Source organism: Eretmochelys imbricata, chromosome 10 (assembly GCF_965152235.1).
Source record: "Eretmochelys imbricata isolate rEreImb1 chromosome 10, rEreImb1.hap1, whole genome shotgun sequence".
Lineage (NCBI taxonomy): Eukaryota > Metazoa > Chordata > Testudines > Cheloniidae > Eretmochelys > Eretmochelys imbricata.
Genome location: NC_135581.1, coordinates 42,914,463 through 42,985,372, shown reverse-complemented (window position 1 = coordinate 42,985,372; position 70,910 = coordinate 42,914,463). Strand labels below are relative to the sequence as shown.

The 70,910-nt window shown below is 51.5% G+C and overlaps 1 protein-coding gene across 6 annotated transcripts; it reads right to left on the bottom strand.

Annotated features, from left to right (window-relative positions):
- Positions 1–33,951: 33,951 nt before the first annotated feature.
- HEXA (hexosaminidase subunit alpha) lies at positions 33,952–66,003 on the bottom strand. Of its 6 annotated transcripts, none has more exons than XM_077827946.1 (15): positions 65,719–66,003; positions 53,605–53,703; positions 52,530–52,595; positions 52,287–52,333; positions 51,613–51,723; positions 48,806–48,907; positions 47,129–47,261; positions 45,736–45,916; positions 44,963–45,049; positions 44,433–44,505; positions 42,875–43,055; positions 42,340–42,430; positions 36,233–36,337; positions 35,501–35,607; positions 33,952–35,182 (listed from the first exon to the last, which is right to left on the bottom strand). In XM_077827946.1, exons 1-14 carry the CDS (start codon positions 65,987–65,989, stop codon positions 35,544–35,546), a joined length of 1,611 nt encoding a protein of 536 aa, XP_077684072.1. In that variant the 5' UTR covers positions 65,990–66,003; the 3' UTR covers positions 33,952–35,182; positions 35,501–35,543. The 6 variants fall into 6 exon arrangements, 5 of the variants coding, with proteins under 5 accessions (XP_077684072.1, XP_077684071.1, XP_077684073.1 ...); XR_013347285.1 differs by lacking the exon at positions 33,952–35,182 and adding an exon at positions 41,061–41,153 and having other exon boundaries at positions 35,584–35,607; XM_077827945.1 differs by having other exon boundaries at positions 33,952–35,607.
- Between the last annotated feature and the right edge of the window lie 4,907 nt (positions 66,004–70,910).

Genomic DNA, 70,910 nt, shown 5'->3' with positions numbered 1-70,910 from the left:
CCCAGGCACAGAAATCATACACCCCACTCCCCATTCAGGAGGCCTGTCAAAACTAAACGTGCCATTAAAGAGCATCGCGGCACAAAGGATCGGTGAACGACCCTCTCCTGCCTTGGAAATGCTACGTGCCAGGGAGCTCGTCGCATAGCCTGGAAGGCTAAATGTAAAAGATGAAACAGGGTCACAAGAGAATTTTTCATCTCTTTGCTGTTGGAACTCTCCCAGGGCCAGAGACTGTAAACTGAAGCGAGAGATCGCCCACAGTTATCCCAGGGTTTGCCCTGAAAGACATTTTGAATTGACAGATCACTCCAACTCAGTCACTCATAGGATTTAGATTGCAACTCATTGGTGTGTATATGTTTGCTTGCTTTAACTTGTAAATAATGCTCTTATTTCTTTTTCCTAGTTAATAAACCTTTAGACAGTTTATTACAGGATTGGCTACAGGCATTGTCTTTGGAGTAGAAACTGATCTGGGGTAAGTGACTGGTCTCTTGGGACTGGAAGCAACCTGACCATTTTTGGAGCAAGTGACCATTTATCACCAAATCCAGTTTGCCTGGCAAGACAGACTGGAGAGCCCCAGGGGACTGTCTATCTGTGACTCCATGGTAGGACTGTTACAGTGATCCAGGGGCTCACATTTGTTATAGGGTTTATGAAATCTATAGAACGCACCACCAGTTCGGGGTGTCTGCCCTGTTCCTGACAGTCTGCCCTGAGGCTGGTGCTCACAGCCATAAGCCCCTCCGGACAGCAGGACACCCCCATGCAGCTGGACCAACAGATGGCATTTTCCTTTCTTCTTTGATCAACAGGCTGCCTTAGCAGCCACACTATCCCCAGCGCAGATGGCGATGCTTGAGGACTGTTCTTCTGGTGACCCCTGCATACAGGGCCATGGCTGCAGCACTGAGTGTAAGGGAGGAGGGACCAACTGCATGGTCAACACCCTGTGGTTTCCTAAGAAGCCTCTATCTTGACCCGACACCAGCCTGCTTTGCACCAGGGACTGCCATGCTCCTGCAGGGGAAGAGTGGTATCTCACGATGACAGAACAAGGCCCCTGAGGTCACAAGTCTTGGGAATTCATATTAGAAGGGAGCTCAGTGGCCCACCCACATAGCCTCATTAGCAAGGGGTTACTGCATGCCGCCCCAAAAGCCTGCTCTGCAGGACACCTGTGTCCTCGCCCTGCCACTGATTCACTGTCACCTTGGACAAGTCCCTTCTCTCTGTGCCCGGGGGGAGGAGCAGTGTGAGGCTCAGTGAATGCTGGTGGAGCACCCTGAGTTCCTGGCAGGGAAGGTGCACAGGGTGCTGACCCTTGAGGTCTCTGTGGAGCCTTATGGCGAGTCTCCATTCCATACGAGCCCAGCAAGCCACAGCACAGGGATGGGGGACAAGGCAGCAATGACTAATGCACCAGTTGAGCTGTCTCTTGCAAATGGGTGAATTCTGCAGGAGCAGTAGTGCTAGGAAGGAAAAGTACTCGTGAAGTAAGCAGGGAGCAGAGCTGTCCACTCTGATCTGCATCCCAGCTGTCAGCAAACAGAAGTGCCGTTGCCCCTCTGGAGACCAGGGGGCTTGACCAAAGAGAAATTAAGTTAAGATCCTTATTGTTGCATCAGATCTAATCATGGTGCCGCGTGGGTGTGCAAGAAAGCCAGGCAATGGGCAGGTGGCCTGACAGCGATCAATGAGCAAGAAAAGCCAGAGGAGACTCGCAGCAAGATTCTCCAACTCGTCCTGGGGAACAGCGTTGTTGCTTGTGATGGGACACCCAGATCAACAGAGCGAGGGCCAACACGGCCAACCGGTGCCTGACACGGCCGTGTCAGCCCCAATGAGTGAAGCCGGAACACAGAGTGGAGTCATGTCTTCCTGCCTGTAAGGCAGGGGCTGGTATAGCATCGCCTGGAGCCAGCGGGTACTATGTGGAGACACAATGCACACCTCCCACCTCCTGCCACTGCCCCTCAATCCTGCCCCACAGCTCTGTCCCGCCCATGTATCTGACCCACAGCCCCACCTGCCATTCCACCTCAGAGCTGTGCTAACGTAGAGCCAGGGAGGAGGAAGGCCCTGGATAGACCCAGACCAAGACTGCAAAGGTGGACTAAGGCCCAGGAACCAGAGTCAGGGCCAGAGAGTCTCTACACCCAAGGGGCAGGGGAGGGGAGCTGAGTAAGAGGCTGGGTGGGGCTGGCAGGTGGTATGGCGGCTACCTGGGAGTGGGATGGCTCTTGAAGAGCACATGGCCTAAGCCAGCCTGCGGTCAGTCTCACTGAAGGCTCTGCAAGGGGCCCTTGGCCAGCAGGGACCAGACACCACTGAAAGGGGGGGACAGGCCCGAGCTGAGGACCCCCGGACGCCCTGATAAGACTTTCCCACCCCCTGCCCCTCTGATCCCGTGGCCACGTCCTCCTTCTCCATCTCTGAGATATGGTAAGGAAGCTCACGTCCATTTCCCCTTTCATTATTGTGAGATAGGCTGGGTATCGATTGCCGACATTGTTCAGCCGCTGGACGAGAGAATCTGCAGCCTCGGGAATGGGACGTCTCTGGGCTGTACCACCAAAGGCCCATGGCCTAGGAGCGCAGCCATCCTCCCACAGCTGCACTGGGAGTGGAGAAAGCCCCCTTTGCCCTTCCTCCACAACCCTCCCCACCGCCCATCCAACAGATTAAACAAGCTGCAAGTTTTAATGAAGCCAGACAGGCCCATAATGCAGAACAGAAGGAGAACAAGTGCAAGAAGGAAATGCAGGATCAATACCCACAATCCAATTCATTAGGCAGCTTTTAAAGAGACACAAACAATCTGCCAATAGCACTCTAGTCATCTGAAGCCCATTAACTCTTAACGGATGGTCATCTGGCTGGGTTTGACAGGCAGAAATTGGATTTCCAGGGCCCTGCATGAGTCTTCCCATTTAAAAGGCAAAGTTACTTGGCAATCCAGAGGGCTGGAACCAGTGCTTCGTTTGTAACAAAAGAGGTGCCAGGGCTCAAGCAATTAGGTGCTGGGGCACAAGCAATTTTTTTATGTTCATTACTGATGCAGCAAGCCCAGAGGTGCCAGAGCTCTGAACTGCCGAGCCCAGAGGTGCCAGAGCTCTGAACTGCCGAGCCCAGAGGTGCCAGAGCTCTGAACTGCCGAGCCCAGAGGTGCCGGGGCTCTGAACTGCCAGGCCCAGAGGTGCCGGGGCTCTGAACTGCCGAGCCCAGAGGTGCTGGGGCTCTGAACTGCTGAGCCCAGAGGTGCCGGGGCTCTGAACTGCCAGGCCCAGAGGTGCTGGGGCTCTGAACTGCCAGGCCCAGAGGTGCCAGAGCTATAAACTGCCGAGCCCAGAGGTGCCGGGGCTCTGAACTGCCGAGCCCAGAGGTGCTGGGGCTCTGAACTGCTGAGCCCAGAGGTGCCGGGGCTCTGAACTGCCGAGCCGAGAGGTGCCGGGGCTCTGAACTGCCGAGCCCAGAGGTGCCAGAGCTCTGAACTGCCGAGCCCAGAGGTGCCAGAGCTATAAACTGCCGAGCCCAGAGGTGCCGGGGCTCTGAACTGCCGAGCCGAGAGGTGCCGGGGCTCTGAACTGCCGAGCCGAGAGGTGCCGGGGCTCTGAACTGCCGAGCCCAGAGGTGCCAGAGCTATAAACTGCCGAGCCCAGAGGTGCCGGGGCTCTGAACTGCCAGGCCCAGAGGTGCCAGAGCTATAAACTGCCGAGCCCAGAGGTGCCGGGGCTCTGAACTGCCAGGCCCAGAGGTGCCGGGGCTCTGAACTGCCGAGCCCAGAGGTGTCGGGGCTCTGACCTGCCAGGCCCAGAGGTGCCGGGGCTCTGAACTGCCGAGCCCAGAGGTGCTGGGGCTCTGAACTGCTGAGCCCAGAGGTGCCGGGGCTCTGAACTGCCGAGCCGAGAGGTGCCGGGGCTCTGAACTGCCGAGCCCAGAGGTGCCAGAGCTATAAACTGCCGAGCCCAGAGGTGCCGGGGCTCTGAACTGCCAGGCCCAGAGGTGCCGGGGCTCTGAACTGCCGAGCCCAGAGGTGCCAGAGCTATAAACTGCCGAGCCCAGAGGTGCCGGGGCTCTGAACTGCCAGGCCCAGAGGTGCCGGGGCTCTGAACTGCCGAGCCCAGAGGTGCCGGGGCTATGAACTGCCAGGCCCAGAGGTGCCAGAGCTATAAACTGCCGAGCCCAGAGGTGTCGGGGCTCTGAACTGCCGAGCCCAGAGGTGTCGGGGCTCTGACCTGCCAGGCCCAGAGGTGCCGGGGCTCTGAACTGCCGAGCCCAGAGGTGCTGGGGCTCTGAACTGCTGAGCCCAGAGGTGCCGGGGCTCTGAACTGCCGAGCCGAGAGGTGCCGGGGCTCTGAACTGCCGAGCCCAGAGGTGCCAGAGCTATAAACTGCCGAGCCCAGAGGTGCCGGGGCTCTGAACTGCCGAGACCAGAGGTGCCAGAGCTATAAACTGCCGAGCCCAGAGGTGCCGGGGCTCTGAACTGCCAGGCCCAGAGGTGCCGGGGCTCTGAACTGCCGAGCCCAGAGGTGCCGGGGCTCTGAACTGCCAGGCCCAGAGGTGCTGGGGCTCTGAACTGCCAGGCCCAGAGGTGCCAGAGCTATAAAATGCCGAGCCCAGAGGTGCCGGGGCTCTGAACTGCCGAGCCCAGAGGTGCCAGAGCTATAAACTGCTGAGCCCAGAGGTGCCGGGGCTCTGAACTGCCAGGCCCAGAGGTGCTGGGGCTCTGAACTGCCGAGCCCAGAGGTGCCGGGGCTATGAACTGCCAGGCCCAGAGGTGCTGGGGCTCTGAACCGCCAGGCCCAGAGGTGCCAGAGCTATAAACTGCCGAGCCCAGAGGTGCCGGGGCTCTGAACTGCCGAGCCCAGAGGTGCTGGGGCTCTGAACTGCTGAGCCCAGAGGTGCCGGGGCTCTGAACTGCCGAGCCGAGAGGTGCCGGGGCTCTGAACTGCCGAGCCCAGAGGTGCCAGAGCTATAAACTGCCGAGCCCAGAGGTGCCGGGGCTCTGAACTGCCGAGCCCAGAGGTGCCGGGGCTATGAACTGCCAGGCCCAGAGGTGCCGGGGCTCTGAACTGCCAAGCCCAGAGGTGCTGGGACTCTGAACTGCCAGGCCCAGAGGTGCTGGGGCTCTGAACTGCCAGGCCCAGAGGTGCTGGGGCTCTGAACTGCTGAGCCGAGAGGTGGCGGGGCTCTGAACTGCCAGGCCTAGATGTGCTCAGCCCTAGAACAAATTAAGCACCGGCTGGAACTGGGGAAGGCCCTGTAGCCATGCCCTGGCGTTCAGTGTAGCTAGCGGGGGCCTGAGCATACTCAATTAGTTGCTTCCCCCTCCATTCCTGCTGCTGGAGAAAGATGGGCCATGAAATTGTTTGTTGCCACCCCACAAAAGTGTAGGGCCCCAAGCAATTGCCTCCTTTGCTTGAGGCCCTGCCCCCTTTTCCCCAGCCACCCCCTCCCACCTTCCTCTGGGGAGCAGGTGTAGGGAGCTTCTTTGTCAGCTTTACACCTCATAGTGGCAATTCTCAGCTGGCTGGATCTACCAGGTTTCTGGCGCTTTGCATCTCCAGAATGTTAACTGGCACGTGGCCCGGTCGTGCTGCATGGTTTGTACTGAGCTGTTATCTAAGCAGCCATTCTTTCATGTGACTGCTTCTCTGTTGGGAAGGGAGTGGTGATCAGGGGATTCATGCATAGCTAGAGCTGAATCAAACAGCCCAGTCCCCCCGCACATTACATGAGGAAGAGAGGGAGGAGGACAGCCGTGAACGAGGGTGTGCAGAAGAAGGCCTCGCTGCTAGCGTACCCCTCGTGGCTGGGTACAGCACAGCAGCTCTTTCCTCTCCAGTGCCCCCTGCTGGCAGCCACTCCAGCCCTGCAGTGGTCTCTCTCTTCAGAGCCCTTCAGGCAGGATCAGTCCCTTCCCTGCCAGGGTAGCAAGAAGTCCAACAAATAGTCGCAATCCTTATCCGGGATCTTCAGCCCCAGCTCTGGGCCCTGTGGGACCTGCCCTCCTTCTCTCTGGGTTTTCAGTCGTCCTTATCCTCTTATGTCAGGGGCCTCATGCCACCTTCCCAGGGGCTGGGTGGGAACCAGGCCTTCCCTCCACACTGGGTTCCAGTCCGGGAGCCTAGGATGAGCAGCCACAGTCTGCTCCATCATGCACTTTGCTACTGCCTCTTGGATTCCTCCCTACCATTCTTTGGACCTTTTCCCCACCCCCTCCCTGTGCTCTTTGTGACAAGCACCACCACCGAGGGCTCCGCCCCAGACATTTGGTTCCACCCGTGGGGCAGGTTCAGCAGCAGGAGCTTGCACCAATCCTGTTCTTCCAGCTATTTTCCGCCTGCCTTCTCCCCACCCTGCAGGAGCCTTCCTGTTCCCCTCAGCTCTTTTTAGTGCCCAGTGTGGGATGACAGAGTTCTTCCCACCAGCCCCCTTCTGCGCCAGCCTCCCTCTCTTTATAGCACCCCCCAGCTGGGCTTCAGCTTTCCTTAGGCCTGGCCCACTCTCCATGTGTAGCCAGGTGAGCTAACGGGCCTCTCAGGCCCATATTAACCCATTTAACGACACACATCCAAGGAGGAAGAGTTGTACAGAGCAGGGCTGTGCTGGCAGCTTCACAAGGTCCTGAAATCCAGCCAGGGAGATGGCTTGTTGCATGTTCTTGCGGCATCACTGCCATTTGCATTATATTAACAGGGGAACACTGCGGGGATACCTATATATATATGGCATTTGTGAGACCATTACTCAAGGGCTGTGGCCAGTTCCAGCCTCCACGCATCACAAAGGCTGTTGGAGATTGGGAGAGGGTTCAGAGAAGACATACAAGAATGATCCTAGGCCCAGAAAAACTCCCTTACAGGCAGATTCTAAAGGAACTCGATCTCTTTATCCTATGGCAGAACAGGTGGCAAAGTGACCTGATCAGGGTTTATGAAGGCCTGCCCGGGGAAGATGGCCAATATTAAAGGGCCCTTTAATCTAACAACTATATGACCAGGAGCCAATGGCTGGAAGTTGAAGTCAGCAAAGTTCTGTGTGGAAATAAGATGCTCATTTTGACCAGTGAGGGGAATTAACTACTGAAGAGATCCCCAAAGGATGTGGTGGATTCTCCTTCACTTGGCATCTCTGAATCGAGACTGGATGTTCATCTAAACAACCTGCTCTAGCTCAACCAGATGTGATGGGCTTGAATGCAGGAATCACTGGGTGCGGTTCTCTGGCCTCTGCTATAAAACCACAGAAATTTAGGGCTAGAAGGCGCCTCAAGAGATCATAAACTCTACACCCGTATTCTGAGGCAAGATAAAGTAAACCTAGACCTATCCATTCTTAAAATCCTCCAGTGCTGGTGTAAGCAGAGTCAGGATGACCTCCACCCTGACATCTGGTGGTGAGGTGTAGCAAGTTGTGGAAAAGAACTTCAGGGGCTGATCTCATTTGCATAGGCACACCCACCCCGCCTAGCATGAGCCCATAGCTGCCCAAATGGTCACTTTGGCTGCTGTGGGATCCCCAGTGTCTCTGTTATTGGGGCAGGAAGAATAAATTGTTATTACCCTGACTATGGGAACTGTGCTTGGAACTGTACTGGGCCTTTTGTTATGATGGAGGGACTCGCCATCACCTAAGCAGCACTTGCTAGGCAAGGGACAGGGGTTCCAAAACTCTGTGAATAGAGGGAGGCTGGGGGCAAGTATTAATACTTGGTGGTATGGGCTTCTTGGTGAGGGTCTTACATGCTAATTGTACTTCCTCCTCTCTCCATTGTGGAATGTCAGAGCTAATTTTGATTCTATTAGGAGTCTAGTTACAGGCTGCTGAGCTCACTTTGGGCTAATGATGCACCAGCACTGAGGCTCCCCTACTACAAGCTGAATTCACCTAAGAGCTGAAATCACTGAGCGCTGTGTTAATTAGTGGGGGAGCCTGAAGATATATTGTGGACCAGTTTGCAAGGAGTGCTGGAGTGCCTTGTGGACAGGCTGGTGGAGCAGTTCATAGGACAGCGGGAGCTGCTTGTGGGCTGCAGAGCCGAGCCGAGCGAAGCAGTTCGTGGGGCGGCTGGCGAAACTGGGTGGAGCAAAGTGAAGCGAAGGCCTATGGAGCTGTGGGGCGGTCACCTTCAGATCATGTAAGGTGCCCCTTACCTCTCTCTCTCCCTCCCTCCCCCCACATCTCCACCCAGGTTGGGAGGTAAAGCTCTGCAGATAAACTTTCGAACTCTGGGGCTGTCCTGACCAGGGACAGAGACTTTTGGGCCACTGGACTTTTGGGACTTTGGGTGATTTGGGGTTGCTGGACTCAAGAATCAAAGGGAAAGGGCATGCCCCAATTTTTGCTCATGGGTTGTGTTATGAATCCTGTTGGTAGTGTTTCCCCAACAGAATGCCACATTGTTTCTCTCTGTTATTAAAAGGCTTTTTGCTACACTCAGACTATGTGCTTGCGAGAGGGGAAGTATTGCCTCTTGGAGGCGCCCAGCGGGGGTGGTATATATTTGTCCCAGGTCACTGGGTGGGGGCTCGAGCCAGTTTGCATTGTGTTATTGGAATGGATCCCCTAGATATTGAACCGGCCCTTGTTGCTGCCAACTCTGATGGGCAGAAGGGTTACACTGGGATTCCACATCCTCCCTAGGTAATGGATCCCCTATGCGGGAGGTCAGACCAGAGGATCACACAGGTTCCTTTCTGGCATTGAAACGTATGAAGGAAGCTGCAGTTTCATTCAGTCACACCCCCAGTTGCTATCTGACCCCTACACAGTCACCCTGCAGGACAGATCTATGGATCTTCTGCCCCTAAAACATACCCCTCCCTGATTGAAACTCAAGAGAAATCGCCGCCTGCTGCAGCAGTGGCAGTGCGGCACAGCCACTAGGGGGAGCACAAGCGTGAGATTCTCTCCTGCCATTATGGTGCATGCAGCATGCAGACGGGGAAACAACAGAAGAAACAGGAATGACAAGTGGGGGGATGGGGGGGTTTGTAGCTTCAAATAATCAGCCAGATGCTGGGTCCTAGCTGCGATGGAGCAAGGATTCACCAAGGGAAGGTCATGCCTGACTAATCTAATCGCCTTTTATCATGAGATTACTGGTTCTGTGGATGAAGGGAAAGCAGTGGATGTATTGTTTCTTGACTTTAGCAAAGCTTTTGACACGGTCTCCCACAGTATTCTTGTCAGCAAGTTAAGGAAGTATGGGCTGGATGAATGCACTATAAGGTGGGTAGAAAGCTGGCTAGATTGTCGGGCTCAACGGGTAGTGATCAATGGCTCCGTGTCTAGTTGGCAGCCGGTGTCAAGTGGAGTGCCCCAGGGGTCGGTCCTGGGGCCGGTTTTGTTCAATATCTTCATAAATGATCTGGAGGATGGTGTGGATTGCACTCTCAGCAAATTTGCGGACGATACTAAACTGGGAGGTGTGGTAGATACGCTGGAGGGGAGGGATAGGATACAGAAGGACCTAGACAAATTGGAGGATTGGGCCAAAAGAAATCTGATGAGGTTCAATAAGGATAAGTGCAGGGTCCTGCACTTAGGACGGAAGAATCCAATGCACCGCTACAGACTAGGGACCGAATGGCTAGGCAGCAGTTCTGCGGAAAAGGACCTAGGGGTGACAGTGGACGAGAAGCTGGATATGAGTCAGCAGTGTGCCCTTGTTGCCAAGAAGGCCAATGGCATTTTGGGATGTATAAGTAGGGGCATAGCGAGCAGATCGAGGGACATGATCGTCCCCCTCTATTCGACATTGGTGAGGCCTCATCTGGAGTACTATGTCCAGTTTTGGGCCCCACACTACAAGAAGGATATGGATAAATTGGAGAGAGTCCAGCGAAGGGCAACAAAAATGATTAGGGGTCTAGAACACATGACTTATGAGGAGAGGCTGAGGGAGCTGGGATTGTTTAGCCTGCAGAAGAGAAGAATGAGGGGGGATTTGATAGCTGCTTTCAACTACCTGAAAGGGGGTTCCAAAGAGGATGGCTCTAGACTGTTCTCAATGGTAGCAGATGACAGAACGAGGAGTAATGGTCTCAAGTTGCAGTGGGGGAGGTTTAGATTGGATATTAGGAAAAACTTTTTCACTAAGAGGGTGGTGAAACACTGGAATGCGTTGCCTAGGGAGGTGGTGGAATCTCCTTCCTTGGAAGTTTTTAAGGTCAGGCTTGACAAAGCCCTGGCTGGGATGATTTAACTGGGAATTGGTCCTGCTTCGAGCAGGGGGTTGGACTAGATGACCTTCAGGGGTCCCTTCCAACCCTGATATTCTATGATTCTATGATTCTAAGACCGCTCTTTCCAAGGACTGCCTGCTTACCCTCCCTAACCAATCCGGTCGGCCACACATCGGGTGCGGGGGCGGGAGGCTCAGTGCTGAAATACAGGAGACATGGTGAGTAGAGACTTACAGAAGGCATTAACCAGGCCTGGATTCTATTCCCAGCACTGCCACCAACCTTCTGGGTGATCTTGGGCAAGTCACTTCTCTGCCTTCTGCCTCAGTTTCTCCTAGGGTTGCCAATTTTGGTTGGCTGTATTCCTGGAGATGTCATCACATGACACAATCTTTAATTAAAGATTAATCTTTAATTCCTGGAGACTCCAGGCCAATCCTGTTGGATTGGCAACCCTAGTTTCCCTGCCCAACCTTTGTCATGTCTATTTAGCTTGTAAACTCTTTGGGGCAAGTTGGCAAGCTCAGGAAGTTTCGACAGGGCCAGCAATGGATCCAGCCTTCAGGGCTGGTCCTCATCTCTAGAATGGGCTGAATCAAAACCACGGAAGTTCTGGATCCAAACTCTGTAGGTCAGGCCTCTCAGCCATCCATCCCCGGTGCGTCTCCCCCACCACCACCATAGTATCTAAGCACCTCACAGTCTTCACGGCCCAGCCTCCTCAGCAAATCCCCTTTGCACCAGCACTGCCTCTTTTCGCCTCCTTCTTCTCTAACTGCCTTCTCTCTGCCCCCTTCAGGCAGGTCCCAAGCCCCCTCCCCAGCTCAAGCTGCCTCTCAGTGACTGTCTCTCCCTCCAGGCCAGTGTTCTGTACTGCTGCCTCCCTGCTGGAGTGGGCCAGAGCCAGGGTCAGGGGCACTGCAGTCGCCCTCCCTTAATGGTCCACGTTCTCACGTATACCCTACCATCTTAATCATTGGATATATTTAAACCAGTGACATTTTACTGTCCTAACATACATTTAGCAGATTCCACCACTCCCAAAGCTCCGGCCCTTCTACCCCAGTCACCTCTTCAATCAGTCCTTTCGGAGGGATACCCAGATTTGACCTCACACTTGCCTGGGGATTTACCAGCAGCCCCATCTCCGATACCAGCCTGTTTTCGCTTCTAGGTGTCTGCCCTGGTATCAAAACCCACTGTTCTATTGGACCCCCACATCATTTCCTTTCTTCAAGAGCGGGACCCTGCTGCTCACGCACAGTGCCAGAGTTCTGAGTCGCCATTTTCACTGGGAGATTTACTTCCGCAGGTTCCTATGTCCAACATTAGTCACATGCTCATTAGATTCCATTTGGATTTCTTACGCAGGTAAATTTGCATAGGGGATGTCAGTCACGATATATGGCTCAGGCATCTGTCTGTCAGCTAACTTTCCACCCCTTGTGCATTTCAACAAGACTTTCTCCCATTATTAAGGGCTCTGCACTGGCTGTTTTATCATAGTACTCTTGTGGGAACTTAACTTTTCCCATATTCTGTTGCACTTGGGTTCTTGCCACATTCATTCATTTATGCTGTTCATGTACCCAATCAGACACATTAAGGATGTTTTACTCTATCTTAATCCATAAAGCTACGTCCATCGGCAACCTTCCATGTCTACTGAACATTAGATAGTATGGAGTGTAACCAGTGGAGCAATGCACTGAACTATTATAGACATAAATTAACTCAGGTAATAACCTAGGCCAGTCTGCTCTCTGTTCCTGTTGCAAATTGTGAATCCTTCCAATTATAGTCCAATTCATTTTTTCACACAATCCATTTGTTTGAGGGTGATATGCTGTTGTTCTCTGTTTATGATCGCCATAAAGCGTACCAAGTTCTTTAAACAACTGGGACTCAGAAGCAGCTCTCTGATCTGTCAACGCTTCCATTGGGTATCCTTAAGACCTTGCAAAATACTCCCAGAAGGCCTGGCCCCTAGTCTGCTCAGACAAATCCTTCACAGGAACAGCCATCACAAATGTTGTGCAATGATCAGTCAGGACAAGTACCTCGGTAACTACATCCCGGCTGTGTTCCAATTGTAAATGATCAAAGGCCACCAATTCCACTGGACTCTTGCTATGAACAGGATGTGAGGAGGCTCTATCAGAACTGCTGCTTTATTTGTCAGGTTGCACATTTCACATTTCTGACACCACTGTGCGATGTCGTCCTTCATCCCAAGCCCACAGAACCTCTGTTTTCAATTTAATTCTGTCATTTTATGTCCAAACTGTCCAGACACATTGTGATAAGCTTCTGATGCCAGCTTTACTCTCTCTCTGGGAAAGACAATCAGTATTGGCTCTTTATTAGATTTAGGATCTATAACCCTCCTTACTACCCACCCATTCTCTTCCTGGAGATGCTTTTGTTGTCTCTACAGTTTTACTAGCTCAGCTGGTAACATTTTCCAGCAATCAAACATCAGCACTTGGTCTTTTCTCAGATGCCTTACTAATTCCTGGTTTACCAGACTTTGTGATTAAATCTCCTTCCATAAATCTTGCTGTACATCAAGTTCTAGCTCTTCATCCCCAACCTCATGCCTTACATAGAATTGGCAATAAACCTGTACCGCTTTGATAGGGACATTCAGAAATGGAGGCATTTCCAAATCCTCCCTTTCATCTGAGCCTTCTTTTGGAATCACCTTTTGTGGAGGCCTAGACAATACATCAACATTGACATTAATTCTGCCTCATCGGTACCTGATGGTGAAGTTACAGTTCACCAGATGAGAAGTCCACCATTGCTCCAATGCCCCTAGTTTGCCCAGTTGCAAATATGTCACCAGTCCGTTAACTATAAACACTTCAGCTGGGCTTGCTGTAAGATAATGGTGAAACTTTTTTCCCACTGCCCAGACCAATGCTAGGAATTCCAATTTGAAAGAACTGTATTTCTCATAATTTCTTTCAGACCCCTTTAAGCCCTGACTTGCATAAGCAATCGCTCGCTCCCTCCTATCTTGCTCCTGAGCAAAGACAGCTCCTCATCCTTTGTTATGGGCATCAATATGCACTCTGAAAGGTAGTTCCTAATCAGGATGTGCCAGGATCAGTGGTTGCGCTAGGAGAGATTTTAATTCTTCAGTGCTACTTGGCACTCTGAGCTCCATTTTACCTGGGCAGCTTTAGAAATGTTCTTGTCTTCAGTGTCTTATAACAATTCGTGTAATGGCACAGCAACTTGAGCAAAGTCCTTAATAAATCAATGATGCTAACTGAGAAATCCTATGCCCTTCTGTATGTCTTGTACCAAATCAGGTACTGGCCACTCCTCTGCCACTGTCTGGATCAGGAGCCTTCCCTGTGGCAGACATTGGGTGTCCCAAATAGACTCACACAGTATGGATTAAAAATAAAACCTTCAAAGTTTCATTTCCTAACCGAAAAGGTGACTATCGAATATCACATACATGTGTTGTAAATGTTCCCCAAAGGATTCTGAATATACATTGATGTCATCTAGATACATCAAAATGGTATTAAATTTCTCAGAGCCTAGACAATGCTCCACCAATCTCTGCAAAGTCCGTGTAGCATTACAGAACCAAAATGGCATTCTTGTAAATTCATAAAGTCCCAGGAGTGTTACAAAGGTGTTTTTTTTCTTGATCTTCTGGTGCACTGGAATTTGCCAGTGCCCACTTGCTAAATCGATAGTAGAGAAGAAACTTGCAGACTTTAATGCCATTAAGGAATTTTTAATTCTAGGTAAGGGATAGACGTCCTTATGGATGACCTGGTTCCATTTTCGGTAATTAACATCCAATGAAGTGAGCTGTACCTCACGAAAGCTTATGCTCAAATAAATTGGTTAGTCTCTAAGGTGCCACAAGTACTCCTTTTCTTTTTGCGAATACAGACTAACACGGCTGCTACTCTGAAACAACAGTATAGTTTCCCATCTTTTTTCTTAACTAGCACAATGGACACAGCCCATGGACTTTGACTCTCTTTTATTAAATTAGCTTCCAACATCTCTTTTTTTCATTTCCTTCACCGGCTAATATAAAGCTGTAGCAATTGGTCAAAATCATTCCCTAATTGGAGGATGTACCCCTGTGAGTATGGTGTGCTTTATCTGGGGGGCTCACCCAAAATCCAAAGGATGTTAGGAGAAAGCTTTTTCATGTTTCTTAATTAATTGTACTAATCCTTCCACCTGCTCTGCAGGTGCTGAAGGACTTCCCAAGTCTATTTCCTTCATCCGTGCATATGGATCTATCTATCCCAGCATCCCAGATCACTGTCCGACTTCCCCAATCTGTTCCCCAGGCACCAAGATCTCTGCCCAACTTGTGCACATCAGATGCCAACCACCTGATTTCTATATAGTGTCATTGGTCCGGCTCCATAATTCAGACCCTAACTGGTACTAATCCTGTTTCCACTGTGACAACACTTTTTGCTACCATTGTGGGATCTCCTTCTGACCCTGTAGACCAACTTGTGGTTTACACATGAGAATGGTTTCTGTATTGTGTGTAGCTTATGGGATGCAGATCTTTTATTCTCACTTTCTCAGCTTCCCGCATTGACTGGCAAAACATTGATAACTTCTGACATGCCCAGTAGTGTTCTGCCAAACGTTCTTGTTTTGACTAAGGAGCTGCTGCCCCTCCTCCTTTAATACTTGTAACAACTCCTTGTAACAATGCTGCAGTGGATTAAGGCTGGTGATTGCTGGGGGTAAACATTCACTGCTGACATTTGCTAACAGAAATACCCAGGTCTGGAGATTAGTAATTCTAATTTGAATTTCAGCTTCCATATTGCCAGCCCATGGGATAGCCAAACCATGTCCTACTACCAGTCTGACCCTGTTCTCGGCAGTCAACAACCAATCAGGAGTTCAATGTTTCCTAAAATCTGGCTCTGTAAGGTGGTGACTCGAGATCCAGTATCTATCAAAGCCCACATGTATATCCCATTAGCCTTAACCAATACAGTCGGGCACCTGCCCACAGCAGTAGCCTGCCCTTTAATGCCATTTGGGTCTATTCTCTGTCTCCCAAAATCCTACCCCCAATCCAGGTGACTTTGTGTTTAACGCCCTGGCATTATTATCCTCAGACATGCCCCTCCTTCCTATATGTCCCACCTCACCGCATTTTCTGCAAATAGGGTTGCCATCAGGATCAAACTTATCAGTTGTCCTGTGCACAACTCTTCAAACCCTCTAGCTCCCTTCTAAATCTCCTCTGAAAAGTATCTTCCATTGCAGAATTACCATCCTCTGACTTCTGGCTAGCCTGCACCACACTGTGCCCAGGATCTCCCAGCCACGAGGCAACAACACATTTGTATCCATGTGGGGACACATCACAACTGCCCTGTCTGGTCCTTTACCTCCTAGAAATTTTATAGCATCCTCCTTAATGTCTAGGAAGGAAATTTCTGGATTCTGTCTTTGTGACAGCCTTAGTTCTCTCCTTAAAGTATCAGCATGTAACTCATCAACAAATGTGCCTTCAGCATTGGTCTGTATCTTGGGTTTCAAGCGGTTTTAACTTTTCTGTTGCTTGCAAAGCCTCTTGTAATCCGTTGTGTGTTCCCTTAGACTCTGCTGGACTCTGAAGAAGAACCTTTGCTTTAGCTCTGACAAAGTGCAAGTGTCCAGCATAGAGCCCAGCCTTCTAAATACCTGCCCTACAGCGCCTTCCCTTTCCAGCCACGTCCGCACTGCCCTTCTAGCTGCCCCAGCAGCGAACCTCTATTTTCTGTCTTTTCAGCAGCTCATGCCATCTAAACACTGCCTTCAATTCCCCCAAAGGAAACAGCATAATCTTCATAGTCTTCTCCAGAAAACCTAGGTAACTCGGGTGCGCCAGAGAAATATGGGATGCTTAGGGGTGTCTGTCCGAGGGGCAGTTGGACCCCACCTGTAAAACCTTTCTCCTGACTGACTCGTGTTCTGCAATGGTAACCTCCTGCTTTGGACTCCTCCAAGCCTATTTGTGAGGCCAATTGCAGTGACTCAGGCCTCGGCTAGGCTGCGCCTATTGTGAGGAGCAGAGGAGGCAAACCAACACACTGGAGATAACCTTCCATTTTAAATTTTATTAAAGGAAACCACTAGAAAATTTGGCAGAAGCATCAGTAACAGAACAATAGAATAACAAGTAACATCCAATACTCGCTTAGCAAAACAATAAACTGTAAATTACCAGCACCATGAAAGAAGGTTTCCAACTCCATGGTATGTCACCCCAGGACGGGGAGCAGCTCCTCCTCTGCCTGGTTACAAACTCCAGTTCACCCAGTTGAACTGTCTTCATCTCTCTCCAGCTTGCCATGCTCCTTTGCTCAGATGCTGCAATGCCCACATCTCTTTCAGCAGCTCCACCCGCAGCCCATGGCTACTCACCTGCAGAGCCATGCCCATTCCCCAGGTGCCCAAACCTTATTCCTCTGTCAGTGTCCCAATGGCCAACCTCACCACGGATAGCTCTGTGGCCCTCATGGCCCAGCTTCCTCAGCAAATACCCTTTTCACCCAGCACTGCCTCTTTTCTCCTCCTTCCCTGTGGTCCCAAGCCCCATCTCCAGCTCAAGCTTTCTCCCAGTGACTGTCTCTCCCCCGAGGCCAATGTTCTGTACTGCTGCCACCCTGCTGGAGCGGGTGCTAGAGCCAGGCCTACTATACCAAGAGACTTGCCCGACGTCACTGGAGTCTATGGCAGAGCAGGGAAACAAACTTAGGTTTCCCATGTCTCAGGCGAATGCCCTGGGCCTAACCAAATGGCTATCCTTGCCCCAGTGTAATGGGTTGCTTGTAGCTCTGGCACCATGTGACTTTGGAATGCATGTGTCTGCACTGCAATAAAGCTGGCTCGGGCTCATGGGGCTCAGGCTGCAGGGCTATAAAACTGTAGTGCAGACATCCAGTCTTGGGCTGGAGCCAGGGCTTTAAAACCACATGAGGGAGGAGGGTCTCAGAGTCCAGGCTGAAGCCCAAGCCTCTACACAGCTATTTTGATCCCTGCAGAAGCCAGCAGCAAAATCATAATGGCCGCCGCTGGCTCCATGGGCCCCACTGACCTCTCTGGGACCCAAGCACGCCCAACTGAGGGCAGAATCAGCCCCAGTGCTCATTCAAAGACACCCAGCCCTGCCTCATCCTGTCTGGAGCTGCAAACATGGAGGTGCGAGAGCCGGCTCCCTGGATGGGCTCCCATCTCGTTAAGGATGCAAATTAAGACTCAGACATCAAAAGAATTGAGTTCCGCTAATCCTTTTACAAAGGTGTAAATTGCTAATCTAATTTCACTGTAAGGCTGGCTGATTTGTTTAACAATCAATTGAATACAAAGGTATCCCTGGGGCGCGAGATGCTGGGAAGCGTGGGGCTCATCCCAGACAAACTATATCATTCCCCATGGTGGCTTCTTGCTGGTGTTTGCGTCCCCCGTCCCTGACGTCAGCGCCAAGGCCTGGAGCCCAAGCTGTTCCCAGTTGGCGAGGAGAGAACGGGGAGCCAGCCCCTCCCCTGACTGATCAGCGCCTGTTCCAAAGAGGAGTTAAAGGAAGTGGAGTGGCACGGCAATTGTCTTTGTGGATGAGCTCTTCGCGTGAGCATTCTCTGCTTATAAAGCGGGCTTTAATGCTCTTTTCTTTTCTGTTTAGAACCACCATGAATAGTAATTCTCTCCATTCCCCGCTCAGAAACTGTTTGTTTTTTTCCACCTTTCGGGTGACGAAAAGTGACTTGGAAAAGAACCAACTGCAGTCACGGTCTCTGGTCCTCACTCCGGCATCTCGGCTGCTGCCTAGTCCCCACACAGACGCTGCTGAGCTTCCAGCAGGGGCTGTGGCTTGCCTGATGGCTGTTCCTCTAAGTGCACTCTATCTGGCTTTACACAGGGGTAGATGGCCAAGGCTCTCCCAGCTAGCAGTCTAGGCTGGCTTTCAGCACTCTGGTGTATCTGTGTTCCCTTGCCAACACAGAAGCTGCAGCTGGAAATTATTATTATTACAGTAATACCTACAGTCTACTTAGGATCAGGGCCACGTTGTGCTAGGTGCTGTACACAGAGAAGAGCTGTGCCCCAGAGGGCTTACAAACTAAGCGTGTCTTCGGTCTGTTCCAGGGTAAGCATTTTCGGTGGTAGCGTCTCTGCAACATCTTTATCCTCACTCATTGCTCCCTGGTGCCTGCGGGGATCCCCCCAGTTTCCACACAGCTACCTGATTCTGGAAGGCCTTCTTTGTGCAATGGGGTGTGGCAACTCTCAAGGGAGAGGGGGGCATGGCCACAAATTCCCTGTGTGTCCGGAGCCACCTCCTATTCATTGCTGCTGGGTGTTTCCTGCTGAGGCAGATCTGCTCCACCACTTGAAACAGAGTCCCGCCCGGATATCAGGGCCCACCCCAGTTGCTCAGGGCGGGGAATTTCTCTTCAGCCTCCATCTCCCTCTGGCAGTCACTGACCGCTTCTCTTTTAGCTAAAGGGCTCCTTGCAGATCCAGGCCAGGATCCCAAAGCACCACCTGTGTGCAAGCCCTGGGCAGCAGGTCAGTGTCATCATTCCTGTCTCACTGATTGAGATATTGAGGCACCGAGAGGGAAAATGACCTGCACAGTGTCACCCAGCACACCAGTGGCAGAACGAGCAACAGATCCCAGGGCACAAGCCCAGGCCAAGGGTGGCAGCATGTCAGTAGGAGCGAATACAGGTTGTAGAGCAGCCCTGCATGTCTCACGTTGCTTGCTCCCTTCAGGCTGGGAGCAGGAACAGCAGGCTGACATGACAGCTGTCAGTCACTTGGTGACCTCATTGGAAGGGCTTGCCCGAGACTGCCAGCGAGATCCACTGTCTCCAGTCCACTCCTGTCAGCCGTCACTCTCCGTTATATCTGCACGGGAGCATGGACCCTGCTGCTGTGCTGGGATGCTGAGCAATGAGTGTCTCGCCCAGGGGTCATATGTGGCTACCTGGCTAACAGAGGGAACTGCCCGGCCATGAGTGCATGGACCCTGTTTGACTCTGGTGTCCCCAGCAGGAGCTATTATTGATGATTATCCGCATGTTGTCCATCACCGCAGTGTCTGGGAGCATGGCCCGTAGCTCAGATGAAGGCATAAACTCTCCCTGGCTTAGGGAGATACCACCCCCCCAAACCCTTTGGCATCAGGACATAGAGAGCAGATGGCGGGGGAGCCACTGATCAAAGACTTGGAGAAACAGCTGCATTCAAGGGCATTTTCTGTCTGGGGTCAGCCTCAGGCTTTGAGGAACTCCTGGCTGGCATGAGAGCCAGAGGAGGGCCCCAGCTCCTCAGGACACGCCACCCCCAGTTAACTCCATGATGCGTCCCAAGCTGTAAGGCACCTCGCTCCAACCAGCCCTCAGCATGAAGCTTGGGTCAGCTGCCTGACTCCACCAGCCTCTGGCGACACAACACAATCAGGCCTCACTCCATCGTCCTCCAGCGCCCCGCCCCGCTCCATTGAGCACTCCCTGCACTCAGACACACTGTTCCCAAAGGAACAGCACACACCGGCTGGCAGGAGTCAGCTCAGGATCCTGGCTCTGCTTAGCAGAGCACTGAGATAGAAAGAGTGAAAACAAGACTCTTACCAACAGATCTGAGCGATAGAAAGTCAGAATACTGGAAACAAAAGGCTACATATAAAACAAAATCCTAACATGCTTTCTAAAGCCTGCCCTTAACTCACAAGGCATTTCCCAGTCTCTGATAGCAGTGGTTTTCAGCCTTTTTTCATTTACGGACCCCTAAAAAATTTCAAATGGAGGTGCAGACCCCTTTGGAAATCTTAGACACAGACTGTGGACCCTCAGGGGGTCCATGGACCACAGGTTGAAAACCACTGTTCTATGGTAACGACCGCCTCCTTCCCCTCCCCCCCTTTACCTCTTCCCCTTCATTTCCTCCTGAAGCCTCTGCCAGCTCTTCATTAGCATTTGATTCAGTATGCTAATAGGCAGCTGTTGTATAACACACAATACACAATGGTCCCCCAGGAAAATAAATGTTTCCCCCATCCTGCCTGGAGAAGTTTATCTCAAGACATGCTACCTTTGAGCGACCTGCTTTTACCTACAGCCCAAGAGCACAAAACTGTTAGTGTATGTACGAGTACCTCTGTGCCTTCTGCCAGCTGGCCTCTGGAGGCCTTTGGGTCACTGTAACTCAGGCTGGAGGGCTGGGCAGGTAGGGAAACCTGCCCTAGGAACCTGCCCCTTGAATTCCAGCCAGCAGCCTCCCAGCAGGCAGCACAGAGCAAAGAGCAATGGGCTCTCCTGAGGTGAGCGTGCACTGCTGTTAGCTGCCCCCTGCACTTAGTCCCAGGTGGCAGCAGTGCTGTAGCCCAGCATGGGTGATGGAGGTGAGACGTTCGTCACACAGGAGATCCCATGTGGGCAAAAATGTCTCAGGCCACTTTGACCATGGGTGTGGGGGGCAGAGGCCTTGGAGTGCTGAGGCCATGCCAGGCTTTGCTGGGTCTCAGGATGCTGCCTCCTCCCAGCAGGCCTCACATTCATCTCATCCGGGTTGAGTTTAAGCCAACTGGCTTTTGTCCAGGTCTGTGTCTCTGCCAGACGCTGAGAGAGCAAGGAAATGCCTTTGTCTGGATCTGATGAAAAGGAGACGTAGGGTTGTGCCATTAGCATACAGATGGCCCCTGGAGCCCATCACCCCCAACAGCTCTACCCAGGAGACCCCCAGCCAATGGGGTCGGGCAGGCCCCTCAGATGCTCCCCAGGATCTCTGCCACAGGATGAGTGGAAACACTCTGAGCTTCAAAGTCACGACCCCTTTTTTAGGCCACTCATAGTCAATACCTCCCCTTCCCCACAGATAAGCTACTGGATGAGACTCCATCAGCCGCACTGCACGGTTACAATGTATGTAGCACTGTGAGTATATCTGTACACATCTGCACTTGCGGTGTGGTCCCACGTAATGACTTGGGTCTCCTGTGTGTTGGTGCGAATGGCTCAGGAGCTGGGCGAGCCCGTCGGGAGACCGGATCCCTCGGAAGGCTGACATATACACCAGTAGCTCGTTTGCCCCACTCAGCCAGCGACAGCCCTCACTGTGGGGTGAGCGGGTCTGTCACTGTGCCAAGGCGTGCCAGGTAAGCCTACTCTCAGGAATGGCTCTCATCTGATGGCAACTGTACGCGAGCAGTCATGGCAATCACACCAACTTCACACAGACCCCACACTGGGACATGCCTGCTGCAGAGAGCCAGGCAGCGGGCACTGTGCGCCAATGGGCCAGGCAGCGCCCAGATGGCAGGCAGTAGTTGCACAATGTGCACAATCCCAGCAGGCAGCCCATTGCAGGCGCAGCTCAGAGGGGCCAGGAGGGAGCTGGAGTGGGAGGAACTGAGGAGGGAGTTCACACCTGATTGGGTCCAGCCAGGCACCTAAGCCCCAACTCCTCCTACCTCCCGTTTCTCAGCAGCACCCATTGGCCTAGTGCCCCATAGCCGGGGCTCCTTCCCAGACCCCACAGTCAGCCCTGCCTCTGTGGCTGAGACCTGCCAGTTAAAGGAAAGGCTGTTTCTCTCTCCCTGGCCAGAGAACAGGCAGTACCTCTGAGTTAGAGGCTTCGAGATCCCCCGGCATCCCCCTCGCAATCCCCACTTTGGGCACCCAGAGCTAGGACAATGCATGCACCCCTGCATGGCTCCCAGCTCCTGGTGGAGCATCAAGGGCTGCGGACAAAGTGAGCTGCACCAGCCAGGGCAGCTCCAGGAGGAGGGTGTGGATCACAGAGATTAGCACTGTTCAATCCTGATTGGTAGCTGCCCTGAGCTGGGTGGCATTTCCTATCACTGGGAGGTTAGTGTGGTGGAGAGGCAAAGGAAGACATCTCCAGCCAGGGCCAGATCCCTACCTGCCAGAGGGTTGTAGGCAGCTTGGCCTTCCTTCAGGAATCACTGACCTGACCTGTCAACAAAGGGCAGGTGTTCCTCGCCTGTGTTCCCATCCATGGACCCCCCTCCCCAGCTGTTTAGCCCCTGGGGCTCTGGAGGGGGGTCAGGCAGGCAGGCACACTGCTGCTGCCCTCCATACCATGGCAGGGCAGCGGGAAGATCAGGTAGCTGGTTATGAGACCAGGTCTCTCAGGGTGTGACTAGGCCTCTCCAGCCTGAGCTGTGTCCCCGGGGCACCCCCCCACTCCATCTGTTACCATGGAGGGGCAGAGGAGTGGCCAGAGTTCTGCTTTCCACTCCCTCTCCCCCCATGTCTTGCTTGCTACCTGCCCCTGCCCTCTGCCCGACACTGCTCTAGGAATGGCACAGCAGCCCCAGCAGATCTGTAGCCAACATGTCCCCACAGTTTCCCCAAGACTCCTATTCCTACGCCAATCTTCTTCCCATTCACCTACCCCCACCTGCTGCTCCTGGCGCTGAAGGGGTTAACACTGGGATATGCACTACATCAACCTGTCTGCCTTTACCCAGTCTTGGTACTGAATGGGTTAATGTTGTGATATGCAGTAGCCCAGTCCCCTTCCTCCAAATGCTGGCACTGAAAGGGTTAATATGATGGTAGGTCCTAGTCCAGCTCAGCTCTCTTACCCCCTCCCACCGCCCCTCTGCCAGGGAAGTAGATGCCATGGTACTCATTAGACCAGACCAGATGCCAGCCTCCTCATCCCGCTGTTATAGGAATTATTGTTTGGAAGGATCTACCCAAGCTCAGTGTGGCCCTCTGCCCCCTCCAGTCCTGGCACTTAAGAAATTAATGCAGTGCTATACATTTGCCCAGGCTAGCCACCATCCTCCAGTCCTGGTGCTGAGGGGGTTAATACTTGGAAATGAACTAGCCCAGCTTGGCTCTCTCCCCCTGCTCCAGTGCTCAAGGGCTTAACCCAGTGGCAGGCCCTACCCCTCCCCTGATCTAGTGCTGAAGGGGTTAACCCAGTGGTACGCCTCCCCCATCTGTCGATGAAGGAGTTAACCCAGTGGCATGCCCTAGCCCTTCCCCAGTCTGGCACTGAAGGAGTTAACTCAGTGGCATGCCCTAGCCTGGCCTTGCCCACATGGTAACAGATGGTCACAGCGATTTCACCTGTGCTTTTCAACACTGACACTTAATCCATTCCCATAAATCACAGGGGCCACCTCCATTATTCCTTCATTATCTCCTTCTGTTCTGGAACATGTTCCCTCGCTCAGCCCAGCCCGCACAGCACTGAGCCAGGCCTGGTGCATGGTGCTCTGCAGCTCCTGTCCCATCCCTGCCCCTGCCCAGCCTACCCTTTCCCTTGAGCTGGCTCTTCCACTGGGACTGGGCTAGATCCCCAGCTGGGCTAGCTCCCAGCCCTTTCATCTCTTGCACAAGGGAAGATTCTCAGGCTTAGGGAACATTGTAGTCACGACCACACAGCAAACAGCTATAGATGATCCTAGACAGGGTCCTCTAGATCCTAGAACCTGCTCCTTCTTGCTGCCATTGACATTTGGCGAAGGGTCACACTAGGTAAGAGCCTCTTGATTCTGTGTCCACTCGTTTCTCCCCCAACAAGGAGCTACCCCACACTAGGGCCTGATTTTATGTCGCTCCCCAAGATGGAAATCAGGGATAACCCCACTGAAGTCGCTGGAGTTACACACATCAGGGAATCAGCGTTGACTCTTATCCCTGGCACCCAGCCCTTTCCTGACTACTCGGAAGCCATGGCGATGTAGTGTGAGCGTTGACACAGCAATATGCTGGTAGGCACAAGCAAAATGATGTCATGGTTGAAAAACTGGCTATTAGTTGTCTATTGGAGTCTAGTAGCCCCAGTCATAGATCAGGGTCCCATTGTACTAATTCGCAAAAAGAAAAGGAGTACTTGTGGCACCTTAGAGACTACTGAACGAAAATAATACCTAGCTCTTACATCAGACTTTTCGTCAGTACCTCTCAAAATGCTTCACAAAGGAGGTCAGTAACATTATCCTCATTTAACTGATGGAGAAACGGGGGCACAGGAAGTGAGGGAGAGACAGTGGTTTGAGCATTGGCCTGCTAAACCCAGGGTTGTGAGTTCAATCCTTGAGGGGGCCATTTAGGGATCTGGGGCAAAAATTGGGGACTGGTCCTACTTTGAGCAGGGGGTTGGACTAGATGGCCTCTTGAGGTCCCTTCCAACACTGATATTCTATGAAATAAAAACTAAGGAATCCAGCATGGGAGAGGTGGGCTAGCCCAGGAGAAACAGCAGAGAGCAGCTGTTAAGGAGATAAATGAAGGCCTCAATGCCTTGTTGCACCTGGGACTCTGAGCCAGTCACTCAAGCCCACACAATTGAGAAGGAGTCTTGGAAAACTACTGATTATCCCATCAACACAGCAGATTCAATTGGTGATTTGAATGACATGGAGCTGTCAAGTCCCACTCTGCAAGTAGTGGGAGTGGGAGAAGCTAGAAACAGTCCAAGCCCCAGCTACAGTGATCAGATGTCCCGATTTTATAGGGACAGTCCCGATTTTTCGGTCTTTTTCTCACATAGGCACTTATTACCCCCCACCTCTTGTCCTGATTTTTGACACTTGCTATCTGATCAGCCTAGCCCCAGATGAAATGTCACCACCTCAAAATGCATCAGAACTGACGTGGCTCCTCGGCATGATCGACTTTTGGTGCTAATTCAGTCCTGATCTGGCCCTAAAAGGCCAAGTGTTCTATGGATGACCTACAAGAGACACTCAGGAATCAAATGCAGTTGAGGATCTACAGAATGAACTGACCACCTCCCACTATTTGCATGCTATGTTGTTTTGAAGCCTACAACTATTTGGGCAGTTGCGGGAGGGGTGGAGTGCTACTCCACTTAAAGACGACTGGGAGCCCTTAGCATGTTTTTCCAGGTGACTTTCACACTGCAAGAGCAGGTATCCCCTGCTAGAGAGAGAGGATGAAATCCTGACCCCATCAAAGTCCCGGGGAGCTTTGCCATGTCTCCTCGACTGTCTGGTGCGGGCATGGGCAGGCAAATGTGTCCTAAGCTACTTTCAGGGCCTTGATAATATCAACTTTATGACAGACCATGAGCCACCCACACCGTTAATAAACAGCAACGGCCTAGTCAAGGTGCCCTTCAGTCCCAGAGATCTCTCATGCGATTGGAGAAATTTAAACCTGTATGAATCATAGAATCATAGAAGATTAGGGTTGGAAGAGATCTCAGGAGGTCATCTAGTCCAATCCCCTGCTCAAAGCAGGACCAACACCAACTAAATCATCCCAGCCAGGGCTTTGTCAAGCCGGGCCTTAAAAACCTCTAAGGATGGAGATTCCACCAGCTCCCGAGGTAACCCATTCCAGTGCTTCACCACCCTCCTAGTGAAATAGTGTTTCCTAATGTCCAACCTAGACCTCCCCCACTGCAACTTGAGACCGTTGATCCTTGTTCTGTCGTCTGCTACCACTGAGAACAGCTGAGCTCCATCCTCTTTGGAACCCTCCTTCAGGTAGTTGAAGGCTGCTATCAAATACCCCCTCACTCTTCTCTTCTGGGGACTAAACAAGCTCAGTTCCCTCAGCCTTCCCTCGTAAATCATGTGCCCCAGCCCCCTGATCATTTTTGTTGCCCTCTGCTGGACTCTCTCCAATTTGTTCACATCCTTTCTGTAGTGGGGGGCCCAAAACTGGATGCAGTACTCTAGATGTGGCCTCACCAGTGCCGAATAGAGGGAAATAATCACTTCCCTCGATCTGCTGGCAATGCTCCTACTAATGCAGCCCAATATGCCATTAGCCTTCTTGGCAACAAGGGCACACTTTTCACTTATATCCAGCTTCTCATCCACTCTAATTCCAGGTCCTTCTCTGCAAAACTGCTGCTTAGCTAGTCAGTCCCTGGCCTGTAGCAGTGCATAGGATTCTTCCGTCCTAAGTGCAGGACTCTGCACTTGTCCTTGTTGAACTTCATCAGATTTCTTTTGGCCCAATCCTCTAATTTGTCTAGATCACTCTGGACCCTATCCTTACCCTCCAGCTTATCTACCTCTCTCCCCAGCTTATTGTCATCTGCGAACTGGCTGAGGGTGCAATCCATCCCATCATCCAGATCATTAATAAAGATGTTGAACAAAATCCTGAGTGATCCCACTGTTTCTTCAACTCTGGGTGATAGAGAAGCCCACATAGTGACCACTTGTTGGGGCGGGTCAGCCATGGCAGAAATTAGACCTGATTAAACTAGCCCCTAGCGTTATACAACTAAGTGTACTCATGGCTACCAGACACAGCTGGCCCAGTTTCCAGTGGGGATCCCACATCCACCTGTGACTCCTCTGCAATGAGATGGGAACTCTCCAAAACTGCAGGGCTGATTTCCTATGGCTATCATGTTGTAGAACCACAGACTTTGCAGGACATGATGGAAAGGCTGCATGTGGGACACCAGGGCCTCACAAAATGCTAGGCATGAGTCTCAGTGTGGTGGCCCAACACAGAGCAGGAAACAGTGAGGAAGGATGGCCCAGTGGTTAGAGCACTAGCCTATCACTTGAGAGACCAGCTCTCAAGTCCCTGTTCTGCCACAGACAATATGTGACCTTGGGCAAGTCACTTGTCCCTCAGTTCCTGCTCTGTACTATGGGAATAATACCCTGCTTTGCCAGGGAATGGATACATAAAGGATTTGTGAAGTACTCAGGTACTATGGTAAAGGAAGCCCTACAAGCCCCTAAGATAGTTTGAAGTGAAAAGGAAGGTGGCATCACGTGACTCTTACCAAATGACCAGAGAGATACAATTCGAAGGCGCTCTTAGCATGACGTGAGAGGTTTGGAGGAGCTGTGTAAGGACCAGGACTTACGTATCAGGGAACCATTGACTAGGGCCATACAGATTCTATTTCTCATTGGATCACCAGGTCACAGAGCAATAGAAAGGCAACTTCTCTCCTTCTGGCATCCAGGAGGAATAACCCTGGCCAACAGGCCATTGTCTGCCCACTTCAAATTCCAAGCTTTTGGGATACAGTATCTTTTCAGGCATATTTATGCCAGCACCCACCACCCAGCAGGGGATGGACTGGCCAAGATAGCAGCACAGAGAATTTCACCTCAAACCCCCCATGCTAACACTGCTGAGCTACGCCCCACCGGTCCCTGCAGTCAGCCCAGGGACTTGTCAAAATAACGCTGCCCCAGCCCTAGAGGTAACCTCCATCCCCTGGGGCCCCAAAGAAATGGCTGCAAATCCAAGCACACTCAGGCCTTCTGCAACTGGGGAGTGCAGCCCAACACTTAAGCCAGCTTTGGTTATCACCTGTCCTCACCATATCCTGACACCCTACCTGGCTGAGACTGGTACCAAGTACTCGGTGCAGTAGACCAGGGCCATCCTCAGCTGCTCTGAAAGCCTGTTGATTGGCCGTGTGACCCTCAGAGAAAAGGCACTCACCCCACAGCTGTAGATTGTTATGGTGACACTTGCCCTCACCCTCCAGAACAGTCTTTACACATTGGGATGTAAAGGTCCAGGTGCATCCACCAGACAAACCCAGGCTCAAGGCCAGAAGGTGAATGGGCAGGGGCTGAAGCCAGTGACTTGGCTGGATCTCTACATGCTGTTGGTAAGTATTTACTCTTGCTAAGGACAGTTTGTGCCAAAAAATGGTGGGCAAGACGTGTGGCTATGTGTGCTGTGTCTGAATTGGTAGCAAGAAGCCAGGTGGGGTGGGGGCTGGAGAGATTGTAGCAGAAGTGACAGAGAAGCAGAGAGAGGGAGGAGCTTCTGGGATAACGCTGGTTCCATTATTCTAATAAAGCAACTCTGGGATTCTTTACCATTGGCACATAGCAAAGTAATAATCTGAGCCCTTTGGGTGGGGGCAGGGAAAGCATCTCTGGAGGTGGCAGGGGGCAGGTACAGCCTTTATCTGAGCCCCTCGGGCAGGCATGGGGCAGTGTGTGAATGGTGGCACTCAGGGGGCTGGGCACAGGATCTGAGACCTCAGGTGGGCACGGGGCAGGGTTTGAATGGTGATGATGGGAGGGGGCGGCCTGGGCATGGGATTTCTCTGAGTCCCTCCAGTGGGTGTTGTGTTTAGGTAACTAGGGAGCTGGCCTTAAACAGTGTGGCCATGGCAACCAGGACCCCAACCGACCTACAGTAATGAAATGCCACCTGCAGCTGGACCTGCTGATCCCTCCTGGGCTAGGCACCTGCCAGCTCCACAGCACGGGACCTGCTGTATCACAGCAACTGCCCTAGCAACAAGCAGGGGCCCTCCCAAGCCACTTGGCAAGCAGCTGTTGGGAAGCCAACCTGACCTCCTGGGATGTGCCCCCTCCGCAGCCACGCCCAGTGCTGCAGCAGAACGGTCCCCAAGAGAGGCAGTGCCGGCAGGCCCAGAGAGCTCCCCTCTGTCCCATGCACAAGCAGCTGCCAGCGGGACTCCGCTCCCTCCGGCGAGTCCCCAGCATGGACCCTCCTGCCCAGCCTTGGGCCTCTCAGCCTGCTATGGGGTGGGATGGCTCCAGGGGGGCGCTCTCACTAAGGACAAGGGTGGAGGAGGAAGAGGCCATGCAGGGCACAGTAGGCCGCTGGGAACCAGAGGCGGCCACGGAGGGCGCTCCTCGAGATCATGGGTGAGAGCATTCAGGGAGGGAGAGGAGAGCCCTGGGGACTGCGGGATGGGAGCTGGGAGGGGATGTTACGTGGCATGGCCCATACAGCCCTTGGCAGGGGGGAGGGGAGCAGCCCGTCATCACACACACCAGCATGGCTGGCCCTTTGGGGGCAGTTGCATTGAAGGCCAAGAACAGAAGGAGCCAGGGAGGGGGGTGTTCTCCTGCCTAGGGCTGATCCCTACAGGGCAGGACAGCCTGGGGCAAGCAGGCCCTGCACTGCACCTGCCCTGTGGATAGACAACAGCCGCCAGGTGCTTTTCACTCAGCATTCTCACCGCCGAGCTCTGAGCAAGGTAATAATCAGCCATCTGCTCTTCCAGCGGAGCAGGGCTGGAGGATGGAAAGCTGCATGCCAGGGCCCCGCCCAGCGGGCACTTGGGCTCACCAGCTGTGCCCTCCAGATCTCAGCTCTGAGCTCCCAGCAGGCCTGGAGGGTGTGGGTTCACTCCTCAGGGGGTTACACAAATGGCTGAGGCAAAGCCAGGAGAGCAGCAGCTTTTATTTCAATGGCAAATATCTTTTCCTAAGCGTGATACAGAGTTCTGGAGCTTTCCCAGCTCCTGCGTGGAGGGGGTTACACATTGGGGGGCAGGCGAGAGAGCATCAGGCTGTAGGTGGGGTATATCCAGGTGTGTTTGGGCACAGCTGAGTGACTCGGGCGTGTGCACACACCCTGAACGTGTAGGGGCACAGCCCGCAGGCATACCTGCCCCTCTGGGAACGTACAAGTGTGTGCACAATGCTGTGAGCACCTGACAGCATCTGGCTGTGCGGGTAGCTCGAGATCTCACATGGATACTCGTGGCTGTTGCAGGACAGCTGGGCAAGCGTGTCTCTGGGCGCATGGCTGTGCGTGTGATGGGGCATGGCGGTTGCAGGGGTTTGGTGTGAGCATCTCCGTGTCTAGCGCTCTCAGGGCACTGACACATCTGCGGTGGAGCTGAGTCCTGCTTGCCAGCCGACAAGAGAGAGTCTAAGGCGGCTCCTAATGGCACTAGTGGCATGGGGCGAATGCGGCCTTCAAGGCAGAGGCAGCTCCACTCCGAGGCCAGAACACCGGGAGTTGTGTTATTACCGGCTCTGGATTATTATTTGCTCCCTGGGCTTTTTTTCCTCTCCAAAGAGAAAGAGCATTTTCACTCCCACTGAATTGTCACCGTGCCGGGCTGTCAGTCGCTGCTGTGGAGTGCCAGTGCTGGGAGGGGCTCAGCACACTGCTGACGCCGTCCGTGCCAGCAGACAGGTGGTATCATTGGCTGTGCTTTGCCTCCCCCACACCAGACGCTGCAGCAATGACTAACTCCATCTGCTTCTCCCCAGCCCCCTCCAAGCTGTGACCCCTTACTTCCATCCCCTCCCCTCTTCATAAGGGTCTGGGAACACCAAATCCCAGTGGGTAGAGCCTGGACTGAAGTCTGGGGTCAGCTTAGCATGCTTCCCGCCGCAGGGAGCACTGGCCAGAGCCCAAACTTGCTTCACAGGGGTGGCTTCCCTGGTATCGCTCTCCAGAGGTGGGGCGGCCTTGTGTGCTGGATGGGGGGGATACACCAAGCCCCATCCATTGATCTCAGTGGTGTTACACCAAGAATGAATTTGGGCCTTGTCTCTCAACTTCCCACGTGGGACTCAGGAGTAAGCCATCACCCTCCTGAGCTGTCTCCTTGCCTTAGCGTCACTGGGCAGCTTTCCACAAGGCCAGGACTGAGTGGGGACAGCTCGTGGGACATCGTCTGCTCAGTTCTGCAGCTGAACCTGGGGCCCCATCTCACAGGCAGTCCGAAGCTGTGGCGATGCTAGGTCAATCACCTCCCGCCCCCGCCCCCAGCCCTATGTGCGCAGGGCCATAGTTCAGCTGAGCAGGACACCCAGCTCCCATTGGCAACACATGGGAGTTCCCCCTGAAGCACCCACGGCTGCAGCTGAAGTCAACGGGAGGTGCTGGGGCTCAGCACTTCTGACAAAGCAGCCCACAGGTGGTGAGTCAGTCACTCCAAGGCCACCACTGGCAATCTCCGAGTCTTACCTAAGCCTGGGTAAACCAAGCTGATCCTGGCCTTTGGGTTAGCGCAGCCTGATTTTCACAACAAATCCCTGATGTGGATCGGGCTGCTCTGTCCCGCTGGCACCTCCATCGCATCCCGTGGCCACTGCAGCCCTGCCCAGACAGGCAGCAGACCGCCCTCAAGCTGCGGAGTGCAAGAGAGAGAGCAAGGTAGCCCAATGGTTCTAGGAACAGGGAACGGGACAGCACCTTTGCCTCCAGGCTGGCAGGGCAGATCCAGCCCAGACTGACACCCATCACAAGTCAATCCCAGCAGATGGTCACTTGGTGGCCAATGGGTGGGGGTTTGACTCCACTTTACAGCTGGCCCCATATGGGCAGGTGCAGCAGAGAGACCGAGGATCAAAGGGAGCGAGGGAAGCCTAGTCTACTCAAGGTTCTCATACTGTGCCCATCACCCCATATCGGCGAGGTGGTACACTGATGGGTGCGACAGGGGAAAGTGACCCCGCTGCTATCTGGGTGGGGCTGGTCCGGTCCTGTGTCCATCTAGCCCCGCTCCCAACTCAGCTCTGGTTTGGCAGCTCCCTGCTGGGCTAAGGACCCCCTTAGTGGCTGCTGAGCTGTGGTGAGGGGCTGGCCCTTAGACAGCAGTGTAAGACATTTTACCAACAGTCCCAGAGCGGCTGACACACGGAATAAAAGAGGCAGTGAGGGGAAGGGCAGAGAGGCAAGAAGTAAGGGTGAAAGAGGCCGAGAGGAAGGAGACACCCCGCTCTGGGTGGGGGGGGGGGAGGAAAGGCGTGAGGCAGGAGGTGAAAGGAGCAGTCAGACAGGAAGGACATATAATGGGAGGCTGAATCCCTCTCTTCCGTGCCAGACAACAAGCAAGGCCCTTTGCTACCAGAGCACAAAAGATGCTCGCCCTGCTGCTTCTCATGCTGTGTCCATGCTGTGGGGTAGAGAGGGCTCCCTAAGGCAGCCTCACATTCACTGTAAACCGACTGGAAAGCCAGCCTGTGGGAAGTGTGTGTGTGGGGTAGGGGGATCTCTGCTCAGAGTCCAGGCGACCAGGCCTGACAGCACAACCAGCAGCCCCAGAGCTCTGCACTTCTGTGGCTGGGGGGGTAGGGCCCCAGTCTCCCCATCACCCAAGCTCTGAAGCCGAGATAGGGCGTAGTGCGAGCGGCAACCCGTGCCAGTCAGCCTCCGCCTGCTCGCACCGGCTTCATGCGGAACAAAGGCGCCCACGCCACATGGTAACAATTTACGCTGCATGGGAAAAGCTATAGTCACTTTTAAAAATAGGAAGGGATGAGAATCCCTCCCCTCCATGTGGACTGCTCCTCGCAGAAAGGGAGAGGGGCGCTCATCCCCAGAGCAGTACTGCCCCCTGTTGGCACCTCAGCCACACTGCGTGAAGTACAACTAGCCACTGCAAATGTGATCATTGTCCACAGGCCTCTGCCTCCCCCAGCCCTGTGACTGCGCCAGGAAGCCTGGCTGAGGGATAACAGGGTGGGGTTACACTCAGGAATTGCTGCCACAAAGGGGAAGCCAGGCATGATCCTCAGCAGAGTCACCCAGAGCTGGGTCACCAGGCCAGGCGGTGTTTGGCCTCCAAAGCAGGGCGCAGCTGGCCCCAGGTTGTTCTGGTCTTAGCTCAAGAACTGGATTTTGCAGGATTATGCCAGGGCTCTTTATGTGCTGTCTCCCTCTCCTACCCCACCCCACGCTGCTCCAAGTGCCCATGCTACCACCAGGCAGGGCCGTCCCTGCTTCCCCCCCAACCCCCCACAGAGAGTCTGGGCTGTGCTCAAGGCCTGCAGGGCCTGGGAGGCCCGCCCCACCTATAGAAGTTATGACATTGCTTTAAAAATCATGAGATTTTTTTTAAAAAAAGAAATGTTGGGATCTTTTTATTCCCCTTGTGGAGTTTTGAGCCCTGAGGGATCATGTTTTCAAGCTTATTTCCGCACTGAGGGCTTGAAGTTTTTAAAATGAAAGCTGAGATCTCACATAACCCCAGGACTCCAGGAGCTGGGGCTTCAAGAAAAAACACCAAGTAGTGCCAGTCTCACGATGAAATCATGAGAGTTGGCAACACCTTTTAAGATAAAAATGTATCTGGATTTTCCAGAAAATTGCTCAGTAAGTTGGATGATGTTTAAAAGAGTTAACAAACGTACATGGATAAAAGAAATACTACTGCCTAGCTCTTCTATACTGCTTTTCATCCATAGACCTCAAAGCATTTTTATCATCCCCATTTTACAGATGGGGAAACTGAGGCATGGAGAGGGATAAGTGACTTGCCCAAGGTTACCCAGCAGGTCTACAGCAAAGCCAGGAATAGAACCCAGGCCTCGAGTTCCAGTCCAGTGCTCTAACCACTATGAAACACGGCTTTCCAGTGATCTTTATAATAAAAATCATGCATACTAAACCACTTGCAACTAAAGGCACCAATGGGAAGTCTACCTCATTCAGCACAGGCTGTGTGGCACAATTCAATGTACTTTGAAGACAGCAGTTTCCTGTTTTCTTTTTTGTTTTGTTTTTTAGTAACACACATTGTAGGCAGTAAATTCATTTACCCCAGTCTTTAAATCAGATACAGTGTTTAGGCTGTTTTAACTGTTCTTACCCTGTAGGTCATGGCACTGCCCAGATTGCTGCCTGGAAGGGGCACCCTGCTATGGAAAAGGTTGGGATTTGCAACACTATTTCATATTACAATGCAGGGCCCCTGGAAATGTTCCCTCTTATTCCCTCATTTAATAGCACCCTCCATGGACATGGGCCAGTACTGAGGGCTTTAGCTCAGAAGTGATTTTAACCTTTTTCATTTGTAAACCCCTAAAACATTTCAAATTAAGGTGTGGATCCCTTTGGAAATCTTAGACACAGACTGCGGACCCCCAGGGGTCCACAGACAACAGGTTGAAAACCACTGGCCTACGTAAACAGCAGATCTCCCAAAACTGTCCCCTAGTGGTGACAGGAAGGACTGCAGACAATCATCCCTTTAAGAATATACCCTAGAACTAGAGATGAAAAATAAATTCAAACTCAGCCATTTCTGGATATTTTTAATGAAAATTTAACAATCATAACATCTGAACGGTTGTAGAGAAGTGACAGCACAGCAGTGGCTTATTTAAAGCAAAGTCACATAGCGTTCCTACAGTGCAGCATCTTGTCCAGTTCAGAAAAATTAACCCAAAACCAGATACCAGTTGCATCGGTAGGGGCTTTCACCAGGAGATCCTAGCTGTCAAAGACAAGTGTCTCAACCCACTGATCATCTAGTGAACAGCTAAGCTGGTCCCTGCCTCTAGGAGTGTACAATCAATTCAATAAAGACTAGAAGAAGGTAAATCTGAGCCGACCCTCACTGCAGGGACTCAAACACTGGGAAGTTGGATACGCTGACTGACTCCTGTGTGAGGCTGCATACCCGACAAGGGGACTGGCCAGTGAGGGCCCAGCGGGGATTGTAATATCATTGGGCAATTCCCTCAATTCCTAAAAAGGAGAAGGCAAGAAGGAAGCTGAGGGAGGAATCTGGAGTTATTGCCTCATAGAGGCTTTGCGGGGGGGCCACTCTCTTGAGACAGGCAAGAGAAGAAGGCAGCATCCAGGGTAAGGAGCAGAGACGGTGGCATGAAGAGGAAAGCACAACTGGGCTGCAGGCAGAGTTAGGAGGAACAAAGAGAAAAGAAACAGCAGAACAAACAAGGGCTGGGTTGAATGGCTAGTCCCCACTAACAGCTTGTGCATTGGTGCGGAGAGAATCTTACACGCCAAAGGTGTGTCCACACTAGGAAGGGGGGGGGGTGTTACCACACGGTAACAGCTTAGCATGGAGAAAGTAGTCTGCAGTTTTAACACCTTCAGTGGTCAAGGTAAAAGCTAGGCGGAGCCTAAGGTTTCATCCGACCAACTAAGACTACAACTGCCTGCCCCACCTGGCTAAACCCCTTGTGCCCCCAAGACCTGAGACAGACACAGACCAGTCACAAGCTATACAGTTAGGCACACAGCGCGAGCTAAGCCAGCCGGGCTCCCAGCAATATCATCATCCTCAGGCATGTTCGGGACAGGGAGCAAACCCTGAGCTGAGGCCTCTGCTCCTGGAGGTAGGCAGGCATGGAGGTAGGCAGGAGTGGAGCCGTTCTGCTGCACTAGGAGTCGGGTGCAGTAGCACATGCAGGTCAGGGTCTGCAGGCTTCCTTGCTGGAGTGGAGCGGGGGGCGTCTGCTCTGAAGCGACTCTCACTCTGGTACTGCGGCACTGCGTATGTCACTACAAAGTAAAGAGGGTTTGTAGCTGCCAACCCGGCAGCTCCAGCCTGGGCTCTTCCACACACCAAACCCTGTGCATCCCCAGTGCAATAGCTGACTGGAGCTACCCTGCTGCGGATGGGCCAGGAGCCTCACACAGCCTGCCCCGGCACTGGGACAGACTGGAAAGGCACCTTCTCTCTTTGGGACTCCTTCTTTATTGGATTTAAAATTCAAACAGTAGAAAAAAGGCAAAGTATCTAAATCAGCTCATTGCAAGAACAAGAGCAACAGGGACGACCTGTAGCACATGGGAGCAGCTATTGTCTGAGATACACACACAGCACGCAGGTCGAAGGGGTGGGGGCAGCTGAGCTCTCCGTTCAGAACCCATTGTATTCAGGATCACAGTATCCTGTAAAGAGAGGTTGAGCCTGGATGCCTCGCCTGGAATAGAAGAGACACAGGAATACTACACAGAACCCATTCAGGCTTCCAGTCCTTAAAGGGGAGGGAGTTACTCTTAACCCTTTGGTGCCCTGATGAGAGTGATGTGCTGAAGTACAGGGTTCATTTCTTCTCTCCCCTGCATACTGAAGTTTTGAGGTATCTGATGATATTTTAGGGCTCAGGAAAGTGAGGGATTAGACCAGTTTTCGCAGGCTAAGCAGGGTGGAGCCTGGTCTCTACCTGAAGGGAGACCCTCACGAAAAATCCACATGCTACAAGCAGCAGTGCTGGCAACTCTGTAGGGAGTGCTCTGCCACTGAATCAGCACTGAACCAATGCTTCAGCATGGCACTAGGGGTGCTGTGCTGCTGTGTGGTGCCATCTACCAGAGTTGGCAAACTAAGGTCCTGACCACTCATAGGCATTAATGATGCCATGGCACTTTGCATAACCCCAGTGCCCTGGTGAAATCCCAGCAGCCAGTTACAGTCTGGCTCCCTAGATTCCCTAGCAGCTCCAAAGGGACTCACTCCTCACTGCTGCCCCACCCCAGAGGTGACTGAGTGATTTCCTGTGTCTAGCTGGGGTCTTGGATGAAAGGAGCTAGGCAAGTCACAATTACCTGAGCAGTGTGCAGCGGAAATTTGCCAGTCGTCTATATGCATCTTGCAGACCTCTCACAGTCTTATTGCTCCACAGCCTCTCAGCTATAGCCCCAGCTCTTGGCCTTGAGGAAATGAGATGCAAAGATGTGTTACTCTACACTGGAAGTCAGAGGGCTGCTAAGAGCAGGCGCTCCCAAACACTCCTGCACTGAACTGTGAGATGAAACTGTTCCTACTGAGGCAGAAATGCAGGGATGTCAGCAGAAAAGCTGGACTAACCTCCCGGGGAACGCAAAGGGCTCCAGTAGCAATCCCTGGGAGTGGAGAGGCATTACTAACACCCAGGCTGCTATACTTTGCTATACGTGGGGTCAGCACAGACATAGAATCATAGAATATCAGGGTTGGAAGGGACCCCTGAAGGTCATCTAGTCCAACCCCCTGCTCGAAGCAGGACCAATTCCCAGTTAAATCATCCCAGCCAGGGCTTTGTCAAGCCTGACCTTAAAAACTTCCAAGGAAGGAGATTCCACCACCTCCCTAGGCAACGCATTCCAGTGTTTCACCACCCTCTTAGTGAAAAAGTTTTTCCTAATATCCAATCTAAACCTCCCCCACTGCAACTTGAGACCATTACTCCTCGTTCTGTCATCTGCTACCATTGAGAACAGTCTAGAGCCATCCTCTTTGGAACCCCCTTTCAGGTAGTTGAAAGCAGCTATCAAATCCCCCCTCATTCTTCTCTTCTGCAGGCTAAACAATCCCAGCTCCCTCAGCCTCTCCTCATAAGTCATGTGTTCTAGACCCCTAATCATTTTTGTTGCCCTTCGCTGGACTCTCTCCAATTTATCCACATCCTTCTTGTAGTGTGGGGCCCAAAACTGGACACAGTACTCCAGATGAGGCCTCACCAATGTCGAATAGAGGGGGACGATCACGTCCCTCGATCTGCTCGCTATGCCCCTACTTATACATCCCAAAATGCCATTGGCCTTCTTGGCAACAAGGGCACACTGCTGACTCATATCCAGCTTCTCGTCCACTGTCACCCCTAGGTCCTTTTCCGCAGAACTGCTGCCTAGCCATTCGGTCCCTAGTCTGTAGCGGTGCATTGGATTCTTCCGTCCTAAGTGCAGGACCCTGCACTTATCCTTATTGAACCTCATCAGATTTCTTTTGGCCCAATCCTCCAATTTGTCTAGGTCCTTCTGTATCCTATCCCTCCCCTCCAGCGTATCTACCACACCTCCCAGTTTAGTATCGTCCGCAAATTTGCTGAGAGTGCAATCCACACCATCCTCCAGATCATTTATGAAGATATTGAACAAAACCGGCCCCAGGACCGACCCCTGGGGCACTCCACTTGACACCGGCTGCCAACTAGACATGGAGCCATTGATCACTACCCGTTGAGCCCGACAATCTAGCCAGCTTTCTACCCACCTTATAGTGCATTCATCCAGCCCATACTTCCTTAACTTGCTGACAAGAATACTGTGGGAGACCGTGTCAAAAGCTTTGCTAAAGTCAAGAAACAATACATCCACTGCTTTCCCTTCATCCACAGAACCAGTAATCTCATGATAAAAGGCGATTAGATTAGTCAGGCATGACCTTCCCTTGGTGAATCCATGCTGACTGTTCCTGATCACTTTCCTCTCATGCAAGTACTTCAGGATTGATTCTTTGAGGACCTGCTCCATGATTTTTCCAGGGACTGAGGTGAGGCTGACTGGCCTGTAGTTCCCAGGATCCTCCTTCTTCCCTTTTTTAAAGATTGGCACTACATTAGCCTTTTTCCAGTCATCCGGGACTTCCCCGGTTTGCCACGAGTTTTCAAAGATAATGGCCAATGGCTCTGCAATCACAGCCGCCAATTCCTTCAGTACTCTCGGATGCAACTCGTCCGGCCCCATGGACTTGTGCACGTCCAGCTTTTCTAAATAGTCCCTAACCACCTCTATCTCCACAGAGGGCTGGCCATCTCTTCCCCATTTTGTGATGCCCAGCGCAGCATGTAAACATGATTTACAAAAGGCTCTCCAAGGCCAGGAAAAATTGGAACAATGATGGAGGAGGCTGGGGAGCTGTGAGAAGGAGAATGTCAAATATGCCTTGAATATTATTAGTAACTATTAGTCCTTAAGACCTTAAAAGAGAAAAGCAACCATTCTATTCCCTTCTCCATGACAACCAGGATTGCACCTACAACTCCTTTGCCTGTTCCAAATGTTAGCTCCTCCTAAAGGAACTCTGGACAACAAGAGATCAACATCCACCTCCAGAGTGCAAGACAGATGGGGTTAAGAAACCTCAGACCCCCAGAAATAAGAAACAGGAAACACAAACTCTGCAAGCTCTTGTTACTCAGACAAGTTCCTCTCATGAGCAGCATGTGGATAGAGCATCTTGTGATGCTAGCTGGCTGCTATGAACACCCCCTTTCTTTTGCCCATAAAATCCCGAAGGAACCCCTTGCTTTTTGACAGCAGTGATCGTTAGCCTGTTTCATCCTAGGAGTGAATTAAGTGCCAGAAACTTTTTTGGGGCAGAGGGGAGCAACTATAAATCAAATAAACTGTTCAAATAGTAGCTTATTGTGAGACCCAGAAAACTAAAGGTTCCACAGGACAAACTTCCCAATACCCCAAGAAATCCAACCAATTAGCTTTCACCCCAAATTTTAAGATGTACATTTGCTTGCTTTATCAATCAAATGCACCCTCTCTCCAGTCTTGTTCCTTCAAAATATTTTCTCTTGTATTGCAAGCCCTCAAGGATGTGAAATGCTGTATATATAATCAAAGAATGAATAGGCTAGATCCACTAAATTTAGCAGAACTGTAAGGGATTTTGTTGGTTTTCTTTTTCAATTATTGTTGCACTCTAGAAGTGATATTAATTGTAAAGAACAAGGAGGAAAAAGACCATTGACAGATATAAGCACCTATACAGGGTACAGCTTTGAAATATTGAAAGAAATCGCTTAAAAGGGGAGAAAATTCCAATTAACAGTAGGGATTAATAGAGAACTACAATCCTTGAAATGAAGAACAAAAACCTCTGATAAAAAACTTCTGATGAAAAAAAAAAACCATTTACTGGCTATCGAGGGAAGCAGCAGGAAAACTGAGTGCTGAAATGTGAGTTTGTTTGGTCAGTATCCAATTGGAAATAAAAGCCATGCCCCCTCCAACACTCCCTGTCCCTGAAAAGGTGTAAAACTGAGGTCACTGTGGGGGTGGGGCTCAGTTCGCTGAACCTTCTCTCCAAAATATACTGCAGAAGTGAGATTCAATACCAGACACCTGACCAGCCCCTGGAATGGGCAGACTCTCCCTTTCCTGGTTTCCCAGCACAAAGGAGGGGTGAGATTTCATTTCAGAGATTGTATTTATTTCTGTTCTTTAAATAAAAACCTGAAAGTTCCCTTGTTGAGTCACCACCCCTTCTAGTGAGACCTCAACGAACCCTATATTGAATATATAAAATTGGCCGAAGAGAACCTCAAATAATCATAAAAAGAAAAGGAGTACTTGTGGCACCTTAGAGACTAACCAATTTATTTGAGCATAAGCTTTTGTGAGCTACAGCTCACTTCATCGGATGCATCCAATGAAGTGAGCTGTAGCTCACGAAAGCTTATGCTCAAATAAATTGGTTAGTCTCTAAGGTGCCACAAGTACTCCTTTTCTTTTTGCGAATACAGACTAACACCGCTGTTACTCTGAAACCTGTCAAATAATCATAGAATCATAGAATATCAGGCTTGGAAGGGACCTCAGGAGGTCATCTAGTCCAACGCCCTGCTCAAAGCAGGACCAATCCCCAACTAAATCATAACTTGAAGAAATTGCTTTTGATGTTTTAAACTAGTCCTTTTTGTACCAAACACTAGGACCACACTGCTAAGATTGCCTTAAAACAAGTACATCCTAACTCTTTGCAGAATTACTTGAAATATGACAAATGTACTACAGATACTAAAGAATTGATAACTGACAATTATAAGCATAAGAAATATTGGTTATTTGTACTATTCTATGGTATAAACAACATGTTGTATTCCGCACACACTAGAACTTCTGACATCTAAACTTGACTATAGACTATTGATTTTATACTTATGTGGTTCTGGCTGAATAAATAAACTTGTTGATTGGTTAAGAACAACTCAGTGTCCTGATTAGAAAAGCACTGTCCCAAGGTAAAAGTAAATCTGAAAAGAAGGCAGTGTTAATGAGTAAGCTATTGCTCCCTGTACTAAATAAAAAGGGGTTCTCTGAATTATTTTCCATTCCAATATTGGCTAGAACATTTATTCAATTGGCAAATCTAGTTTGTCAGGTTTCAGCTTTAAAATCTAACTGGCACATGAGCAAATTAATAACATTGACCCATTCATGCTTCCACGTCACTGGAAAAGCAGAGTGCCATTTGCCTGCGGGATTAATGGTGTGGCTGCAGCTCAAGCCAGCACACCCAAACTAGCCTTAATCTAACTAGCTCAGGGCCCAGATTAGTGAAGCTGTGGGAGCATGGGACTTCAGCACAGGCTGTACAAATCTTCCCAGAACTGCCATGGCTTCGCTGTTACTGGTACCTGAGCTAAATTAAAGCTAGCTTGGATATGTCTGCACATGTGGCAATCACACCCGGTGATTGCAGCACAGACAGACCCTAGAAAGGTGGGTGGTGGGAAAGAAGAGAAATAGGAGTCTCTTAGCAAACAGGATGTTATGCCAATCCACAGCCATTACACTGAATGTACTTAAGGAAACCCCACCTGCTGGTTCCTTGCAGATGTTCCCCCAACAAACACCAACATGCCTATCATTGCCATACCTGGAAACAGACTGAACGGGGTGGGATGGCAGAGCAGACAACACAGGATTACATGCTCACGAAGTTTTGCAGCAAAAACATGAGCCCCTGCCCCTGCATAGTAAAGTATAAGTGGAGAAGAGGAGAAAGCTGAGCTGAGATTAACCAGTCTTTCTACAGAGGCTTTAAGACAGGAAGGTTGGCTAAGTCCTGTATAAGGGTCCCTAAATCAGGCATTGATCAACAGTTATATTAATTCATTTAGAGCTTCTAGGGGAGAAGGCAGGAAGGAAACAAAAGGAGGACGGTAGCACGACAACCTCATAGATGTTTTACAATGCCTCCCTCCTGGAGGAGGTAATGAGTCCCACAGGGCCTAGAGAATACTAGCTGACACCTCTCCTTTGCTAATTGAGCTGGGGGGCCTGGAGCAGGCCAGTTTGGCATGAGAATGACAGGAGCAGAGCAAGGCCACTGGTCTGGTGGGACAACATTTTAAGTCAACGTAATTATTTTTTATTTTTATAATAATTTAGCAAGTGAGTGTTTAAAAAAAAAGCCGTTGGAAAACAAGAGCTCAAGGAACCACTTTGTGCCCAGCCTATGATAACAGCCAGTTAACTCTGCTCCAGCAGGAACTGGAGACTGTAAATAATTCAGGCCATTCAGTTCAGCACAAGGCAGTCAGATGGAGGTGGGATTCACTGTAAGGCACAAGGACCAAAGCCTGGTACCATTCAGCACCCAAAAGATGGGGACTCTAAAGCACCAAAGCACAGCTGCTCATCTACAAAGGTTGCCTGCCACCCGGGGCCTGTGCATTTACAGTGGAAACATGCCAAACTGGAAGGACGCTGTCTGCTAAGATCTGCCAGTACATCTACATTCTGAAAACAGGGAATCCTCCACTACACTGCCTTCCTCCCATAGAGTGTCGTGCTAGGCACAGGTCCCCTACACCCTGAGCCGCTATGGATGCTGTGATGCACTCACCACAACGTGGGGCTTCCCTCTGTGGAGTTTCACTATATCCAAGCAGACAGCCATAAATCCAGGTTTACAGGTGAGCCAGCCACTACAGCGATGGGAGACAGATCAGGAGACCACCACACCTGCTGTACTCCCATTGAGACACAGCGGCCCAATTCTCCTCTTCCCACAATCTCACCCTATTGGCCCCAGTGGAGTGGAGTTCCCTGCAATTTACACAATGCAGTGGGAAATCGGGCCAAGGACCATCACCCATGTTAGAAGAGAAGGGCTCAAGCCAGCCCCCCACCACTCTGATGGGTTCTCTTACCAGAGCCTGGGCGTCAGGTTAGTTACATCCACATATTCACCCCACATGCAAGCCTCTCCGCCAATCACCAGCTCCTTCTGCTCAGGGCTGCCTGTCAAAAGAGACACTTGTTCGAATGACAAAGGATCAGAATATGGGGTGGCATGTCCCCTCTGTCCCCGCCCACAGAGAGGAGTCTGTTATAGCATCCAGCTTCAGGGCTTAGCTAATCAGCTCAAGCTGTAGAGACTCAGGCTTCTGCCCTGGAGGTCCCCGATGGCAAACATCAGCTACACGTGCTGAAGGACAGTTTGACTGTTTCACGCCAGAGGGAGGCTGTTCAGTGCCCATCCCCTGACAAGCAGGGCAGCTGCCAGTCACTGGAGCCAAGGGCACAGGAACTTGTGCTCACTTGGTTCAGCAGTAGGAAGTACTTGACTGGCCTGCTTGTTAGTTGACTGACCAGCCAGGACTGCTACATCACCCCCTCGACAGCCAGCTGTGTGTGAGGCCCCACAGGGGAGGCTGACACAGCCCACATGTGCAAGGGACACACCTTCAAACTCCAGAGGCTCCACCTGGTAAGCCGTCTGCCAGTCCTGCCCATATGAGATGCGGTTGAGATACCAGGGGGCAGACAGCAGGGCCCTGTAACCGGCCTTGGTGACTCGAGCTACCTCCTGCTGGTACGGCCCGGCGTTCTCCCGCCATACGTGGATGATGGTGTCTGGCTTCACCTGGCCACACATGACAGAAATACGCATGATGCTCCATGCAAGGGGTCAGCGTGTCCCATTCCCCTAGCACACGAGAAGAGCCAGGCCAACAGCCCCCGAGGCAATCTGCAGCACACAGCACTGCAAGGCACACACCACCCACGTGGGGACCTTCAGCAGGGACATGGGAACAGTGCAACCCAAGGACGACCCTCAGTTCACACTCCCCAGAGCCACACACACCCCTGTGCTGTACACACTTTTCTCCTGCTAGCTCAGCCTGGGACCCTGCAGCAGAAATGGGAAGTCACTGCTGCACTGGTAATGGCAAGAGTCAGCAAGACGATTCTTCTAGACAACCACACCCCTACCCGACAGCAATGTAGCACAGGCATGCTGCGCCCTCATGTGAAACTGACCCCACGGAGGGCACTTCCGTCATCCTTCCTACTCCACGCACCCAGCCCAAAGGGTAAACTAGGAAGGATGCTCTAGCAGACAGGGCACTGGACTAAGACTCTGGACTTCCTATGTGACCTCGGTCAAGTCTCTGAACTCTTCCTGTGCCTCAGTACCCCAGACTACAGCCCCTGCAAGCCTCCCAGTGAGAAAAGAGTGTGAGGTGCTCAGTTACTATGGCAATGAGGGCCGTGTAAGTACCTAGGCAGCTCGCTCCCAGGGGAGTCCCTGCTGCTCTTCCCCTAGCCGACGCCCTCTCTGACCCCCACAATCCCCTCAAGGTACCAGGCAGAAGTGGCTGGCTTCAGCTGGGGAAAGAGAAGCGGAAGGGGCCTGGAGAGAGAGATGCTGGGAGTGCCTTCCCTGAGGAGGGAGCAGCAAGGCTGCAGCAGCAGGGCAGCTCTGAGTTCTCAAATGCCATGCCAGCAAGTGACAGTGCCTGGTTGTATTCCTCACCCACCCCCACCACCAGCAGGGTCATGGTGTGAGCCAGCCCCCTGCACTGGCCTGGAGTGGGTATAGTGAGCAGCTGATAGAGTAGGCTGTGACCGAATAGCCACAGGTTGTGAACAGCACACCTGCTGCGGAGGGAGCTATGGACCTAAAGGGAGAGCATGCCTGGGACAGGATCAAAGACCTGCCTCTTAAGGGATCAGGCCACAAGGAATCAGGGGAAGAACCATGGCTAACAAAGGAGGGAAAAAGCCCATGGGCGAGGGTGGAGAATTCCCCCCCCCCACCAAACCCTGGCCCAAGAGCAAACCCAGTGCCTGGCAGAGCCCAGCAGGGGATGGGGCAGGAGGAGACCATGCAGTAAGCAGACATCCCTCCATCAACACACAGCCAGGCCCCTCCATTCCCAAGGCACACTGAGACACACTGCATCGGCTGTTGCTGAGAGCCAGGGGCCTGTAGCAAGGAAAACAGAGCGGCTCTCACCTTCACGCCGTTATCGAACACCTCCTGCCACACTACATAGCCCTTGCCATAGGAAGAGATGATATCCAGCAGCCTGGAGCCAGGAGAGAAGCAGCACAGAATAAACAGGGACAGCTCCCCCATCACTGAGCTGCAGTGACCAAGGAGAGTCCAGCCAGAGCCTCCATCATTCAAGTCAGGGCCTGTGTCTAGACACGAACATTACCTAGGCCAGGAGCTTACCTTGGTTCTCTCCCTTCCCCATCCCAAGGCAGGTCCTAACCAGGGCTCCCAGTCCATCACCCACCCACTATCGAGAGCCATCACCAACCCTGAACCCCTTTGGGGTAAACTCTCCACACAAGCCTGCGTGGGACAAGGTGTGGTGGGGCCATACCCAGGTACCAGCTTTGGAGTGGAGGTGGGTATTCTCAAGGGGGCCTGCTCCCCAGGAGGAAATACAGAGTGGTGGGGTGGATATGTGAGCCACGGAAGGCACACTGGTTGTGCTGCAGCTGCTGCTCTCTGCAGGCCCCTGTCACAGCCCTCACCTCTGGATGTAGAAAGACTCCAGTTTGGCGTAGTCTTGGCCAAACCCCATCCTCTGCATGAAGGCCTGGACTTCCGGATTCGACTTCCTGTGCATCAAAGAGAGGAGCAGTATGAAAGCACAGGCCACACTGTGGAGCGTGCAGCACCCTGGAGACATGTGCCGAGAGCAACAGGAAGGAGAGCGAGTCACGGGGCTGCTGTGTCTCAATGGCCATCTCTACAGGGTGGGAGGGATCGTCCCCAATGGCCTGAAGGATGCAAGCCAGAGAGCTGTCTCTGGATGGGCTGGTGGTGTCTGCTTCCCTCGGGCAGCCACTCAGCGCTAATGTCTCTTGCCTTGTGTAGTAGGACAAAGGCTGGGGGCTGATTTGTTTTATTAGGCCAAGAGTGACTGCTAGTGAGGAAGGATGGTCTGTGGCCAAGGCACAATTCGGAGGACCCGGGTTGTGTTCCCAGCTCTGCCACAAACACAGTGTGACCTCATGCCTCTCTGTGCCTCAGTTCCCCCACTGATAATAGCACTGCCATGCCTCCCTGTCTCTCTTTTCTATTTAGCCTGGAAGCTCCCTGCGGCAGGGACTGTCTCTCACTGTATTTACGTACAGTGCCTAGCACAGCAAGGTGTCAATCTCATTTGGGGCTTCTAAGCACTGCTATAATCCAGACCATTCCTAGCTAGTGATCAGAGTCGACAGTCCAAGGTCATTTATCCCATGGACTTGTCCCTGCTATCCCGGCCGCCGTCAAGCAGCTACAAAGAAGCGTAACCCACCAGCAGGTGAAGTCAACCTCGTCGCCACCAAGGTGGAGGTAGAAGTCTGGGAACACAGTGCTGATCTCCCTAAAGAGCTCTGTCATGAACTGGTAAGTGGTGTTGAGGATGGGGTTGACCGGCCCGTGGACCCCGGAGGGAATCGAGCCTGCATAGCAGGGCGTCAGCAAGCCCGGAGCACCTGGATCAATACCAAAAAATGCTGTAAGGAAGAGTTTACGTGCCACCAAGCTCTGGGTCACTGGCTGGCCAATGCCACCTGCTGCTCCCCACCACTGGAGGGGACAGCCAGGCAACTCCAGGCACAGCAAACAAGGGAGAGGAGAGAGCAAAGGCTCCACACAGGACAGGCAGCTGCTTGGTTGGAGCTGTCTTCTCCCATCTCATGCTTCAGTAACGCACATGCCAGTGCACAGCCCCCAACACCAAGCGAGCATATCCCAGCCACAGATCTCAACACACAGCACACAAGTGGGGTATGTCCCATCACCCCACTGGACAGGGGCAGACTGCGGCACAGAGAGGGGAAGTGATGTACCCAAGGTCAGCCAGCAGGTCAGTGGCAGAACTGGGAATAGACCCAGACCTCTGGACTCCCAGTCCAGTGCTTCGTTTGGGTCAGGCAGCCTCAAGTATGCCAAGAAAGGCTGAGAACTCTGCGGCTGCGCTGGAGCAGGTAGCTGTGTGCAGGGAGTCATCTTTGCAGGATGGGAAGGGGCCAGAACCTGACCCCTCCACACCAGGCTCTTAGCATAAGTGAGGAGATGGACTGGGAAATGTAACAGTTACATGGCCTAAGGTCCCACAAGGGGGTGATGGCTCCAGACTATTGTGCTCCCGAAGGAAAGCACAATACTAACTGACTGGAAGGACGTGGACTAGCCAAGATCTGGAATTCTCTTCCCCTGGCCTAAATCTTGTGTTCATTAATGGGCATAGACTGGATTATGGCCCCCCACCCCATCTCCTCCCTTACAAATTCAGTGCTTGTGAAGCAGATTAGCAAGCAATGTTCTGAGACAGGCATGGAGCAGGTGTGTGCTGAGATGAGCTGAGGTGTATAGGCAGAGGCGTTGGGGGCCCAGGACTGGGATAGCAAGGATGCTGTAGGTCAGGAGTGAGGTACACAGTCGGGGGAGGACAGCACAAACAGCATCTCCCTGTACTATGCCTGGTTATATCCTCCCCTGAGTTCCTCAGACCCACCAGACAAGCAGACAGGATAGCTAAGAGCAAGTTACTGGCCAGGCCCAGGCTCTGACAAAGGGATGCACACACATCTAGCTGGATATCTGTGCTAAGACCTAGATCACTGAGACCCATCTTTGGGCACAACCCCAGAATCCCCAACCCATGCTTTGCTCTGGGGCCTAGGGCAGGCCCCGTTCCTTACCTGGGCCCCAAGAGTGGGTATGGCCAGGGGTGTCAAACTCCGAAATGACTCGGATCCCACGTAGCCTGGCGTACTCGATCACCAGCTTCACGTCGTTCAGCGTGTACACGTGGGTGACGGGATTGTAAGCTCCCTGGGAGGGCACAGGAATCACAGGTCCCTACTGCTCCAGTGTGCGCCCATTCAGACCCACCCCGCCTATCGTTAGCCATCGCCAATAGTCAGCTTCCCACTGTGCTAACAGGAAAGGCCCCGTGCCTGGCCCAAGCAACCTGTAATGACTGGAAACCTTTGGTGCAGTGCACAGAGCTCTGCCTCCCTCCCACAACAGTACCAGCTGGGCAGCAGCCACTGCCAGCACCACTTCCCATTTGGAGCGGAGGAGTCTGGATAGACAACCCCTGCCGAGTAACTGGCTACACTTTATGTGCTCCCCCAGCAGGCCAGCGTGTGGTTGGGAATTCCTCCTGCCAGGCTGCAGCCCAGCCCGGGTTCCCAGGCTGACCAGCAAATTTCCAGGAACTGCATAAGTTCTTTCCTCACTTCTGTTCTGACTCAGTCACGTAAGAGCGAAGAAAAATGGGCAGCTGCCCCTGGGGGACCCAGATCTGTCCCCAGGGCTGATAGCAAGGAAGCTCTTGCTCGTTACAGGTCACCAGCATTGCTCCTTACATTCTAGGGTGAAATTAGAGCAGGGGTTCTCAAACTTCATTGCACCGCGACCCCCTTCTGACAACAAAAATTACTACACGACGCCAGGAGGGGGACTGAAGCGTGAACCCACCCAAGCCCTAGCCCTGCCCCCCGGGTAGTGGGGAGGGCAAGCCAAACCCCAGGCCTTCAGTCCCAGGCAGGGGGCCTGTAATTTGAACCCCGATGCCCAGGGCGGAAGCCATCGGGCTTCAGCTTCAGCCCTGGGCAATGGGTCTCAGGCTTCGGCCCCAGCAAGTCTAAGCCACCCCTGGTGACCCCATTAAAATGGGGTCGATACCCACTTTGGGGTCCCAACCCACAATTTGAGAACAGCTGAATTAGAGAATACGGCTCTTAAACCGAGACCAGTCATGCCAGCTAAAGTGCAGCACATGGCCAGGGTCTCTCCATTCGCAGCCCTGGACCTGTATTCCCTGCTATCCCAGCTCTGACCCCACACACATTGCCCGTGCACCTCAATCCTGCCCTAACCCGCCCCGCTATCCCAGCCCTGGATCCGTCAGACACCAACACTGCCAATTATGCTAAGTTATGCATGTTGCGATTCAGTGATGCAAATATTGTCCAGGGCCTGGACTGAGACCACTGGACTCATTTCATTTGTGATCCAGGCTTCTATTTCAAACCTGATCTTTCCTTGCAACACAAAGCCAAAGAATGCATGATGCTGCAGTTTCTAACAGAGGGGGTACTAATAGAATCAGGTGCTGAGGGCAGCACAGAGGTTTGGCCTGATGGCATATGGGCTGAGGACCCCCTTTTACACAGAGAGCACACGCACAGAGATATCCATCAGGAGAGGACAAAGAATATGGGGCCAACTTCTCCTTTGCAGGACACAGGGGACTCCCACTGGCTTTAATCGGGGCCCCAGACATTAGTGGTGGGAGAACAGGACCCCTGGTGCTTGCTCTGAGAGCATGTCAGAGTTTAGGGTGCCACACAGGAAATGGGATGCGCTACCTTTCGGCTGAGCTCCGGGAAAGCTGCGCTCTCATACGGGAAGGAGGGGTCATCCACGATGTGCCAGTGAAATACGTTGAACTTGTTATAAGCCATGACGTCCTGGGGAGCCATAAGAGAGCAACAGGATTCAGACAAACACACCCACGCCCTACTCTGGCAGCTCAGCCAGCCTGCTTTCGCACACCCTTCTATACCAAAGTGGCCTCCCAATGGGGATCAGGATACCCAGGGCTATTCCCTCTCGACTTACATTTGGAACAAACTCCAATCACAAAGACAGGCTCATACACACACACAAGCCCTTCCGGCTCCCTCTGGGATCTGAGAGTCACGGGGGATATACCCATTGTCACTAGTAAGAGGTTCTGCAGGTCAAGGGCTGCCCTTGACACTTGTGAAACTGCCACAGGATCTGCACAGGAGGAACTGATGGAACAGAACTGTGTTGCCAATGCAAGGGAATCCTGCACTAGGCCGTTTACCTTGGCTTGGCAGGGCTACAAGCACAGCACAGCCTGGGTTTTGTCAGTAAGATTGGCAACTAAGACTCCAAGCACAAAGGGGGCACACCAGTAAGGGCCATTTTTCAGAGCCAAACACCAATGTGAGGAGTGGCTGGAAATATTCTATTTCAGACTAATGCTCTGGGGTTCCTTGCTAAGGGACAGAGTTAAACAGACCTTCCCACGGCTCCTTAAGTTTCTCCAAGCCCTAGATCACTCTCTCCTTCCCTGTCATTTTCAGAATCAAAGACTCAAAGGGCAGAAGGGACCATTATATCATCTGATCTGACCTCCTGAATAGCACAGGCCAGGAAATTTCACCCAGTTACTCCTGAAGCGAGCCCAACAAGTTTAATCCCTCTTCTCCTCCCTTTATTTCAGTTAAGTTGGGAATCATTTGAAGAGACACTAGTCCATCTCAAGACTGCCCCACACTTGTTCCTGAGTAACAGCCGTGTTAGTCCGTATTAGCAAAAAGAAAAGGAGTACTTGTGGCACCTTAGAGACTAACCAATTTATTTGAGCATAAGCTTTCGTGAGCTACAGCTCACTTCATCGGATGCATACTGTGGAAAGTGTAGAAGATCTTACACTTGTTCCTGTAAACCGAGCTTGTCCTGCTCTATGAACTGCTTTGCATTTGGTTCTATGAAAGGGACACCAGCATCATGAGAGGGGTGAGAGAGATTAGGCCCAAGGAGATGAACGAGTCTCTCATTTACAAAGATCCTGTAAACAAGGCCAAATAAAGAAATACCCTAGGCACTGCACAGACAGGCCCCAGGGGTACTCCCTTTGTACAGTAAGTCCTCACTTAAAGTCATCCCAGTTAACACTGTTTTGTTATTAGGTTGCTGATCTATTAGAGAACATATTTGTTTAAAGTCGCGCAACGTTCTGTTCTAAGGTTGTTTGGCTCGCCTCACTCCACCCGCCCACCTGGTGCTCCTGCCGGGGAGCAGGGTCAGGGTACGGGGGCTTGCCCCATTCCGCCCACCCGGTGCTCCTGCCAGGGAGAGGGGTCGGGGCATGGGGGCTTGCCCTGCTCTGCCCACCTAGCATTCCGAGCAGGGTTGGGGAGTGGGAGCTTACCCCGTTCTGCCCACCTGGCGTTCCAGCTGGGAAGCAGGGTCAGAGTGCAGGGACTTATCCCACTCTGCCTGCCCAGCATTCCAGCTGGGGAGTGGGCAAGCCCCCAACCCCTGGCAGGAGCGCCAGCCAGGCAGAGTGGGGCAAGCCCCCGCGCCCCGACCCCACTATGCCCTGCCTCAACCAAGCTTCATAATCATCATTGGTGAATACAGTATTAAATAGTTTGAACTTATACTATATATGTATATAATGTCTTTTGTCTGGTGAAAAAAATTTCTCTGGAACCTAACCCCCTCCCCCTTTACATTAATTTTTGTGGGGAAACTGGATTCACTTAACATCATTTCACTTAAAGTAGCATTTTTCAGGAACATAACTACAACGTTAAGCGAGGAGTTATTGTACAGAAAAGGGAAACCATGGGGAGGCAGGGGAGGCCCCTTATTTAGACACACTGGTTTATAGTCCTTTACTCCCTGGGGCTGGCAGGAAATGCCAGTGCTCCCCAGCAGGGATGGGGGAGACTTGGGGAAAAGATACCAGAAGCATAATTCCAAGGGACTATCTGCAAGGATTCCATCACCACCCTCTGGCCCCGTTTTTCCTGGAAAAGCCACTGTGGCTTGCTCCAAGTGCAGTGGGCTAGTGTTCCTACTGCCTAGAGAAAAGGCCAGCTTTGAGGGTAGTGGGAGGGTCTGTGGGGCTCTCTCTCTTTCTCCAGTTCATCTGCACAGAGAATGAAAACAGTCCAAATGAGTCAGCTGTGAGTTCCCCAGGGAGTGAACCCACAAGGGGCCTAAGGAGAACAGCAAACTAGAAGGGGTGCGGGGCATTAGGAGCATTTGTCCTTGGTTTAGATCCGCCACCACCCAACCCCCTTCCGACAGCCCCTCTCTCCACTACAGCTGAAACCCATCAGACAGCTTCACTCTGTGAGCTCCTCTCCTCGCCCTTGAGCGTTGCCATGGTGCTTTACCTATTCCCAGCTGTAAGGGCTGGCCCTGGTTGGGAGGCACTATCTGACCCTATAGCACCATCAAACATGTCTGCAGAGCCAATGCAGTGCCCAGGCCCAGAGGCCCTCAGGAAGCCCCCAGCTGACCTGCAGAAGGGAACAGCTAGCCAGACTGCTCTGCCTACAATGCCACATCAAAGGCTGGCAAGCCTGCCAGCAAGGCAGGACATGTGCTTGAGCACCCGAGCACACACCAGAGTCTCTAGGATGGCTCTCACAGGCAGGTAGTGGCGAGATGTGTCCAGCAGCAGGCCCCGGTGAGCAAAGCGGGGAAAGTCCACAATGTCCGTCTTGTTGAGGTAGAACTGCAAGAAAGGGCATGCAGTAGATGAACAGCCCCCTCAGGGAAGGCCCAGAGCAAATATACAGACACCATAACATCATCAGGAGAGTGCTTTCTACAGCAGGGTTAGCTGCCTCCCCAGGCAGAGATCTGCACCTCCCTGGGGCACAGGACGGCTGGGCAGGAGTGCCTTCATTAGCCTGCAGATGGCACTTTGGAGAAGCCAGCCAGAAGAATCAGTACAAAGTTCCAGGACATGGCTCCCTCCTGCCAGGGGCTGGGCACTATTCAGAGCCTTATATTGCCAAAGCATGAGGTCCCCAGCCCTACTTGCACTACCTCATTGGTGCCCCAGGAGTCCACTTGGGTCCCCGGTTTAAAAACTCCCCCCTGAAGCCCCAGTCTTTGAGGCGGAAGGCCCAAGAGAATTCTCTTTGCAGTCCATCCACAGCGTGGCCACATTTAGCAGCTAAGCAATACTTCCCCCATGAGGCAGAGCAGGGCAGGGCTTCCCCACTAGAGTTTGCACCCATCACCCTGCACTGCATCAATGCCTCCCTCCAGCTCAGCAAGTGTCACACTCACCGTCCCGTCCTCATCTCTCCAGATGAGCTGGCTGAAGGTCTCCAGGCCTGTGGGAAGCAGACAGACAGAGCTAGGCTTTGGGCATGGATTCCTCCCAAAGAAGAGCCCAATTAACAAAGCAAGCTAGAACACACTGGAACAGGGAGATGCTCCATCCAATGGGCCTGGGAGTAGAGGCAGCAGCAAGGCTCAGCAAAAAGCACTAATGGGGACAGACACCCCAAATGGCAAATGCAGCCTCACCTCGGAGAGCTCCCCAGACACTCTCTGAAGACAGCAGCGAAAGGTCCTCTGAAGTAGACAGCTTGTCTGAAACACAGCATCATACAGGATGTTAGCACCTCTAGCACAGCCCTCCCCAGCTGGGTGAACCCCACCGCAAATTATTACAGCTCCAGCTCCAGGACCTGGATTGAGCCGGGCACTGCCAAGTTTTAGATAGTTTAAAGAGGAATATTTCACCAGGAACCCTTGCTCCCACCCAGGGTCCAATCCACACTGCTTGCCTAGCTTAATGCCTTTGGCACTCTTGGGTCACTTCAACAATAACTGGTGTACACCAACAGAGACTGAACGGTGGACTTCTGAAATAATGGAAGATGTGTGGGAGCCAGATATAATCAACCCCTTCCTTAGCCTTCCCATTTATACAGTCTCTGGTGAAAATGTTTAAAGAAAGAACAGGGCAACAGTAAACTTGACGTTTGTATGGAAAGCAGCATAGCCTAGCAAATAAAGCACTAGAGAGGGGGTCAGGAGACCTGGGTTCTACTCCTGGTTCTGCACTGGCCTGCTGGGAGACCTTGGGCCAGTAGTCACGTCCCCACCTATGCCTCAGTTTCCCCAAATGTAAAATGGAAATCATGATACTGCCCTCCTTTGTAGAGGGCTTGGAGATCTAGGGATAGAGAGTACTATATATTCCTGACAATTGTAGGCCCAGAACCAGCCCCACACTCCCTCAGAGCCACTTGCTCGCCAGTGAGGCAGGACTCAAGATCCTACGTATAACAGACAGAGCACTGAAGTTTTCCACAGCAGTGACTCAGTGGTGGGCCCAGCACTGTGGGTTCCAGGGAACAGGAGACTCCCTGGTTAAGTGTCTCATTGACAGCTGCCAGAAGTCATTACTCCCTAAAAGAGGGCACATTCTGTACAGCCGGGTACACCCTGCATTTGTTGCACTGCATCCAGGGCTTCCTGGCAGTGCTGTCTGGCTGCAGCATATCACCTCCTCATGTAAAGTGGGCCTAGATCTTTGGTCCTGATCATTGCTACCCAACCAGCAGTTCTTGCTTTGTGACGGACTGATGCTTACAGCTCTCCACAGAGTCCATGTCGGGAAAGCCATCACAATGCGGCGTGGCAACAGAGACCAGCAACTCAGCGCAAAGAGGCTCCCAGGGTCGCGTATCCTCTGCAACACACACAGAATATGGATTAACCAAACACCAACTCAGCACACTCTGCCTCCCAAGCCAAGCTTTGCAGGGTATCTGCTGTCCGTTAAGTGATGGAAGTGCTGACTGATCACTGCTCACATGTGTGGTAGGGGTGGCTTTTAACTACAGGCTGGGGCTAAGGAAGGTTGGAAGGGCTGTCAGGGCAGAGTGAACTAGGGTCTGGAAGAGAGGTCCTGTAGAGAAACTCTACGAACAGCCTAGTTAAAGCAACAAACTTAGACTGAGCTGAATGTCATGTTACTGTTGCTTCAATTGCCAATAAAAGAACTGCCCCAGCAAGTGGGACAAATGCAGGTATTAATCCAGAGAGAGGCAAGGACTCTGCCTGTTCATAGAGCCATAAAGGTCAAGAGACAGGGGCTTCGTCAGACCACAGGGGACAGTGAGTTCCAAAGTCAAAGGCCTGTCCTGGAAGACAAAGACAAAGCAAACAAACAACCCAGCCAACCCTTTGCTAGGCTGCTGCCTAATTCTCTCATTCCAGGACAACAGTAACATGAGTAATGTGTGTTGCCTCTCGAACCCTAAGCCAGACACCTGGAAGAACAGCCTGATGTAGCAGAATCTGATAAGCACTGTCTTGGACAGGATGGGAGAATCAGCAACGGGACCAATAACTAACAAACCACCTGAGCAGAAAGTGCCACTCTCACCAGTGCCGTCTGCCCCCAGCGCTAGAGAGGCCAAAGGACAGGCTGGTTAGACTGATTAGTGGCAGCTAAGGGAGATCAGAGTCCACATTATCACCAACTCACACAGAACTTTGGATAGCAGAACCCTGTTTGGAAAGCGAAGAGGTGAGGTCATGTTTTATTAGACAGTCTCAGGGGCTGCAGGGCTTCAGGGTACTTGGATGGAGACAGAGGCCCCAAGGCATTCCTCCCCATTTCCAAACACTGTGGGGGAAGATGATGATGCATCTCAGAGTGCATCAAGAGGATTATGTAATGTAATCTTATCACCAGGCCCCAATCCAATTAAATTAGCAGAGAGAGTCCCCACTGATCAGGCCCCCTCGTGCGGCCAAGGCAGCACCAGGTTCAGAGGAGAATAAGCCCAGCCAAGTTAAAGAGTGGAAAGGATACAGTGGCACTTGGTGGCTCACCAGGTGAAAGCCCTAGTCACTCCTTCCTGCAAACCAGAGCCCAGTTTTGATTTGGGGTAGGATTTTCCAAAGTACCCATTATCAGCCTAACTCTGCTCCACCTGGAGTCCCTCGGCAAAAACACTCACTGACTCCAATGGGAGCAGCTAGGCCAAGGAGGGCGAGGGGTGGGACTGTCCAAAGCAATTTCAAGGATGATTAATTGAGGGGCAGTAATGTAAAGCCACCACTGGGAACCATGGTCAGCTATGTCCAGTCTCAGCTCAGAAAGAGCTCAGATCTAAAGTAGCAAGAGGTGTTGCCTACCAGGCCCAATGGCACCTGCTCATACTTTGTCCACTTTAACCAGCACCATTAGCTACTCCCCTCCCTGAGGATTAATACTCAAGGGGGGAACCAGTGCCAACACAGTTCGGCTGAAGATGAAGGGCCCAACATGCTAAAGGATCCAAATGAGAGTGCACACAGTTACAGAGACTAAGACTTCCCAAGGGCTCTGGCCCACCAAGTATTCAGATGGCATGAGGGACCATGTGCTGTGAGCTAAAGTTTGCAGAGTGGTTCTAAGGAACCACAAAAAATATTTCCATGACAGATTGTAGGATATGGGGAAGGAGGAAGGGATGGGTAGCAAGCCTTTTAATTTAACTCCCAAATACAGAGAGGTCAGTAACAAAGGCTGCCACATTGCCCATGCTCGGCAAAGCAGAAAACCCAGATCCCATAGTGTATCAGGGATAGAAATGTCCCTTTCTCACAACCCCACTACTGGAGGGAGTGACACAGCAACAGCCACCACTAAATTGAAGAGGTAGGGCCTTGACTCACCCCAGGACTCTTCCCAAGACCAAGAGAAACAAGGGACAGCATTTCCCAGCTTGGTCAAGTGGAGACTCGAGTCAGGAGAATAAGGGATTTTTTTAGATGACTTCTTTATGAGTAGGCAGAGGAAGGCCAATAGTGCAGGATATAAACAGCTCTCTCCAAGTGCAGAACAATAGCTGTGGTTCTTCTCTTGCAAGGCTGATCCAATAAGGGCAGGATTGTTTCTAATGCAAAGGCCTTTCAGAATTTTCCATCAGGCACCAGCTGTTCTTTAAGCAGCATCGCCAGGAAGCAACGGAGTTGTCTGCTCAATGATGAACTGAGAGCTGGCAAAGCACCCACTAGCCAAATAGCCCATACGATTTTAACCTGTCCCGGAGAGAAAGAGAAGAATACTGCCCCAGCTCTCCAAGGAGCATGCGAAGGGAATGCTACATGCAACAGAAGTGGGTTTTGTAAGGAAAGCACTGAGCCTTGATAGAATCTCCCCCGACAATCTTGCCCCATGCTAACCGGCCCAGTGAGATCTAGCAACCAACCCCAATGAATGCAGATAATCCTCTAATACAAAGAGTGCAGTGAGCATCAGCAGAGCAAAGTGCACCCATATGCCTTTGATGGAGGGCCATCCCCAGGATGGGACGAGATCCACAGCCAGCAAGGAATTTAATGGGGCAACAATAACCAAGCAGGGCCCGCAACTAAGTCCCACCCAGCCAGCCCCATGGATCTTAGCTAGAAAGAGTATGTTTGACTATCAGAGAGCAAGCAAGTAGCAGAGCAACCACACCCCTTGGAAAAACATAGATAAAGCAGGCATCCAGAGGGAAGGGGACATGCTTGCCATTTGAGCTGAGACATAGAGACGATCATATAATAACCCTGTTGGCCAAGGATCCAGGCTAAGAGCAGTGCCAGGAAGTTGTTATATGAGCCAGCTATTGTCTGGGATTGGAACACAAGCAAGAGTCTTAAAAAAACCCCCACAATCACAGCAAATTAGGGTCAGTGAAGCATCAAGGGTGATTTGAGCTGGGAGCGCAGACTTGAGTTCCCAACAGGGTCCTGACACCTGCACTGGCCACACCTGGTTTCCAGGAGTTTAAGATGTTGGGGTTCTGACTAACTAGACAACTGCCTAGGGGAGGCAACCTAGGGACAGAGGATGTGGAAAAAGCTAATGTACTCAATGCTTTTTTTGACAATGTCTTCACAAACAAGGTCAGCTCCCAGACTATTGCACTGGGCAGCACAGTATGGGGAGGAGGTGACCAGCCCTCTGTGGAGAAAGAAGTGGTTCAGGACTATTTGGCTGGCTAGATTGTCGGGCTCAACGGGTAGTGATCAATGGCTCCATGTCTAGTTGGCAGCCGGTGTCAAGTGGAGTGCCCCAGGGGTCGGTCCTGGGGCTGGTTTTGTTCAATATCTTCATAAATGATCTGGAGGATGGTGTGGATTGCACTCTCAGCAAATTTGCGGATGATACTAAACTGGGAGGAGTGGTAGATACGCTGGAGGGGAGGGATAGGATACAGAAGGACCTAGACAAATTGGAGGATTGGGCCAAAAGAAATCTGATGAGGTTCAATAAGGATAAGTGCAGGGTCCTGCACTTAGGATGGAAGAATCCAATGCACCGCTACAGACTAGGGACCGAATGGCTAGGCAGCAGTTCTGCGGAAAAGGACCTAGGGGTGACAGTGGACGAGAAGCTGGATATGAGTCAGCAGTGTGCCCTTGTTGCCAAGAAGGCCAATGGCATTTTGGGATGTATAAGTAGGGGCATAGCGAGCAGATCGAGGGACGTGATCGTTCCCCTCTATTCGACATTGGTGAGGCCTCATCTGGAGTACTGTGTCCAGTTTTGGGCCCCACACTACAAGAAGGATGTGGATAAATTGGAGAGAGTCCAGCGAAGGGCAACAAAAATTATTAGGGGTCTAGAACACATGACTTATGAGGAGAGGCTGGGATTGTTTAGCCTGCAGAAGAGAAGAATGAGGGGGGATTTGATAGCTGCTTTCAACTACCTGAAAGGGGGTTCCAAAGAGGATGGCTCTAGACTGTTCTCAATGGTAGCAGATGACAGAACGAGGAGTAATGGTCTCAAGTTGCAGTGGGGGAGGTTTAGATTGGATATTAGGAAAAACTTTTTCACTAAGAGGGTGGTGAAACACTGGAATGCGTTACCTAGGGAGGTGGTAGAATCTCCGTCCTTAGAGGTTTTTAAGGTCAGGCTTGACAAAGCCCTGGCTGGGATGATTTAACTGGGAATTGGTCCTGCTTCGAGCAGGGGGTTGGACTAGATGACCTTCAGGGGTCCCTTCCAACCCTGATATTCTATGATTCTATGACTCTATTTAGAAAAGCTGGACGTGCACAAGACCATGGGGCCGGATACACTGCATCCAAGAGTGCTAAAGGAGTTGGTGGATGTGATTGCAGAGCCATTGGCCATTATCTTTGAAAACTCATGGCGATCAGAGGAGGTCCCGGATGACCTGAAAAAGGCTAATGTATTGCCCATCTTTAAAAAAGGGAAGAAGAAGGATTCAGGGAACTACTGGCCAGTCAGCCTCACCTCAGTCCCTGGAAAAATCATGGAGCAGGTCCTCAAGGAATCAATTCTGAAGCACTTAGAGGATAGGAAAGTGATCAGGAGCAGTCAGCATAGATTCACCAAGGGCAAGTCATGCCTGACTAACTAATTGCCTTCTATGATGAGATAACTGGCTCTGTGGATGAGGGGAAAGCAGTGGACGTGTTATTCCTTGACTTTAGCAAAGCTTTTGACACGGTCTCCCACAGTATTCTTGCCAGCAAGTTAAAGAAGTATGGGCTGGATGAATGGAATATAAGGTGAACAGAAAGCTGGCTAGATAATCGGGCTCAACGGGTAGTGATCAAATGCTCCATGTCTGGTTGGCAGCCAGTATCAAGCGGAGTGCCCCAAGGGTCGATTCTGGGGCCAGTTTTATTCAGTATCTTCATTAATGATCTGGAGGATGGCATGGATTCCACCCTCAGCAAGTGTGCAGATGACACTAAACTGGGAGGAGTGGTAGATACGCTGGAGGGTAGGGATAGGATACAGAGGGACCTAGACAAATTAGAGGATTGGGCCAAAAGAAATCTGATGAGGTTCAACAAGGACAAGTGCAGAGTCCTACACTTAGGACAGAAGAATTCCATGCACTGCTACAGACTAGGGACCGAGTGGCTAGGCAGCTGTTCTGCAGAAAAGGACCTAGGGATTACAGTGGACGAGAAGCTGGATATGAGTCAACAGTGTGCCCTTGTTGCCAAGAAGGCTAACAGCATTTTGGGCTGTATAAGTAGGAGCATTGCTAACAGATAGAGGGACGTGATCATTCCCCTCTATTCGGCATTGGTGAGGCCTCATCTGGAGTACTGTGTCCAGTTTTAGGCCCCACACTACAAGAAGGATGTGGAAAAATTGGAAAGAGTCCAGCGGAGGGCAACAAAAATGATTAGGGGGCTGGAGCACATGACATATGAGAGTCTGAGGGAACTGGGATTATTTAGTCTGCAGAAGAGAAGAACGAGGGGAGATTTGATAGTTGCTTTCAACTACCTAAAAGGGCGTTCCAAAGAGGATGGATCTAGGCTGTTCTCAGTGGTAGCAGATTACAGAATAATGGCCTCAAATTGCAGCGGGGGAGGTTTAGGTTGGATATTAGGAAAAACTTTTTCAAGGGGAGGGTGGTGACACACTGGAATGGGTTACCTAAGGAGGTGGTGGAATCTCCCTCCTTCGAGGTTTTTAAGCTCAGGCTCGACAAAGCCCTGGCTGAGATAATTTAGTTGGGGATTGCTCCTGCTTTGAGCAGGGGGTTGGACTGATATTCTATGATTCTCTCTCACCAACTGACACCATGACAGCTGCAATCAGCTAAAGCACTTTGAGCTATCAGCCTTCTGTGTGGATGGGAGAGTACTGCTGGGAGGGTGTTCTCAGTGTCAATGTGAAAAAAAAGAACGAGGAGTACTTGTGGCAGCTTAGAGACTAACAAATTTATTTGAGCTTAAGCTTTCATGGGCTAAGGCCCACTTCATCAGATGCATGCAGTGGAAAATACAGTGTGAAAATACAGTGTGAAACAACACCTCCATCTGCCAGAGGCCAGGTTTAGTAACCAGGTGGTCAGGCTGCAAAGTTTATTTGTTTGAACGGGCTCTTTCAAGAAGGGCAAGAGGAGGCTGAGTAGATGGGAATATTTTGCGGAGCTCAGAGGGGTTTAGTTTGTGGGCACTGGATGCTCACTCCAAACACAAACAACCCAGACCAACTAGATCAGAGTTTTGCATGGGCACATTTTGAATAAGTAGCTAATCCACATTGAAGTCTCCCCAACTCTCTGAAATACGATCACAATGCTCCTTTCTAACTGGAATTCCAATTCAACCTAGTTCAATGGAACACAATATATCCTTCCATATATTGCTTGGATTTTTCCCTTTTCTCTGTTATACCTAACAAAACCTTGCTATAAGATTTTTTTTTTAAACCAACACAATTAGACAAGTCACAAGGGAAGTAATTTGAGCCCTGCATGAGCCACTGTACTTTGGAAAGAATGCAAGCACATGTTGAAGCTGAGGAGGAAGATGTGGGCACACAGAATCACGAGTCCAAGCACTAAGAAATGTTCCAAGTGATTTGATGGTCATGTTTTCCTGCTGGCATAGATGGTGAAGTGTGAATACTAGTTTTATTCTTTGTTTGCAGTGTAGTTGTAGCCATGTTAGTCCAAGGATATTAGCAAGACAAGGTGGTTGATGTAAGATCTTTTATTGGACCAACTTCTATTGGTGAAAGAGATGAGATTTTGAGCCACAGAGAGCTCTTCTTCAGGTCTGGGAAAGGTCACACAGTATCACAGCTAAATACAAGGTGGAACAGATTGTTTAGCATAAGTAGTTAACTCATAGTCTAAGAGACCATTCCACGTAAGTTTATATTTCTAGCAACACCTAGAAATGTGGGGTCCCTTCAGATCTTAAATCAAAAGTTTCCCACTGCTATTTAAAGGGTCAGATTTGGGAGTGAACCACTTGTTTATTTTCCAGTCTGGTCAAACCCCAGCTCTATTCACCTGCAATAAGGTGCATTCACGGCAGATTGTGCAGAGTGAATTCTAATACTACCAATTCCCTTCTTTCCTTGTCCACTTTGATCAATGGTGAAATGGTTCAAGTTATTAGGCATGTGATTTACTGTTTATTTTTGATTAATGGGATGCATTTTGTGTTTCTCAGAGCTATTGCTTCAGGCTGTCTTCAGACTTATCCAAACATTACAGCCTCAGTGTACATTGGGTTCACAGCCTTATGACAATAAGGGCTAGGGGAATATTTTTAAATGGAAGTTTAGATTCTGGAGGACATGACTGCAGCCACCATGAAAAGGTACCGGCTCACTGGGAAGTCATGAGCCATCCCACACCAAGTTTCCACCCTTCAGTACTTGACCTTGTAGCACGAACCCAGGAGTAAGTCATGTTCCCTTCCTGCCAGGATAGAAAAACCTTGCTTTTTGTCTTGGGGACAGGGGTGCTTGACAATTTCCCCTGCCAAAGCAGGTGCTCCTGGATGGAGAGAATGTGCTGAGGATAGAGATGCATTTGTGAGAGGGTAACACGTGGAGGGGTATCCTTCCAACTACTCTTCAAACAGTGAGCAGCATGTTCAGGGCCAGGGCCATGCTAGAAAGAGCTAAGACAGTGGAGAAAACCAAAGCTGGTGCAGTTACAGCAGCAGCAGCCCACCACAAGGGAGAGAGGGGGAAGCAAGGTAAAGAGTAGAACCCCGATGCCATGGACAGGATTTGAAGAGAAGGAAAGAAACCAAGACACCCAAGGAGAAAGCGACAGAGAACGTACTCACATTTAGAACCCTCCCAGAGAGTGAAGTGAGGCAGCTGATTCCTTACTGCCTCTGCACTGAGAGCATGAAGGCTTGGAACTGACCCAACTTCTTTTAAAAAGAGACTAGACCAGTAGTCCGCAAACTGTTGAGGGTCACTCCCCCCACCCCTGTTTGCGTCCACCTGCCCAGGGGGATGGGTGGGGGGGACGCAGACAGGGGTAATGGGGCCGAGGCTGGGGCCAGAGCTGAGATGGGTCTTGGGCTGGGAGCGGGGCGAGAGGCCAAGGCTGGGCGGGGGAGCGGAGCTGTAGCTGGGCGGCTGTGGGGGCCGGCAACCAGGCCCACAGCCAGGTGCGCTCCACTCTCGCCCCAGCCTTGGCCCTGAACTGGGAACAGAACCGTGGCCAATGGCTGAGGGCGAAGCTGTGCCGAGGCTGGGGACAAGGCCAGGAGCTGGGGAGGTGGTTGGGGGCAGGACTGGAGCAGAGCTGGGAGGGGCTGGGTGGTGCTCCCTCCCTGCCCCCCATGGGGGCTGGCCCAGGCCCACCACACCCTCTCCCCAACGTTTCTCCACACCCCCTATGGGGCCTGTCCCACACTTTGGGGACCTCTGAACTAGACACATTCTCCTGCAGTGAATGCCCTCCTGCATTTGCAACAGTAATGAACTCCAGTAAGGGGCAATCCTCCAAGCACTGACCTTGGATTACAAGCACAGTTACCAGAATTGTAGGCCCCACACCCTCTATGCCTAGGTTACCATCACACCCTGTGAACACCAAAGGGGGTGGGGTGGAATAAAATAAGTGCCACTTTCATCTTCAGAGCAGGAACATAGGCTAGTAGTTGAAGTACTCGCGTGGAGGACTGCTCTGGATTCTGTTCCCATACTTATAAACAGTTATGAGTTTGGGCAATTAACTTACGTCCAGATCCTCAAAGACATTTAAGCACCTAACTCCCATTGACTTGGAGTTAGGCACCTAAATGCCTTTGAGGATCTGGCCTGTCAGCTCTGCCTGTTTCTCCATCTGTAGAATGGGGGTTACATTTCCCTGACACCCGAGCGGGCAGTACAGGTTAATTCATTGATATTTATGAAGCACCTTGATGCCCATGCACAAAAGGGAGGAATGTAATTCAGAACAGAACACACAGGCCAATTCAGCAGCCTCATCCCATACAGATGAGAGCTCAATGAGTGTTCATGTGATTTCCATATTTAATCAAGTATGGTCAATTTATCACCACTCTTAGAATTAAACTGGATTGCCAATGAAAATGGGATCTAGTGCAGGGGTGGGCAAACTTTTTGGCTCGAGGGCAGGCCCCCAAACAGCCTGGCCCCCATCCCCTCCCACTTCCCACCCCCCTCAGAACCCCCCCGCTCTTTGTCCCTTGACCGCCCCCTCCTGGGACTCCCCACTCCCTAACTACCCCCCCAGGGCCCCACCCCCCATCCAACCACCCTCTGCTCCCCATCCCCTGACTGCCCCCCCGAACCTCTGCCCCATCCAACCACTCCCTGTCCTCTGACTGCCCCCTGGGATCTCCTGCTACTTATCCAACCCCCCTGCCCCTGTTCCCTTACCATGCTGCTCAGAGCAGAAGGACAGGCTTATTGGAAAGCCTGGGAGGTGGGCGGGTGCAAGTAGTGTTGCCCACATGGCGGCATAACTACAGGGGATGGCTGACAGCAGGGGATGGCTGGGGGCTAGCCTCTTTGGCCAGGAACTCAGGGGCCGAGGAGGATGGTCCCGCGGGCCGTAGTTTGCCCACCTCTGATCTAGTGTCTGCCTGTGTTTGACAGAACTGACAAGATCCAGGAAGCGAGATGGGAAGAGAAACTGCTTTGTTCGCCGGTCTGGAGGCTGGGCGGGGGGGTGGGGGGGGTAATGTTTGGTAATCATCAACTTTAATAAACCAGAAGAAACTTCTTTTGCTTAAACAATCTACAGTGTACTGTTTGAGTGTGCTTGAGTTTTATATACACTTGTTCAGGGGATGTTTGCCAAGTCACTGCTGTGCTTCCTCTCGTATTAAGGATTGGGATATCTGCTACAAACATTAACCTGACATCTCACTGTGATTTCATTTGTGTTTCTTATAGTTTTATGTTAAAATCGTTAACTCTTTGGTGCAGGGAGAACACTGAACTAGGATCACGAGATCTGGGTTTTATTCCAGCTCTAGCACTAGCCTGTGGGGTGACCTTGGGCAAGTAATTTCACAGAATCATAGAATATCAGTGTTGGAAGGGACCTCAAGAGCTCATCTAGTCCAACCTCCTGCTCAAAGTAGGACCAATCCCCAATTTTTGCCCCAGATCCCTAAATGGCCCCCTCAAGGATTGAACTCACAATCCTGGGTTTAGCAGGCCAATGCTCAAACCACTGAGCTATCTCTCCCTCACCTGCCTATGCCCCAGTTTCTCCATCTGTTAAATGAGAATAATGTTACTGACCTCCTTTCTGAAGCATTTTGAGTGGTACTGACGAAAAGTCTGATGTAAGAGCTAGATATTATTTTCATTCAGCAACTAGTACAATGGGACCCTGATCTATGACTGGGGCTACTAGACTCCAATAGACAACTAGTAGCCAGTTTTGTTCTCACAGGAAGCCAGTTTGGGTGTGAATCTAGGGAAGGGACCCATTAGGAGGGTTCAAGCCATTGACTTTCCAATGTCTTGAAAACTCAGAATTCACAGCACCGTACCAGATATTTTACTGCAAGGGTTCATTTTAAATGAGGAGCCCACTTTGACTCCCAGTTTACCAACATATAATCTTACTATGAAATTTAACAAGATCACGCTTTTTAAAAGACAGAAAACAGATGTGTGTGCATTTAAAGGAAGAAATTATATACTACTTGTGTGACCCAGGAAGAGGCAGCTGGACTCATATATACAAATCTAACTGTACCCACTCACTGCTGCCTGCCCCAATCAGATTAACATGGTTTTGGCTTGTAGTATTTGTGGGACAACAGCTATAGATCAGTGTTATAGCCCAACAAGTCCAGTACTCACTACAAAGAAAAAGTTGTGTTACAACACAGATGTTCCATAAGCTATTATTATAGGACATGTACCATAGGCGTGATCTAAAAGGATCACCTGAATTATTTTTGTGCAGTTGCTATTTGTTGCCCTCTATCCATACGTGTTAATTTCCAACTGTAAAATCTGCTTTGAGGAGCAAGGGCATGCAGACCAGCAGGAAGCACAGACTTTTGGCTGCTGTAATCAAAAGCCAACCCAGTGCACGCACTTTTCATAATCAGACATGCAAACACTTTGAGGACAACTTGCCCAATGGCTGCAGGTTTGCAACTGACAGGAAGAGGTGCTACTGGTTAGTCAATACAGTCACATTATTAACCTTACATTATGTTAAACCAATGCACTCCATTTCCCTGAGTCTCAGAAGTCATGAAGCCAGCAGCATATTTGTTTGTAGTAATATTTTATTTCAAGTTGCCAGTGCTGCAAAGACTGCAGTGGAACATTTGTGCTTGAAGAAGTGTCGCTATAGGACTCTCTTTAAAAACTTCATGGAAATATTGCTACTTTTGCAGAAGTTTTAAAGTCCCTTGACATGCATTAATTCAAAGCCCAATGCTGACATAGGGCAAGCTATCCCAGCCCCACCAGCTTCCAGTCCAGGTAAGCACCCCACTTTACACAAGGAGTTAGAGCTTTATTTTGTGCTTCCCAAACAGGAGGGAGGTAGCAATGTGAAGCACCCCAACACACATAATAAGCACACTGGTCTGCTGTTCCCAAGTCTGCAATATCCCTACAAACCCCAGCCCAGGCCAAGTACCTGCACCACAGGGGAAGCAAGATGGTATCTGGCCTGCCAGCCTCGAGCCTTCATTGGAAATACCAAAACGTGGGGGCTTCGCACACCGGGGAACCATTTAGTAGAGCAGGAACCTGCCACCCCCCCGGGCAGTTCACCACATCCTCCCCCGACTATACCCCTCTCCTCCACCAGAACATAACACCCCATCCCCCCTCGCGCCATACCGCTCTCCCCAACTCCACGGCAGCCCGCCCAAGCCTCCCCTCACCATGCCGCTTCCCGCACTCGCCAGGGCGGCGCTACATCCGTGGAGCCCCCCCAGGAGCAGTGCCCCGTACCCCCTGGCAGGGCCGCCGCGGCCTCGGGCCCCTCACCTGGCCCCCGCGGGCCGGCGTCGCGCAGCAGCCGCTGGTAGCGTAGGAAGGCCTGGTCCAGCACCGCGCATCCCGGCCCCACCGCCGACGAGTGCGCGTAGCCGAACCGAAACCGGCTGGGGCTCAGGCGGCAGCGACCCCCGCCCGGCGACTCGCGGACCAGCTGGGGCTGTGGCCACACGGCGCCCACGGGCACCAACCCCAGCAGCAGCAGCGCCAGCCCCAGCCCGGCCATGGCACCGGCACCGGTCACGTGATCCAGGTGACGGGGGGGGCCGCGTGACAATCGCCCCCGCGGGCCACTGAGAGGGGCCAGGCATCAGCCAGAGGGGGCGGGGCTTCTCCAGAGAGGCGTGCGCAGGGGAGTTCAGGGCTCTGGCCACACAAACGGGGTCTCCCAGGAGCCTGTCCAGGGGGGCCTAGAGAGCAGGGTGTTCTGGGGTCAGGATCTCGGCCTCACACCCCATGTACCAAGGGCCTTGCACAGTCCCGTCACCACAACATCTGGGCACTTCATTCTCTCTAACCCCTTCAGCCTCACGCCCCGGGTGTAGGGGAGCACCCGGCCCTCTGGTGCGGGAGGCACAGACCCTCTAGGGCCTAGTCCACGCACATGGTGTGTGCACTTACCACACAAAGGCTGCTTATACTAGGGCCTGGTTTGCACTTAAAAATTAGATCAACCTGCTGTGTTGGTCAGGGCAGGCGTTGAGTACTGTAGTAATGGCGCCTGACACTGCTAGGGAGATGTAAGAATTCTCTTGCCCACCCAGCTACTCCCTCCCAGCAAGGTAGATTAATTACACTGCCAGAAAGCCCTCTTCCGCCGAAGTAGGAAGCATCTACAGTGCCATGTTGTAGCTGTGCTGCTGTAGCATAGATGTAGGCTCATGCAGCTATTCCCCCGTGGGAAGGAGAATGTGCTGTCCCACTGTAAGGGAGCTTTATAGCTCTATGACTTTGTCCTACTGTGGGCTGTACAGCTATATTGGTAAAAAATTACACCCCTAATGGATATACCAATACTCTGTTTACCCTTGACTACACTACTGGCTGGATTTTATAATTACAGATTAGACACTATCATTAATCTCACTTGTCAGGGGAGCCTTTCAAGGAGCCCCGAACTGTCAGTGTTGGTAGCAATCTTCAATGCCTTATAGTTCATAGGTTCAGCTGAAAGATGGCTCTCAAGGGCCTCTCGGTTGACTTTGTAACTTGCAATGACAGAAAAATAGTGCAAACAATATGTCAGTGATGAAGAGAGCTGCTGGGGAGGGAACGGAGAGTTTGAACACCATGATAAAATAAAACAAATGTGGTTTTGAACTGGAACATGAAGCGTGACTTGTCTCTACTGCCCTGGGAATGACTGATCAGTCACATGGCAACATCCACGGCATATTGGAGTTGGCAGACCCCTAAGTTTCTTCTGTTTTTTCCCTTATAACAATGCCACATAGCTTCACACACACACTTTTTTTCTTTTCCTTGCTCCTATTTCAGGAGGAGGAATCCACCCTCGGTTTATCCTGTATTTCTATGGTGGCTGGTCTGTCCAAAAGCAGTACTAATATTTAATCACATAAAAAGAGCAGGCTCCGGAGAAATAGCAGAACTGCACTGCCCAAACTCCAAACATCTCCATTGCCTCTTCCAATACAATTGCTAAGTACAAGATGGCAAGAAGCCTTGTGCCCTCTGAGCAGGTTTCAGGCCAGCATTAGATGTAGGAGCCATTGCTCAGCTGTTATCTCCAGCTTTTCCATTGGGCTGGAGGGGTCTGAGCCATGGGGAGGGAACTGAGAAGTGTCCATAATGCAGATTGGGGGTGAGTCCCCTGATTCCTGCTGCTTTGTGTTTGTCCTTGCAGAAGAACCTGTTCTGGGGATGGGGAGGGACTTGCACCCTGGTGCTCCATGTGAGAGGTGGGATGGGAGCCACTTCCAGCTTGTTCTGTTGGGCAGAGGAGAGCTCAGTGGTTTCTTTGGGGCCTTTGCTGGGGAGATTGGGTGGATCCCCAGGGGGCCCAGAGGCTGGGGAGGGTGTCTCAATCTGGGGCTGGGAATAGGTCGGTTCTCACTCAGTGGGGCAGGGGACAGCCCTACCTAGGGATGAGTGGAATCTGGGATGGAGTGGAGTTTGCCCTCATCATATCTGCAGCTGGGCCCAGACCATGCTTTGTGTCCCAGCCAGAGGTGCCCATTGGCAACACCTGTGTGGACAGATGTGGGGCGGTTTGGTGCCTCTGCGACTTCAGGTTCCCAGGCAGGAGCTGCTTCTGGCTTTGACTTGTTATTGAGCTCCTGGGAGAGGGAGAGCTGCAGTCACTGGCACCCAGAACCACAACCAGTTCCTGCAAAGGGATGGGGAGAGTGGGGAGGCCCAGGGGATGGCAGATTGTACAGTTGTGGGGACCCCAGAATCCCCTGGGGTGAGCATCTGTAAGGCCATATGACTCACCCCCATGGGAACAGCCCAGTGGGTCCCCAGGGCCAGTGCGACTCTTCCCAGGAGTATCCAGAGAGTGAGGCACCTCACTATCTATCTGTATCTTTGGGTGCCAAAATCCCTTTGAAAATCTGACCCTCAGGTCCCAGCTCAACAGAGCACTTAGGCACATACCTAAACTCTACTCCAGTTAACTACAGTAGGATTTATAACGTCCTGTAAATAAAGCACATGCATAACTGCTTTGCTGAACCGGGGCCTCTGAAGCCATAAAAGCCAATTCATGGAAACATTCCCCACTCTCAGAAGTGCATTTCCCCTAACCCAGGCCTGTAGGTCTGATTCTGATCTCACACCAGGGGGATCAAGAGGAACTCCACGGAAATGAATGGCAGGCACAGGGGTGAAACTAGGAGGGAGTGGGAGGAGAAACAGGACCAGTGTCACTGTCTGCAACAGCAGCTTCCCTGGGTAAAGGCAGAGATGCTAGTTGTCATGGAAACATGGAAAATGTAACAGATATTTCCCCAAAGCATTTATTATGTGGCGATTTCAATGAAGTACCCATCTCCAGGTGCCCCTGCTATCAGCTTATGTATTAGACAATATGGGCTAGTTCCTGAGACAAACCCCCAGATTTGGGCCCTGTCTCTTTCCCTATTTCACCCCAGACCCTGATGTTAAATGGACATTTAGGTGGCAAAGCCAATAGCTCGCAAGCTCAGAAGTGCCTGAATTACCATTTCCCGAGGATCCTTAACTCAGTCCACTTGTGCTGTATTTTGGGGCTTACACTAATGGATCACACTTAGGGCCTTTGCAGAGAAAGTGTTGTAAATCAGGAGAATGCCAGGGGGCTGCATCCCCAGAGAGGAAGGCACTTTCCTCAAAGGCCCCTCTAACCATCAAGTTGGCGCTCCCCTCCCACAAGTATCTCCTCAGCTTCATCCAGCATAACCTTCCCCCCAGGACACCCCCACAACCAAGAGTCATTTATCTACAGCCACAAAGCTGGGCCCAAAACTCTACTCCAGAGTTCCGCAACACTAGTGCCTGTCAGTACTCCCTTCCCCCCAGAGATGGGCCCTGAGAGTCCTGGGGAGGAGTCCCCTGGCCAGACCCAGATCCTCAAAGGGTTTGGGCTTCCAGACTGGGGATTTGACGCTCCCAGCCAGGCACAATGTGGAAAATGCAGCCAAGGGTGCAAATGAGACCCAGCGTGGGGGCCAGGGCTCCTACAGCCAATGCCCAACCTATGAGGCCATTGCACCCCTAGCCACAGGCCTGCACTGCCCAGGGCCTTAGTTACCCCTGGCCATGGGGTCCACACTAACACACTCACTTGAGCTCTTCCATCCCCCCTCTCCGAGTGGTGACTCTGCTGCCCAGCATTAGTCCTGTGTCACTGCCCACTTTCCAGGATCAGACTCCTGAAATGAGCATGTCCAACTGTCCCAGCTGTAAGGGGCCATGGCAGATGCCCAAGCGTTTGCAGGATTGGGCCCTTATATTGCAAATCTCTGTACTTTTGGAACAAGGTAGCTCAGGACAGCTTCACGTAAGAGCTGGAATGTAACAAGCCTCCTGGATGAGGTGGTGTCTGGCATATTTGCTGTGCTATATTGAAAGTGAAACAACAAGAATGTGTTTCCTTCATTGGGTTTGGAATAATTTATCTGGGAGTCAGTTCTACTAAAGTTTTTACTGCTAATATATAGTCATTCTAAATCCTGTAGTATAATTGGATGATTAATTACATTAGACAGAGGGCTAAGAGTTAAAGTAACAGTAACCTGAATTGGTGGTTGTTAAGGTTAGAAAATGACAGCTAAGTACAATGTAACACAGTTATTAGTAAAGAAGCTCCTAAGCTAAAGACGGTTTTGAATTGGTACCCGAAGGTGCAGAGAACTTTGATTGACTACCCTCTTCTATACCAGAAGCCTGATTCTAATGCAGGATTCAGTCTGGTGTAATTTTGAACCAATTAAAAAGCAATCCATGACATTGCAGCTGGATCGGTTGTTGATATGGCTTCCTATTACATTATATTCTGCTGCTGAATGGCTTTAACAGATGAATGTGGTCAATTTATATTTCAGTTAGAGTGTAAGTGAAGGGACCGGTGGAGATGTGAGGGCACAGGGAAGCATGACAAAATATTATCAATTTCAGTATTAGCAGACAGGCAATTTCTCAGCTGTGGATATATTTGTGAATGGGAACATTTTAACAAATAGTAACTTAAAAGGCAAGTTTACTACAAAAAGTTTGGGATGAGATTTTTCAAAGCCAGGGAAAGGATGTGGCTATCCAGTTCAGGCAGCTTTGGAAATCTTTACCTCAGCCTTGAGGGATATTTGCACAGTCAAAAACTATTGGATTTTTTTTGTAAAGCATCTATTTATTTATAGGTGTACAAAGTGCAAATATCTTTGTTGGTTTCAACTCACAGCTTTGTTGCTTTCAGTACTGGGCAAACTGCAAATGTTTGTATAGTATCTAGACTAGTAATACAGTGGTATTAGTTAATGAGTTTACTGGCAGTCAATTAACTAGTTAAATCAGGAAGTCAAAGTCTAGTCTAGAAAAACCCTTCCTGTGTGATCACTTCAAATCTCTCCAGCTAAATCAGGGCTGGGTCAATAGTGGGAGTGGAGACCTCCAAAGAATACCTATGGTGTATGCTGCGGGAAGTGATATTG

Excerpts from the sequence above, each read along its gene's own strand:
- HEXA (XM_077827945.1), bottom strand. The coding sequence starts at position 65,989 with ATGGCCGGGCTGGGGCTGGCGCTGCTGCTGCTGGGGTTGGTGCCCGTG. Across the intron at positions 53,704-65,718 it reads CGCGGCGGCCCTGCCAGGGG|AGGATACGCGACCCTGGGAG; the intron begins GTACGGGGCACT and ends TGTGTGTTGCAG. Across the intron at positions 45,050-45,735 it reads GAGGTTGACTTCACCTGCTG|GAAGTCGAATCCGGAAGTCC; the intron begins GTGGGTTACGCT and ends TTTGATGCACAG.